Source organism: Salvelinus namaycush, chromosome 5 (genome assembly GCF_016432855.1).
Source record: "Salvelinus namaycush isolate Seneca chromosome 5, SaNama_1.0, whole genome shotgun sequence".
Lineage (NCBI taxonomy): Eukaryota > Metazoa > Chordata > Actinopteri > Salmoniformes > Salmonidae > Salvelinus > Salvelinus namaycush.
In genome coordinates this window covers 42,844,460-42,907,153 of record NC_052311.1, presented here as the reverse complement: position 1 = coordinate 42,907,153, position 62,694 = coordinate 42,844,460, and the positions used below count along the sequence as shown (strand labels likewise).

Below are 62,694 nucleotides of genomic sequence, written 5' to 3'. Positions count from 1 at the left end.
CATACATGTTTTCTGTTTATTTTGAACTGTTTATCAGTTTATCACATACATTATCATTATCACATACATTATCACATACTGCAAGTGCTTTATACTGCAAAACGTTATGTTTAGGCATTGTTGAAAGTACTTAGGCCAAGCAAATTGGCTTGTCTCAGTAGTGACCCAGTACAATTGTAGTGACATGTTTTGGGGCATTTAAAGCTGTCAATCTATGTAATATTTTTGAATTCTAGAAAGTAAACAAAAGTATTATACATCTTGTATAGATCAATAAAAACAAAACAGGCTATTAAAATAACTATTATTTTTACAAATATAATATGTGTCCCTAAGTTTATTCCCATTGGTGTAACCATCTTGAAAATCCCTCATTACAAAGATATACAAGAACCTTGCATTCCCTCCAGTTGCAAACCGTTGCACTGGAAAGGTCTATATTAAATAAAATTATTAGTTAATCACACCCTTTCAGTATCTCATACATTTGAGGATTCCATTGATCATTTGGTGTGTCTAAATAGTGTAATTTGTGTTACACATTTCACATGTAGGGAAATTACACTGTGAGCAAAATTATGAAACAAAAACAGTTTAGTAAATTATTTTTAAAGGGTTAATGACCTTAGATTCGAGCATCTGTGTCCTCCATTTAAGAAAATCCTCAATTACCAAAATGTAGTCATTGGAGTTACCATCACTGGTGTAACTACTCCTGCTGGTGCCACAAAGTTATCATAATAGTAAAACATTATTAAAAGTCATTAAGCTCCCATATTAGTTAATTTAGAATGGGAAGATGTACCCAATACATCTTTATTTATTTTTTTAAATAGAGAAAAATGAAATAAATTTATTCCAAAATGCCACGCCCAAATGCCACTGCAATTCAAGAACAACCCTTATTGCAGGTAGGCCTATAGACCCGTTAGCATTTAGCACATTAGCACATGTGGAATTGTGGTTCCATTCATCTGAAAGACAAAGTAAATAGGACGATTTTAGACATTTCACAACAATTTAGGCTGTTGCTTAAACGTTCACACAATACCTGGAAACGAATCATCACAAGTAAGTGCTATTGATGATATGTATACAATTTCTGACCTCTACATTGCTGAACTCTACAATTAATATGGCTAATCTCTACTTAATACTTTACTAATACTCATATTTTGGTTCTTACCTTGACCTCTGTGGTTGAAGGATGCCTCACCTTGGCCTCTGTGAACACAGACATCACCAGCAGGATGAAGACAGCACAGACCAGAGTTGAAGAGGGTTGCGTCTCTGAACAGCAAAAGTGTATCGGTGTTTATTTCAGCTAGAAGATGATGGGTCTGAAAGGGATGTGTGCATCATGATTGCATGGGCACAAGTACAGAGATCTGTTTTACAGTCATGAGCAGCGTAAATTCACTTTAATAGGGCCTACAAATAATTGTTTTGATATTTGGCACTAGTGAAACAAATGGGTATTTTTGTATTCTTCAATTTTTTCCATATATGCCAATATCCTATTTAATGTATTGCATTGCATTGTATTGTTATGTTTTGTATAGCATGCAAGATAGATATGTTCTGATCTAGGGCTAGGTGTGTGACAACTTTTGAAACAAAAGTAGACTAGTGTTTGGGTACATCATTCCATTTATATCAAGGTTTGTCGATGGATGATTACAATGTCATACTTTGAATAACAATGTATCACTTTCAATTTCAACGTATCCCTTTGGCTGGTTCTTCACGGTGTGAAGTAGGGTGTATTTAATTCTGGAACCAGCAACGAGCCAATGAAATGTCACGATCCACGTTACCAATGGCAACGAACTCCAAACAATCCTCTAGATGTAAAAGAAGAGCAAGCACAATATTCCAACCTACAGAATCTAGAGTCATTCACTTGTAAGTTATTCATAAATTCCTAGCATGACAAATAAAAGTTAATTTCGTTTATTAAGCCTATTAACTGAACCAAGTGTAGACTTTCAGGACATGTATTTAGCGTTTTTAGCTGCTATGTGCTTGCATGTCAACCATGTCAATGTCAGCCAGGTGCTCATAAATATTGTATTTTTTTAACTTTCATTATTGAATCACAAAATTACCTCTACACTAGTCTGCTAGCCATTTGTGCATCCTATCGACCCCAAGTGTTTTATGAACGTAAGGAGATGAGCTCACCACTTTCAATGTTGAGAAAAACCCGACGTGTTCCTCTTCCTGGGCCCATGAACCAGCAAGGGTATGTTCAAGAGAAAACAAAGTGGATCTTTTCCTAGACAAAAAGTATTGCAATTAGATGGATTTCCATGTTCATTTGCATTACTGATGATTGCTATTTTTTCTCAAATAGGAGAAGAGTGCCTTTCAAGGAGAATCCATTTGCAGGTATGGGATTAAGGTATTTCAAAGACGATAATTTTCTTGAGCAGATGGCCAGGAGGCAGAACATAATTACAAATAATTTGTAGACTGCAAATTGACCACAAGAAGATATAATATTTCATTAAATCATAATAATTTCAAACCTTGCTTAGGCTGGTATACGATCACATATCTCTCTATTGTGCATGGGAATACTTTGGAACAGATTTCCAAAATTAAAATAACTTGGAGCTGATTTGCTGGTGTTTTTACAGTCTTTTACGACTAACAATAAAACATTTTTAAATAAATAAAAATGTTGTATTCTTTTTTGCTCATAAAACTTGAATGGTCAAATAAAATCACCCACGCGGGCCGTCAGATTGGGAACCCTGCTATAGTCTAACTATGAGATATCATAGTACATGTACTGCCTCTGAATATAGCTCTTTAAAAACCTGGGGTCATTCTGGTTGTGTTCTTGTCTTTTTTTCTTCTTCTTTAGAATATGAAGCTACTCTGCTGAATGATGTATCTGCTTTGAATCCCCCTACGCCTCAGGCTCAAGCCACTGATATTGCCTGTCCTTCCAAATCAAAAGCCAAACAAAGGAAAAGCAACAGTTGTTGTATGTTTGTTTGATGTCCTTACAACTCACCCTGTGCTGAAATATTCACAACCACAACCAACGTCACATCACATTTCGACAACACTGGAAAGCTCATGCATGGTTGTTAGATTAGTATGTGGTGTGCATTGACCACAAAATAATGTGTCTCATTTTCCTAATACAGCACTGTGGTCACAAATGTGGGTTTCCAAAAAGCCAGTTTGGGTTTCTGATCATGTACAGTAACATTGAAACAGAGTGTTCTCAGAATCAGTAAAAATGTATGCATCATTGTACCGTAAGACAGTACAGTAGCCTTTATTATACAGGTATTACGCTTCCTGATCTAGTGAACTCTGACTGAACCCTACAGGTGCACCCCCTAGTGATTTTGAGCTGATGTCCTCTATGATGCAGAGGCTGACCCTGCTGGAGACCAAGGTGAAGACCCAAGCCCTGGACATTGACCACAAGGTGAGCCAAGTACCACACACAGTCAGACAAATAAATTACATTTTAGTTATTTAGCACACACTTATCCAGAGCGACTTCCAGTGCAATCAATGGAAAAACTGGTAACAACGCTTCTGTGAACACCTCCAGCGAGACAGCGTTTTGGTTAGATCTGAAATCGACCTCAACCACATCAACCTCTGTGATCCTCCGCAACAACCAATCAAAAGCATGCATTTTAAAGGAAAGCCTTTTAAAGGAAAGCCTCTGCACATATTTCTGCTACAGTATGTATGAACAGTAGCTAAATGGTGCCAATAAAGGTTTTCAAAACAAAAACAACAAATCTGCCAAATGTGTGAATGTTGCATCAGTATTCTGTGTTGGACCTTTGTTCGTTATAGTTTGCATGACAAGAGACTCCTTATACTATAGTTTGTATAAGATACTTCTCATATTTTGAATGGCAAGATACTTCTTATAGTTTGTATGATGAGGTAATAAGAGACCTCCTCAAGCAGCAACATATTTTCCAAAGTTGTGCTGTCGAGTTGAAAATAGACAGTGTTTGGGAGTAGTTCCACTATGTCTTTGAAATAGTAATTTACCTACATTTTCCAGTAGCTTGGTGATTGTTTACCGAAATTCAAATATTCATAGTCTTTTCAGTAGTTAATAACTTTTTTGCCATGTAATTATTTTTTTTTATTTAACCTTTATTTAACTAGGCAAGTCAATTAAGAACAAATTCTTATTTACAATGACGGCCTAGGAACAGTGCCTTGTTCAGGGGCAGAACGACAGATTTTTACCTTCGCTCGGGGATTTGATCTAGCAACCTTTCGGTTACTGGCCCAACGCTCTAACCACTAGGCTACCTGCCGCCACTGTAACAGTGGCAGCCGCCCCTGTAACAGTGTAGCTAACTACTGCAATTAACCCATTCAATGTTTCGCCAAAAGAATATACAGCGTACAGTGCATTCGGAAAGTATTCAGACCACTTGACTTTTTCCACATTTTGTTACGTTACAGCCATATTCTAAAATTGATTAAATTGTTGTTGTTCTTTCTCATCAGTCTACACACAATACCCCATAATGACAAAGCAAAAATTGTTTTTAGAAATGTTTGCAGAAAATACCTTATTTACATAAGTATTCAAACCCTTTGCTATGAGTTGAGCTCAGGTGCATCCTGTTTCTATTGATCATCCTTGAGATGTTTTTACAACTTGAGTGGAGTCCACCTGTGGTAAATTCAATTGATTGGACATGATTTGGAAAGGCACACACCTGTCTATATAAGGTCCCCCGGCAAAAACAAAGCCATGAGGTTGAAGGAATTGTCCATAGAGCTCCGATACAGGATTGTGTCAAGGCACAGATCTGGGGAAGGTTGCCAAAAACTGTCTGCAGCATTGAAGGTCCCCAAGAACACAGTGGCCTCCGTCATTCTTAAATGGAAGAAGTTTGGAACCACCAAGACTCTTTCTAGAGCTGGCCACCCGGCCAAACTGAGCAGTAGGGGGAGAAGGGTGTTGGTCAGGGAGGTGACCAAGAACCCGATGATCACTCTGATAGAGCTCCAGAGTTCCTCTATGGAGATGGGAGAGACTTCCAGAAGGACAACCATCTCTGCAACACTCCACCAATCAGGCCTTTATAGTAGAGTGGCCAGACAGAAGCCACTCCTCAGTCAAAGGCACATGACAGCCGCTTGGAGTTTGCCAAAAGGCACCTAAAGGACTCTCAGACCATGAGAAACAAGATTCTCTGGTCTGCTGAATCCAAGATTGAACTATTTGGCCTGAATTCCAAGAGTCACGTATGGAGGAAACCTGGCACCATCCCTTTTCCATTTTGCTTTGTCTTTATGGGGTATTGTGTGTAGATTGAGGGGAAAAAAGCAATTTAATACATTTTAGAATAAGGCTGTAATGTAACAAAATGTGGAAAAAGTAATGGGGTCTGAATACTTTCCGAATGCATTGTATATATTTTTCAACCCAGTACATTTATATGACCTTTCAGACTTAGATATAATACTTTTTTACAAGGCAGTTTTGATGTAGTGAACTACTTTTTCAAAGTAGCTTCAGTTAAACAAACTATATTTCTCTTAAAGGCAGCTTTACTGGAGCTCAACTTCTTCCAGTGTGAAGTAATTGGTAGCTTGGTAAACTATATTTTCAGAGTAGCTTCCCCAACACTGAAAACAGATACTAAAGACAGTAGTGGTCTATACACATCCGGCTAGTATTCTATGCATGAAGTACATGCCCAAACATTGATATATGTACAGACCAAGTTCTTGACTTGACAACATATCTATGTTTATTTTGTGATTTTCTATTTGAAGGAGAAAATAATTACAGCTCTGGAGGAGAAAATGAAGCTTCTTCAGAAGTCAACAGGTAATTATTTCAGCCTACCATATATATCATACAGTTCTGGAACCACAGAGCTCCAGTCACAACACACGTAAACCTAGTATGCATGTATTTATAGAAATACAGCCCCATGTAGGCCTAGTATGCATGTATTTATAGAAATACAGCCCCATGTAGGCCTAGTATTCATGTATTTATAGAAATACAGCCCCATGTAGGCCTAGTATTCATGTATTTATAGAAATACAGCCCCATGTAGGCCTAGTATTCATGTATATATAGAAATACAGCCCCATGTAGGCCTAGTATTCATGTATATATAGAAATACAGCCCCATGTAGGCCTAGTATGCATGTATTTATAGAAATACAGAACCCATGTAGGCCTAGTATTCATGTATTTATAGAAATACAGCCCCATGTAGGCCTAGTATTCATGTATTTATAGAAATACAGCCCCATGTAGGCCTAGTATTCATGTATTTATAGAAATACAGCCCCATGTAGGCCTATACAGTGTTCTCTACCTCTGTCATCTCCCTCTCATCTCTGTTAAGTGAAAAGAAAAGATATTAAGAGTATGGAACAAGTTACGTTTGGATAACCAAAACATTCTGTTTCTGTGGTTTTTAGAGAAAAACAGTGATAGGTGCAGAGAGGATGATCTCATAAAAACATGCCACAGGCTTCAGGGCCAGTTATCGGAGATGGAGGTAAGACCATCATCGCCATGGTGATACAACGGAGCAATGTTTTTTTTGGTCCTCAGCTATCAGTTTGGTACATTGCACAGACATAGATGGACCACACAGTATTGAAAGCCATAGAAGCACTAACCTGTGTCTGTGTGATTTACAATATATCTTATGAAGTCAGTGCATGTCCAATTTAGACTTGAACCTTTCTACATACAGTATAACAGAGAAGTTGTGTTGTGGTGGTTGAGTCATCTCGAAGTCTGTTCTATATAGTTTAGTTCACCTCTTTAACTGATGTCACTGCAAAGTTTTCTTTAAACTCAGAGTTTTTTCCCCCCCACTCAGCGGTTTCTGAACGACTACGGCATGATCTGGGTGGGGAGCGGAGAGGAGCGCGACACAGCCAGTCAACAGGAAGTAGAGGAAGCTGAGCAGACCCAGAGCTCCGAGAGAGGGGTGTGGCAACCAGGTAAAGGAACCAGGGAGTTATTAAGTGCTGAGCCTTATGTTGCAGATAGAAATATAATTAATAGATCTGCTAAGATTCCCTATTCTATCTGACAGGCAATCATATTCTTTCTACATGATACATTTCTATCTGAACATGCTGTAACAGTACACCCTCCTTAACAGGCAGCCAAGTAAAACCTAATCTAATCAAATCACATCTTCAAACGGTATTTTCCAACAGTACAAAGGAGCTGCCATTGTTTCAATGCACCAGTTAAAGTTTCACGAGCTGTGCTCATGTGATGCCTGGATGATTTTCAAACAGAAAATCTTTAATTATGCATTCACTTATTATGGTGGCCTGTGTTTTGCAGATACCTCTGTGGCCAGGAGGAACTTCCAGATAAACTTTGACCTGGTGCTCCAGAACATCCAGCAGTTGAACATCCTGGCTGGGGAGGGAGAGTCCTACGTCAGGGTCACGTCCAGAGGGGCACAGCTGGCCCAGCAGCACCTCATTCCACTACGGCTCTACAGCAATGGCATCTTCATGTTCAATGGGCCCTTCCGCTCTTACCAGGAAGCCAGCACACAGGTACAGACAGAGACTATATAGGGAATACTCACTACACTCCGACTGGCTAGTCAGTACATAATCTCAGCACCCAGAACCAAATCAGCTACTGTTAAGATTATTACGAGAGAGTACAACACACCTAGACCAGGTACTGAAACAGACTAGATATTTGAACCAGGCATGACTTTAGATACATTTTCACTGAAGATTCTTTGATTTCAATGTTTCCACATATTGACTCTCTCTCAGATTGTATCCGACAGAATAAGTACAGAAAGCTCAGTTCGTATCTCAGTCCAATGTGTCTGACATCCTGCCGCTCATGACTTTGCAGCAGTGCATGCAAGACCTGATGGATGGATACTTCCCTTCTGAGCTACAGGACAGGTTTGCAGACGGGGTGCCCTTTCAGGTGTGTGTGTGTGTGCATGCGTGAATTTCAAATGTGCTTACGGTAGGAAAACTGACTACATGGACAATGTATTTCCTGTTTGTTTTGTGGTGAGTAGTGGGACGTCCTCTTTTGGTGTACACAGGTTCACGACAGGCGAGAGGAGGAGTTCCAAGAGAGGCGACCGTGGGCGGAGTTCCCTGGGAAGGGGCAGGCTGTGGTTGGATGCACAAAGGGGGAGAAATCAACAGACAGCTTAGAACACGCCTACTGTACCGTCTCCCAGATACCCGGTCGGTCCCCTCTGTATCGCTTTAATTCGTTCCCAAAAACACATGCTACACTTTACACTCCAGTTGAACCAACTGCAGGGGTGGAATCTCAATTGTATTTTTTGGGATTCCTCGAGTCCTCTCACCTCGCCTCCTCCTGAATATGCATGAGATGGGGAGAAACCTTGGATCTTCTTTGAGGAGGTGAGGAGAGGACGCAAGGAATCAATGAAATAATTGAATTTCATACTTGAAGTTGGTTCAACTATATGTATATCACTTGAGATTCAGCCCAAGCCTCTTTTGCTCTGACTTGAACATTGACTTACCCACAGGCAGAAAACTGACAATGGACCAATTCCTGAACAGGCTGCCCAAGGTGGTGGTGAAGGCTGGTAGAGTGATTGACATCAGGGACTCCGTGAAAGCCAGTCTGCAGGTGAGACTGAGATCTGTTGCATGTTTCTGCATATACCTGTAGATGATGGACACGCGTATACTATATGCTAGTAAATGCCTGTGTCTTGTGTTTAGGGCTCTTCTGATGCTTCAAACAGCCATGCTGTGACCCTCATAGACACACCAGAGCTACAGGCCATGAAAGAGAGGTATGCAGGTGTCTAGAACTATTCACAATACTTTCACTTCCACCACTAGGGGGCCTTGTGACAGAGGAGACCCTGGAAGAGGGACACGCATTTGCTAATGTGGGTTATGAACCTGTTCTCTCTACTCTAACTCAGGTTGGAGTTGCACGAGACTGATCCCCCTAACTCGGCCCGTGATGTCACCACACTGAGGGTGAAGTCAGAGGATGGCGAGCACACCTACATCATGAAAATGCGTTTCTCAGAGACCATAGGTCATCTGCGCCAGTATCTGGACAAGCACAGGTGGGTTGGGAGCCACAAAATGCTGTGCAGAGTATTTTGCCCAGGAAGTCCGTCACATTCACAGTACTTCATCTCAGTCATAGTGACTTTTGGGTCATGTTAATCTCGGACACCCAGAACTAAAATCTTGCATTCCACAAAAATGGAAGAGGCAAATGGAAGGGGGAGAAAGTAAGGAACATGTCTGTCGACCCTGCATTAAAGTCCACAATAGGTTAAAGACCAAAATACAGTGCGGCAAAAAAGTATTTAGTCAGCCACCAATTGTGCAAGTTCTCCCACTTAAAAAGATGAGAGAGGCCTGTAATTTTCATCATAGGTACACTTCAACTATGACAGACAAAATGAGAAAAAATCCAGAAAATCACATTGTAGGATTTTTTATGAATTTATTTGCAAATTATGGTGGAAAATAAGTATTTGGTCAATAACAAAAGTTTCTCAATACTTTGTTATATACCCTTTGTTGGCAATGACAGAGGTCAAACGTTTTCTGTAAGGGTTTCACACACTGTTGCTGGTATTTTGGCCCATTCCTCCATGCAGATCTCCTCTAGAGCAGTGATGTTTTGGGGCTGTTGCTGGGCAACACGGACTTTCAACTCCCTCCAAAGATTTTCTATGGGGTTGGGATCTGGAGACTGGCTAGGCCACTCCAGGACCTTGAAATGCTTCTTACGAAGCCACTCCTTCGTTGCCTGGGCAGTGTGTTTGGGATCATTGTCATGCTGAAAGACCCAGCCACGTTTCATCTTCAATGCCCTTGCTGATGGAAGGAGGTTTTCACTCAAAATCTCACGATACATGGCCCCATTCATTCTTTCCTTTACACGGATCAGTCGTCCTGGTCCCTTTGCAGAAAAACAGCCCCAAAGCATGATATTTCCACCCCCATGCTTCACAGTAGGTATGGTGTTCTTTGGATGCAACTCCAAACACGACGAGTTGAGTTTTTACCAAAAAGTTATATTTTGGTTTCATCTGACCATATGACATTCTCCCAATCTTCTTCTGGATCATCCAAATGCTCTCTAGCAAACTTCAGACGGGCCTGGACATGTACTGGCTTAAGCAAGGGGACACGTCTGGCACTGCAGGATTTGAGTCCCTGGCGGCATAGTGTGTTACTGATGGTAGGCTTTGTTACTTTGGTCCCAGCTCTCTGCAGGTCATTCACTAGGTCCCCCCGTGTGGTTCTGGGATTTTTGCTCACCGTTCTTGTGATCATTTTGACCCCACGGGGTGAGATCTTGCGTGGAGCCCCAGATCGAGGGAGATTATCAGTGGTCTTGTATGTCTTCCATTTCCTAATAATTGCTCCCACAGTTGATTTCTTCAAACCAAGCTGCTTACCTATTGCAGATTGTCTTCCCAGCCTGGTGCAGGTCTACAATTTTGTTTCTGGTGTCCTTTGACAGCTCTTTGGTCTTGGCCATAGTGGAGTTTGGAGTGTGACTGTTTGAGGTTGTGCACAGGTGTCTTTTATACTGATAACAAGTTCAAACAGGTGCCATTAATACAGGTAACGAGTGGAGGACAGAGGAGCCTCTTAAAGAAGAAGTTACAGGTCTGTGAGAGCCAGAAATCTTGCTTGTTTGTAGGTGACCAAATACTTATTTTCCACCATCATTTGCAAATAAATTCATAAAAAATCCTATAATGTGATTTTCTGGATTTTTTTTTCTCATTTTGTCTGTCATAGTTGAAGTGTACCTATGATGAAAATTACAGGCCTCTCATCTTTTTAAGTGGGAGAATTTGCGCAATTGGTGGCTGACTAAATACTTTTTTGCCCCACTGTAGGTTAAAGAAAAATAGTGATAAATAAAAAAAGTATACCAGTTTAATTTAAGGACCCAAAAATTGACAGCTGTGCCATACAGATTGCAAAATAGTTGGGAAGAGATTTTCGACGTACCGATTCCATTGCACATGGTTTATGAACTGATACACAAAATAACACCAGATTCAAAACTTACACGTTTTTCAATTTAAATTATACAAAATTCTTGTAACATTAGAAAGTTATATACAGTGCCTTTGGAAAGTATTCAGACCCCTTGAGTTTCTCCACATTTTGTTAGGTTACAGCTTTATCCTAAAATTTATTAAATTGTTTTTGTTTTCACTCAAGCTATACACAATACCCCATAATGAAAAAGCAAAAACAGGATAAAAAATAAATAAAACTAGATTACAACATTTACATAAGTATTCAGACCCTTAGTACTTTGTTGAAGCATCTTTGGCAGCGATTACAGCCTCGAGTCTTCTTGGGTATGACGCTACAAGCTTGGCACATCTGTATTTGGGGAGTTTTTCCCATTCTTCTCTGCAGATCCTCTCAAGCTTTGTCAGGTTGAATGGGGGACCGTTGCGGCACAGCTATTTTTAGGTCTCAAGAGATGTTCGATCGTGTTCAAGTCCGGGCTCTGGCTGGACCACATTCAGAGGCTTGTCCCGAAGCCACTCATGCGTTGTTTTGGCTATGGGCTTAGGATCGTTGTCCTGTTGGAAGGTGAACCTTCGCCCCAGTCTGAGGTCCTGAGCCCTCTGGAGCAGGCTTTCATTACGGATATCTCTGTACTTTGCCCCATTCATCTTAGCCTCGATCCTGACTAGTCTCACAGTCCCTGCCGCTGAAAAACATCCCCACAGCATGATGCTGCCACCACCATGCTTCACCGTAGGGATGGTGCCAGGTATCCTCGAAGTGACGCTTGGCATTCAGGCCAAAGAGTTGAATCTTGGTTTCATCAGACCAGAGAATCTTGTTTCTCATGGTCTGAGAGTCTTTAGGTGCCTTTTGCAAACTCCAAGTGGGCTGTGATGTGCCTTTTACTGAGGAGTGGCTTCAGTCTGGCCACTCTACCATAAAAGGCCTGATTGGTAGAGAGCTGCAGAGATGGTTTTCCTTCTGGAAGGTTCTCCCATCTCCATAGAGGAATTCTACTCTGGTCAGTCTGACAGAGCTCCAGAGTTCCATCGGGTTCTAAGTCACCTCCCTGACCAAGGCCCTTCTCCCCGATTGCTCAGTTTGGCTGGGCGGCCAGCTCTAGGAAGAGTCTTGGTGGTTCCAAACTTGTTCCATTTAAGAATGATGGAGGCCTCTGTGTTCTTGGGGACTTTCAATGCTGCAGAAATGTTTTGGTACCCTTCCCCAGATCTGTGCCTCGACACAATCCTGTCTCGGAGCTCTACGGACATTTCCTTAGACCTCATGGCTTGGTTTTTGCCCTGACATGCACTGTCAACAGTAGGGCCTTATATAGACAGGTGTGTGCCTTTCCAAACCATGTCCAACCAAATGAATTTACCACAGGTGGACTCCAATCAAGTTGTAGAAACATCAAGGATGATCAATGGAAACAGGATGCACCTGAGCTCAATTTCGATTCTCATAGCAAAGGGTCTGAATACTTACGTAAATAAGTATTCAAAACAAGAATAGACTGATGAGTTTCAGAAGAAAGTTTTTTGTTTCTGGACATTTTAAATCTGTAATCGAACCCACAAATGCTGATGCTCCAGATACTCAACTAGTCTAAAAGGCCAGTGTTATTGCTTCTTTAAATCAGAACAGTTTTCAGCTGTGCTAACATAAGTTAGCTAACTTGGATTAGCTAACACGACGTGCCATTGGAACACAGGAGTGATGGATGCTGATAACGGGCCTCTGTATGCCTACGTAGATATTCCATAAAAAAAATTAAGGAAAGAAAAAGCCGTTTCCAGCTACAAAAGTAATTTACAACATTAACAATGTCTACACTGTATTTCTGATCAATTTGATGTTATTCAAATGGACAAAAAAAATTGATTTTCTTTTTATAAAACAAGGACATTTCTAAGTGACCCCAAACTTTAAACGGTAGTATGTGTATATATATATATATATAAGATAACATATACAGTACCAGTCAAAAGTTGACACCTACTCATTCAAGGGTTTCTTTATTTGTACTATTTTCTACATTGTAGAATAATCATGAAGACATCAAAACTATGAAATAACACATATGGAATCATGTAGTAACCAAAAAAGTGTTAAACAAATCAAAATATATTTTAGGTTCTTCAAAGTAGCTACACTTTGCCTTGATGACAGATTTGCACACTCATGGCATTCTCTAAACCATGAGGTAGTCACCTGGAATGCATTTCAATTAACAGGTGTGCCTTGTTGAAAGTTAATTTGTGGAATTTCTTTCCTTCTTAATACATTTGAGCCAATCAGTTGTATTGTGACAAGGTGGGGCGTATACATAAGATAGCCCTATTTGGTAAAAGTCCATATTATGGAAAAACCAGCTCAAATAAGCAAAGAAAAATGACAGTCCATCTTTACTTGAAGACATGAAGGTCAGTCAATACGGAAAATTACGAACTTTTAACGTTTCTTCAAGTGCAGTCGCAAAAAACATCAAGCACTATGATGAAACTGGCTCTCATGAGGACCACCACAGGAAAGGAAGACCCAGAGTTACCTCTGCTGTAGAGGATAAGTTATTTAGCGTTACCAGCCTCAGAAATTGCAGCCCAAATAAATGCTTCAGAGTTCAAGTAAGAGACACATCTCAGCATCAACTGTTCAGAGGATCAGGCCTTCATGGCCAAATTGCAGCAAAGAAACCACTACTAAAAGGACACCAATAAGAAGAGATTTGCTTGGGTCAAGAAACATGAGCAATGGACATTAGACCGGTAGAAATCTGTCCTTTGGTCTGCTGAGTCCAAATTTGAGATTTTTGGTTCAACTATCGTGTGTTTGTGAGACACAAAGTAGGTGAACGCATTATCTCTGCCTGTGTGGTTCCCACCATGAAGCATGGAGGAGTGTGGGGGTGCTTTGCTGGTGACATTGTCTGTGATTTATTTAGTATTCAAGGCACACTTAACCAGCATGGCTACCACAGCATTCTGCAGCGATACGCCATCCCATCTGGTTCGCGCTTTTAGGACTTGTTTTTCAACAGGACAATGACTCAACACACCTCCAGGCTGTGTAAGGGAAATTTGACCAAGAAGGAGAGTGACGCATCAGATGACCTGGCCTCCACAATCACCTGACCTCAACCAAATTGAGATGGTTTGGGATGAGTTGGACCGCAGAGTGAAGGATAAGCAGCCAACAAGTGCTCAGCATATGTGGGAACTCCTTCAAGACTATTGGAAAAGTATTCCAGGTGAAGCTAGTTGAGAGAATGCCAAGTGTGTGCAAAGCTGTCAAAGCAAAGGGTACTTTGAAGAATCTAAAATATATTTTGATGTTTAACACTTTTTGATTCCATGTGTTATTTCATAGTTTAGATGACTTCACTATTATTCTACAAAGTAAAAAATAGAGAAAAACCCTTGAATGAGTAGGTGTGTTCAAACTTTTGACTGGCACTGTATTTATAAAAAAAAGGGAAAAAAAAGGGGAAATGCAGACAATTACATTGATAAAAGTCACAATCTAGTTGCAATATTAAAGCTGATCCACCCCTTATATATTTTAAATGTATCTGGCATAATTGCGTCAGATGCTTGATTAAATTCTCGGGGGAGACGTGCTTGAAAATGTACTAACGAGGCTACCGAAGTATCCACTCCTCTAAATGGGAATCGCGATTTGTCCAAATGATCAGTGACGAAAACTCTGCATAGCAGAACAAAGCCACATCCCAGTCTGTTTGACATGTTATGAAAGCCCAGTCCTGTGCTATGCCATCACTATCAACTCTCTCTCCCTCACAATTTCAGATGGACAGATGCCACAGCATATGACATCATCAGTGCGTTCCCACAGCGCTGTTACAATGAGGACTCTCAGACACTCCTCTCCTGTGGGCTCACTCCCAATGCTGCTCTGCTGCTTAGGACTAGGCCAGGCCCTCAATGACAGAACAACAAATCGCCCTGTCACTCTCCTCATGGTTATAAAATACAGCATTTACTTTCATAAACATGTATATTCAGATCTGATAGGGATTTGACACTAGGGGGTGCCAACACTTACAGAACTATCCTTTTCAGGATCATCATGACATGGGAAAATCCTAATTTCCATAGGAACACTTGCATAATTATTGATGTAGATAATTCACCTTGAACCATGACTGCTTAAAAAAAAAAAAGGAATAACATTGCATGAGCAAGATGCAAGACTTCGCTCTCACACACCGTATTTGTACATGGGCATGGGTTCGCTTCACACTCTTAGGGACCAAAACAGCAGAGACGTTTAGCCTGGCGCGCCAATGATCTTAGTTGTTGCGGAAAATTGGCCCACTATACATCTACGTCATATCGCTGACTCTACCTTTAAAATGTACAGATTTTAATCAAAGTAAATTACAATTCATCATGTGGAGATCACCAAGCCAACTTATTGAAAACAAACTTTATTTCTAAAATGTGTAAATACAATTAAGGATAAAAATATATTCAATAGAAACATTTACATTTTTGCAAAATATTTGACATAAGGCAAGTTTGTCTAACTTTGTTAAAGCTCAAATGAGAACTCACATTAGTCTCATCTAGACAATGTTAGACATCCAAATGTCTGTCCCAACTTAGTGTCATGATGTTCGTCAACTGAAGGAAAGCATTTGACGTGACATCAATAAATGAAACAATTTTTTTGCTCTTCGAACACTGAAACAAACTAGAATAAAGTTAGTGTTTAATCATGTCGCCCATTTTTCTCCCCATGGCAAAATACTGACATCCATTAGTTAAGTTATTCATTTGAAACCAAAACATTTCTTGCTATTAGATGGAAATAAAATAATACTATCCACACAGATGGCATAGAGACATTTTGCTAGTACAGATATGGGCACCAAAGTGAACACAGTGTATAAGGACAAAGTAGGCACAGGGACTCACCTGTTAGATTACAGTATGTTGCGCTGTAAGACTGAACAGACCCTTACCAACAAACCAGTACCACAAATACTGTTAAGGAGTGTGTAAAATGGCTTCAGTCCTCTGTCACAGACCGTTATCCCCATAACTAGCTGTGACGGAGATATCTTCTTCTTAGAGGACAACCCACAAAGCAATGTTTAAAGGAATGTATTGAGTTGCTCTGTTGGCTGAAACACTAAAATAAGTAAAGTTTTGAGAAAGAAAGCCACGAGCAAATTTAACTGGTGACGACAGCAAAAGCTCAGAACATTTACATTTTTACACATTGATCATCAAAGCAAGCCCGCTACCTGAGAGAGATATCTGCAAACATTAATATTTTTTACTGTGCAATTGTACAGACGGGACAGATGTCTCTGAACAATATCTCAGTTATAATGCTGACAGAATGTCTTTTCAGTATTAGCCCTACCACTGTTAACAGCCACTCGCACGCCAGACTTCAATGCTACAAATGTACCATTTTAAATAATGGCGGGTTAGTAACATTCCCTGTTGAATCACTCAAAAAACTGAATAAAATATTTTCAGTTGATTGTCAACCACATCCAACATTATTTCCCCAGAGGGAAGACTTAAATAATAAGTGTTATTTATTGAAAAAAAGATAACACAACCCCCATCTATGTGTGTCATAAAAAGAGCGGAGGGCATCTTTGACAACACAAAGACAAACGTATCAGTAAAACATTTATAAAAACAAAACACACTGGTTTGAGAACAGTTCTTCCACCGTAAGCCCTTTGGGGAAGGAATCCTTGATCAGGTCATGCATTTCAGTCAAAGGGCCAACATGAGATTCCAGTTCATACTCAATGAAGAGAGTAGAAGAAGCAAGGCCAATATGGAAGCCTTACCCCATTAGCCTGATGGTTCAGTCTGTTTTAGAGAGGCTAGCAGCTGGGGCTACTGGGTAATGCAGTTCTCTCCCATGTCCTGGGCATAGCGGTCTGAGATGGTGGTGCGGAGCTCCTCCACATCACGACGCAGCTGCTGGGCTTCAGTCAACTTCCTCTGGAGGACCTCAGGACTCAGCCAGTCCTCCAACTGCTCTGCCATGGGTGGGGGAGCTGGGGAGAAGAAGAAACAGTTACTACACACTATGAAAGTGACTTTTTTTTTTTCCTCTCTCAGAATGTAGCCTGTTCGTTTTTGAACGGTCTTCAATTGGCAAAAATGTAGCGCAAATGGTTTTCAGCACAAAAACGGCATCCTAAAAAACATAAATATAATTGTGCGTTTGTGTATATATATATTACACACACCCCTTAAATAACCAAACATTTTCAGGATTAGGTGACAGGACCTGGAAGTATGACAACGACGTATTACAACACTTGAAAAACGAACCATGCTACACATGTATATAGCTGGAAGTATTCTGTGGCTGCAACACTTAAATTGATCAAACATTCATCTTTGACTTTTACCATCCCTCAAGCTACAACTGATTAAGTGAAAAATAGCAGCAGCCTTTTTTTCCTTTAAATGATAGTAAACCCTGTAGCGGCGCGGTGGTCATCACTCACAGGAAACGCCAAGCAGCAGCGAGAGGTTGGGGTCTCGGCCCTGTGACCGCTGGGTCAGGACGTTGCAGAGGGAGCGCAGGTCGCAGAGGCATGAGGCCATCTCCCCGTGAAGACGCTGGGTGAGGCGGTCCCCGGCCGGCCGCAGCGAGGACGACGTCCGGTCCAGGTTCAGGTTCACCTTCTCCGAGTCCTCCAGACGCTCATGGAGGGTCAGGTTCTGCTCCGTTAGTTCCTGGTTCTGGGCCGACAGCTAGGAATACACAGAAAACACACCGTTAGGAATTACAGAAATAGGCAACATATTCAACTCAAAGTTCATCCGACACCTAAAAATAGTTGGGTGCTGGAGAATCGTCATAGATACAGCGTGTAAAATATATATTTTTTTGCAGTTACAGCACTCCAAAGGTTAAATTTCCATACTTATGTGCATGGTTAATGAATAAGTATTGAACCTGTTGTCCAGTTCATCATTTTATGCATTAGGACAGAACATGAGCTCTGGAGGTTCTCAAGACAATTCCACTCAGAACATGGAACATAGCATTATTTCCAGTAGCGGTGTAGTCCTGTCCTAGCATCTCACCTCCTTCATGGCTGTGTGGAGCTGGAGCAAACCCTGCTCTTTAGAACAAACCTCCTCTCTCAGAGCATGGGAGCTGCTCTCCTCCTGAGACACCTGCTCCTCCAGGGTCTACACACACACACACACACACACACACGGCAGAGGTTGGATATGGGTTAGGCATGGCTAGTAAGACCATATAGGTTACTAATAGAGGTATCATCCAAGGTGTAAACAGATTCAATTCGTATCACGTACTACGATCTGGGTGCCCAGTTTCGTCATCATCCTCAGCTGCTTCTCTATGACCTGGAGAAAGAGAGAAGAACGGAACGTTTTAGAACCAGCACTAGACGACAACCACAAAAAGCAGCGCAACATTTCAGAATGTAAGGTACCGGTGAAATGTCAAATGTAAAAGCTGAAGTAGGCCAAGAAAGAAGGAACAAGATGAAAAGACTGGCCTTTTTAAGTCTCTGCTGTTTCTCTCTCAGGCTGCTGTTCTCCCCTCTGAGTTTCTCCACATCCAGGGAGGGTAACCTTGCCCCGTCCTCCAGGCCCTCCTGCACCCGCTCTTGTAAACTGACACACACAAAACAAATTACCAAAACAGGTCATTATACAAACAAAGTAGGTTATACGAATATGCATGTATGTTAAAATGAGTACATGTGTACACCTGGTATGCGATCATGTCAGAATGAGTGTATAGCTGTGTGTGTGTGTGTACCTGGTGACAGTGGTGAGCAGCTCCCTCTCCCTGCGTCTCTGCTCCTCCAGCTGGGTGTCCTTCTCCCGGGTGTGTGAGCGAGCCTCCTCCAGACACACCTCCAGCTCTCTGACCCGGCCCTGCAGCTGGAACGCCCGCTGCTCCACCTCCTTCAGCTAAAAACGCCGTAGAAGCACCCAGTCATTTTGACGAGGTAGGACGTAGTTGTATTGAGTGAGATTAAGGTATGTGTGTGTGTGTAATGCGGTCTGTGCTGGTTTTCACCTGTTTGCTCTGGCCCTGGTAGTCCTCCATAGTGGGCAGGTCAGCGAGGTAGCGCTCCAGAGTCTCGATGCGCTGCTGCTTCTCTCGGTTCTGCTCTGCCTCCTTCTGGCACTTCTTCTTCAGGCTGTTGATGTGCTTGTCCCGGTTGCGAATCTACACACACACACACACACACACACACAACGTCAAGTACGGAATAACGGTCACTTTTTTATAAATAGAAAAATCCCCGACTGCAACACCACACACACCCACCCAGTTATTAAGTCACATGAAATAACTGTCACGTTGTGTAATTCGAAAAGGGAATCTCACCCTCTCCTCCTGCTTCTTCATCTCCTCGGCGTGCCTCTCGCTGGTCTCCCTCAGCACATCGTTCAGACGCCGCGTCTCCGCCTCCACGGCACCGAGGCGGCGCTCTGCCTCCTCCTGGGCGGCGCAGTCACCGCGCTCTGCAAACTGGGCCCGTAGGAAGGCGTTCTCCCTCTGAGCCTCCTGGAAGACACACAGGAAAGACTTCGAGGTCATCCGTGGTCGTGCAGTATCAGCTCCTGAAGTCTGTGTGTGGCTCTGGATAAGAGAGATGAAAAATGCGAAAGAATGTGCGAGTGTGTTCAGCTCACCTGCAGACGGAGCAGACACGCGTCGCCGTACGGAACGCTGCCGCCGAGCAGGGCGCCGTGGACCTGCAGCTCGCTCTCCCGCAGCTCCAGCTGAGACATCTGCTGCTTCTGTCTACAACAACACAGCCCAGAGTGAACCCCAGTGACATGGTCAGATACCACACACACACACTGATACAGCCCGTTGTAAGTGTATAGAAAATATTTTGCTTTTCTGGGTATCGCATTAGATATCCCTTACCCCAGGACACTTTAAAGGAGCGTCTTCATGGATCAGGGCTTCTTTTCAGCCTACCCAAGGCTCTGAAGGCGTGCTACGCCAGAACGTAAGCCAGTTTGCCCCCCCCCAAAAAAAAAACAGATCTATGCAGGCACTTTTTCCCTTATATTCCTGGACAGTCACCAGCTGAAGTGTCCTGGGGTAAGGAATACTTTCTTGGGATTACCGCGCAGTCGCGCACCTGGTTCTTTTGTTCAAACAGCGCCGGAGTGAGTTTGGTTACCATTTCAATCTGAGGTAATAGGTGTGTACCTCTCTATGGCGAGCTCCTTCTCCTTCAGAATGCTCTCGTTGGCTTTGATCACCTCATCCCACTTCCTGGTCTCTGGTGGCATGGAGGGGGTGGAGTAGAGAGCCGGGTATTGGCCCACTCCAGCAGTCATCATCTGCGCAAACACACGACGTATTGGACATGCCCGACTCAACTATAAAGAACACCGAACAGCTTTAACACCAAGGAGGCCATCTTCTCTAAATTTGGCAACATTCAATTACTTTCCTCACTTAAAATGTTTTCCGTTGTCCTACCATTGGCATTTTGAGCAGGTCTAATGTTGAGAACTACATGTGTACTCCAGAGTGAAATGGGTTCAGTCAACGCTAGCTGTTCTTTGGTCCAAATGCTCAGCTCACCTGCATCTGCTCCACTTGCATGCGGAGACTCTCCAGCTGCTGCTTGTGCTGCTGTTGCCAGCTGGGCAGCTCGCTGCATCTCTCCTGCAGCATGGGTTCATAGGCCTTGGCCTCCCTCAGCAGAGCCTGGGTCTGCAGATACAGAGAGCTGGGGTACACACCTGCTGACCCAGCCCCAGTTCCACCTGGCTGGCTGCTCCTCTGGCTGTAGGGGTCTGGAGCGCCGGGGACCCCCGGCCTTGTCTCGGGGAGAGCCTTGTACGAGTGCTCCATGGCACCCCTGTAGGCCTCCCTGTTGCCCTCGGGAGTCTCCCCCAGGCTGGTCATCTGGAGCCTGAGTCGGACGTCGGGGCAATAGCCTGCCAGCAGAGCAGATTGGTTCATTGTGGGCTCCATGGTGGGCATGTCGAACCTCTGGCCCTCATCCATGCAAGAGTGGTCCCCCAAGGGGAACAGAGAGTGGTCTAGTCCGTTCACGAGGCTGCGGTAGCGGCTCAGGCAGTCCGGCTTGGGCCCGGTGGGGTCGGCACACCCCGCACCGCCTTGTGCCATGTCCAGGTTGGGTGAAGAGGCTGATTTGGAAAGGGAGGACGACTTCGAGTTGGAGGTTCCACCGGAGGTTCGGGAGCCCGAGGAGGCAGAAGCCTGGGAATCTTCCTGGGAACAGGGCCGGGGATTGGAGGCCGGTGGTCCGGCCGTGGAAGGCATGACATGGGCAGTGGGGATGGGAATCGGACTGCGGATGGGCTGGAACGAGGGGCTGCTGCTGGAACTGCAGAAATCTGGGAGGGGTAAGAGAAAGGAACTGTTAAGAGTTGGGCACGAATTTGAAACAGCATTCATTTAGTAACAATAAAAAAGGTACTTTGCTTTCACTGGGAAGTGGTGAACAAAAACTGCCACTCAGGTGGAATTGAATTCAGTGAATGGCCTTAAACAGAGTACAGCTATTCCTTTCTCCAAACAATCTCTGGCTTAAGATTCCTTTACAGAGAGTTGGCATGGTGTACGTACCCAACACCAGCCACACTATTTTCAGACGGTGTGTAGTATGCTTCATATCACTGTGACTGGGGTCAGTGGATGGCCCAGGTGACACCACTAGTACTGACTGACCTGGTAAGCAGACCTTAGCCACTAGAACATGCGTCTTAGGGAATGTCCCTGGTCCATTCCAATGCATTTTTAAAAAGGGCAGTGTAATTCAAATAAATCTTAACAAGACAGTCATGTTTGCTTTTATGCATTGCCGACAGAAAAGACCATTCGTTCACGAACCTCCTTACCATATGCAAGAACAGACAGGCAAATAGCCTAACCTCAGATCATTAGACTACACACCAAAGAAGCACCTCATTTTGATTGTGTCATAATGGCCACAAAGCTATATTTTGAAATGGAAACCGTTAGACACATCAGTTTTCAAATTAAGAAACCTCTGCGTTTAAAGCACTGGAAACTAGTATAAAAAACAACAACAACTAGGCCTGTGTGACAGCTAACAGCAGACCCCATACACAAGCCCTACTTCATTACAGCTATTTAAAGAGAAACCGACAGAGCACTGCTCACCTGGCACTCAGTCCGACACTGGGAGAACCGTGTTATTAGACGTGACATTTTTTAACAGCCCAGCGGAAGGGGTGAGCTGCAGCAGCAAGATGTTTAATGCTGTTGCCGAATTCCTTCCAATGCATTTTTTTCCCTGGAGGCTCGAAGGTTCTAGGCTGACAGCAGTGTAGTGTCGCGGGCAGGAAGGCCTTGTACAGCAGGGAGTATTGTCCTAGAGAATAACCAAGCCAGGTTGCCCTGTACAGAGCAATCACACACAAACAGACAGGCAGGAAAGGTTAGGGGTATTTATAGCCCCACTCTCAGGTTACAGAGTGATCTGTGCTGGCTGCTTATTTAAGCACCTAGCCCTCTCCCACCGTCCCGTGCACGTCACATGAGTACACCCCAAAAGCGAGACTAAAAACAATGAGAGGGAGGCTAAAAACCTCCCCCCAAAATGGCGCGTCTCATTTTGGACAGAGCCGTGCTTAGGAAAGGCATTGGAAAATAACAAATTAGTTAGCACACAACGGGAAGGAACTGGCAAAGACAGAGGCTCTTCCAGTGAAAACATTCTTCAAATTAAAATGTTCAGGTGCCCTCGATGCTCGACTGATTCATGAGTTTGTCTGGCTAGGACAAGTCCAAACAGCTCTGACGCTTTGAGGGAGAACAAACTAGGCCTACGTGGAATTGAAGTTGAGAGTTAATTCTCCAGCAGGTAATGGTTTATAAGCTCAATCAAAACCTAATTCGGCAAATATATGCTACTCCAGCACTACCGGAATAACGGTGACCAAAACATAAATGTATCACAAATAGAAATACACAGTTGGAAAGTAGGATACAATTAGGTGCATTCAAAGACCAAACAACTTCATCCAGGGCCCCAAAAACAACACATGAAGGATGACCTGTCAGACTGACCTTTGAACTCTCTGACACTACACTATGTCCACACTGACCCTTTCCTTTGACGGTTTAGAATGGAGTAAGGGAGTTGAAGGGGTCAAGACTCATGTTGCTAAGCACTGTTATCAGTTACAGCATGGGTGTATCAGCGGCACTAGCTTGCTTGACAGTTGGGCCCAAATAGAAGCGTCTCGTTAAATGCAATTCTCCTTTTAGTGTTTAATTGTGAATGCAGATGGCATGGCGTTATTACAATAGTTTAATGGACTCACGCCCAATTATTAGAAAAAAAGAAACTAGAGACTCACAAATAGGCTTACCACAGGCAAACACACACAGACATCCCAAATAAAGCACTCCAGTCTCACCTTCACTTGGGCATACGGACAGTACATACACCTCCAGTCCTAGTACTTCCCAAATTATGTTCTAATTTAAACCCCATCGGGTGCAGCTAATCTGTGAGCATTACATGCATCACTCAGCAAAGAAGAAGGGGGCAAGGGTTCAGAGTTTCCATTTAGCCGTCCAGTCCTAGCATTCCACCCCCCCTAACCCCCAATTAGGTTGGCAGAGCCACCTGGTAAAGGAATGTAATCTACCCTCGTAAATCTCCTGAGCATCCAAGGATCATGAGCACATCACCCTGCCTATAAATAGGCTATACGCAACAACATAGAGGATGCTGACCTCCGACCCCTTGTTCCAAACTTAACAGTCACAGAGAGAAAACAGCAAGCTGCTGTGGATTTCTCCTTTTCATTCACATCGACTGCTCTGAAGTTGATATGGTAGGTAGGGCGGCAGGTACCCTAGCGGTTAAGAGTGTTGGACCAGTAACCTAAAGGCCACTGGTTCGAATCCCCCAGACAAATTGTTCCTGTAAGTCGCTCTGGGTAAGAGAGTCTGCTGAATGACTTAAATGAAAGTCCGGAGAGTCACACATACCTTGAGATTTTGGGCTTATCTGACGACAGCATTGGGATTAGGCCAACAAACATGATAATCGCCTCATACACCTGATGATTGTTTTCCAACTCTCTGAATGTCTGGCATCTCTGAAACTAAGGCATTTCAAATTGATATTCACAGAGGCCGATCTGAACAAAAAAGGTAACTTTTATAACACATTTAACATGTGAGCTAGTCAGCCATCAGCAGTGTAACTAACATTACTCACCACCGTGAACATAGAGAACAGTTTGTACGGCTGTGTGGGGGGGGGGGGGGGGGGGGTTCAGAACTGAGCTATACGACATGTTGCATAATAAGCATGGGTGCTGTGGTAGTACCCGCCAGGAAGTCAGAGCAGGGGGGGAACGTTCTCACCTTCTGTGCTGTCAGATGGGGTGGCGCCTAGCCCCGTGTCCCCACTGTCCGCTGTCCCAGGCCGGCGGCCAACGTGGCTCTGGAACTTCTCAGACACAGCTGGCGTCTGCCACTCCATGTCAGGAAACCCAGCTGGAACGCATACATGATGTGTGAAAAGCACAACCAACATCCGCAAGGTGACACTAATAGCATTTCCCCCCGCCCCTCTTCATTTTGATGAGGCTAAAGGCGCCCGCACAGCTACATAGGTTCTGTTTGCTCCAAGCAGAACTTGGTTAGGTGAAATGACAGTGTGTTCTCATACTCCCTAAAGACCTCTGCTTAAAAATAAAATAAAAACGAGAAGGCAAAATTGTTGTTTGTCCCACTTGAGCCACCGTAGCAACATTTTCAGAAACCCTTCCTCAAAATAGTCTTTATTAATCTAAGATAAATCAAGAAAACTGTCATTTGTTTTGACGTTTTTGCCGAGGACATCTTAGTTATGCATTTCTTTTGTGGGGTGCAGTATTTCTCAAATGAATTCTTGCTACCAAACTTGAACTTGCCTCAAGAAAAAAATGTAGTGTGCACGAACAGCCGGAAAAAAACCTGCCAAAGACCAAAATGTCATAATATAGGCGCAAACTGTTTAGACTGAGAAGCTTTACCTGTCAGCTTATACTCCAGGTATCTCTGTGAAGTGGTCATTCCACTCACGTCATCTGTCAAGAAAAGAGAGTGATAATATGAACATCTGTGTGAAGTTCTGGGCCACATTCAGTTGCAGATAGAAATGCCATAAATAGAGCCAACATGACTCCTTGTTCTACATGTTGGAGATGCATGTTTGTTCTACATAACATATTTATATCTGGACACTTCAAAATGTTGTGTCCTGCTGAACCTGTTCCTTGAGTGGACAAATGTTCTAGCCCTAGAGCAATGTGATGTGCAGAACAGCGAGAGAAAAGTATAGGAAGGAACAAAACACAAGCCCTTCCCTCCCCCTTGTTATATAATATCACAGCAATTGCTCAAGAGACTACAAAGTAGAGCCACAGCAACATCAGAAATTTCAGTGAGTATTTCTGGGCAGACGCAGATCAACTGTGCTGGCAAGAACACTCACCTCGAACGGGGGCTTGAGTGGTTTAATGGAGGGGTGTGAGGGAGTCTAAACTGATTTTAAGAGCCAAGGGGGCGAGGGGGATGCTACACAGTTGTATCAGAAACACTCAGTGTCAACATCAGCTGAAGATCCCATATTCCAGTTGACGTTAGTCCAAATGACCTGAAAACAGCTGATTCTCGCTCTAATTAAGTTCGCCACACAGATCTCGATTTCTATCTACCTAGATATAGCTTATGCCAGTTAGATATTGGTCTATTGGTTAGCTAAATAACGTTACATACCGAACACGGTCAGTGCTATCCGGGATCCTTGGGACGTGCATACACTAAACCCTACCTTAACGATTGTAAAATGTTAACTTCAATGGGGGGAAAGAATAGCATGGACACTAACTTGAACTAACTAGATAGTTAACTACCTAACGCAACTGTAATATAAAGTCGATGGCTAGCTAACTTAAATGTATATTGTGTTTTAGCTTTTTATTAAACAAGCTAGCTAGATAAGCTAGTAGGCTGTATAGCCTAGCAAATATTAGCTAGCCAGCTCAATACAAAATCGAACAACGTTAGTTAGCTAAATTGCGTTAATGACATAACATTAACCATCAGTAACGTTAGCAACACATAGTGACAGCGTAACAGAACTTCGTCACCTAAACCTACCTTTTCTGCAATACTTGAAAATGAACTCCTTGAGTGTGCCGAGATTAGTACATGTGTAATTTCGGGTCAAGAATTCGTTCTCCTCTGCCAGCTGCTGTTCTAGAGTTTAGCCAGCTAACCGTCTCTGATTTGACTCAAACAACACTACAAGCTGCTAGCAACTTCAGAGTCCTGCCCATTTTAAAATAGAAGGGAAACATGGGAACGTTCCATTTGTCAGGCGTAGTCCTTTGATCTGATTATGATAGAATTGGTAGATTGTGCAGTAGAATTATTGAACATAGAGCAAACAAACTTAATTTATTGTCTTGAGACTGAAGTAAATTACAACATACGTCATTTCTGTGTCTTTGTAGCATTGTGGGCCTGAGAAACATACGCATATAAACATTTCAGAAAGAACAAAACGAATTTATGCATTTGACTCTGAGTGAGTGATACTTTTTACTCTTGTTATCTATTGGATTGCACTTGCCATCCGTTTACAAGAATTAGATTGGCATTTAAAGCAATTATCTCAAATAAACTTTTGGCATAAAACACAGTAGACTATTTAGCATTTGGAGGACATGTCAGTCACAGTGTTGACTTATTATCAGTCACTGCAGAACAGTAGTTAAGATTTCACAGTCCGGGAGCTAGTCTTGTTCACTTTGGCATACAGTGGTGAACGTCTTGATGAGTTCGAGCAAACTTTGGTTTTGTTGACTTCGGCATAGACAGGGAACGGAACTTCCCCCTTTTCATCTACCTCCTCCAGGTGGTTGCTGCCGTCTGCTGTCTGTTGTTGAGAAGCCTTGTTGTCTGTAGTGGGCCATGGATTACAAACCTCTGTGGCGACAACGTCATACACTACGGACCCAGTGTAGCTGCTGTGTCGTCGGACACTGGTCTTCTCCATCTCAGGTAAGGGAGGCAACTGCCTCAAACCCTTCTTCACCGGCCTTGGGGTGTCCTGTCCTGGGAAAGACCCTGCATAGAGTGAAACATAAACAGTGAGCTGAGTGTGATGTGGGGAAATATGTCAAACTCCAAGTGTGATGAACAACTGACTCTGACCTCTGTGTTCTCTTTGGGACAGGGTTGACTTTCTTTTTGAGGATGCTGGTCCAATGATGTTCTTCCTTAGTTCTGAGGTCCTGACCTCAATTGAATCTGGGGGCTGCAATGAGCAATCATATACGTATCAGCAGAGGGAGCCATTGGTTTCAGTTCAGTTTGATTATTCCATACATTTGAATTCCAGCTTTACATTAAGTTGTACTATTTTCTGGAGCAGGACATCCACAAACAACAGTCAATGGTAATGTAAATGAATTGGTAAGGTGAATGGTACATTCCCAGGTATTTTGTACACTGACCCTTTCACCAGAGATCGGTCCCATTTCAGCCAATGACAACCTGGACGTCTTTCTACTAATGGAAGAATGCAGACAGGATGTCAGCAATACCTAAAAGAAATGCTCATAAAGGGCCATAATACAGGAAGAAGTATTACCTTTTTGAACGGATCGCACATATCATTGATACTATGGGAAGCAGAAGGGATAGAAGACACAGACTCCACTGCACTGGTGACAATAGTCTCCACACAATCTCCAGAACCATGGCATTGACTTCCTGACATACACAGAAGAAGAAAAAAGCACACTTAGTTCCAAGTTTCAGTTTATGGCACAACAAATCGATCATGGAATTGGAGGCGGAGAGTGCTGCCTGGGTGAAAACAGGTGTACAAAACATTTTGAAGGTAGTCTTTGGATGACTCATGATAAAATGTTCATGATAAAATGTTCCTCATTTTTGATGTAAGTTAATGCCTTTATGATCTTGTCATGTCCACAAGGATAATTAAAACCACATACGTACACGTTTTGGCTGCTATGCCTTCTTCGGAGTGTGTAGAAGAAGCCTCTGTGCCAAGCTTTGCCAAGGGTTAAATCACACATTCAGAATTTCTCTAAGAAGTTGAACATCCATAGAATGGGTGCTTACCCTTGGATGCCTGTCTCCAGCTTGTGAACTGAACACTTTGCCTCACCAAGACAGACCATCAGCTGTAATAAATAGAAGCTGCAAAGAAGTTTGGGGAAATTCAGCACTACCTCTTTGGTTGTTATGTTAATTGCACAGCAGCAAGGTTCACCTGTGACTTCCGCGAAGCTGAGTTCTTTGCTTCTCTATTTCAAAAAGTCAATACTCTAAAACAGCTTCCTCTCCTCATCTGCACTGATCTGATATCATAATGTTGATACAACGGTGAGCACTGGTGAATGTCTGCAGGGGCTTTCCACTTTATGAGACGATTGTCCATGCCACTGGACCAGTCTCACTGACATACAGTGATATCATGATTGAGAGTAATGAAATACCATTTCAAATCAAATCAAAGTTTATTTGACACGTGTGCCGAATACAACAGGTGTAGTAGACCTTACAGTGAAATGCTTACTTACAGGCCCTAATCAACAGTGTGATTTTTAAGTAAAAAATAGGTATTAAGTGAACAGTAGATAAGTAAAGAAATAAAAGCAACAGTAAAAAGACAGTGAAAAATAACTGTAGCGAGGCTATATACAGTAGCGAGGCTATATACAGGCACCGGTTAGTCGGGCTAATTGAGGTAGTATGTACATGTAGGTATGGTTAAAGTGACTATGTTTATATGATAAACAGAGAGTAGCAGTAGTGTAAAAGAGGTGTTGGCGGGACACAATCCAGATAGTCCGGGTAGTCATTGTGCGGGGGCACCGGTTAGTCGGGCTAATTAAGGTAGTATGTACATGAATGTATAGTTAAAGTGACTATGTTTATATGATAAACAGAGAGTAGCAGCAGCGTAAATGAGGGGTTGGTGGGGGGGGCAATGCAAATAGTCTGGGTAGCCATTTGATTACTTGTTCAGGAGTCTTATGGCTTGGGGGTAAAAACTGTTGAGAAGCCTTTTGGTCCTAGACTTGGCGCTCCGGTACCGCTTGCCATGTGGTAGTAGAGAGAACATTCTATGACTGGGGTGGGTGGAGTCTTGGACAATTTTTAGGGCTTTCCTCTGACACCGCCTGTTGTAGAGGTCCTGGATGGCAGGCAGCTTAGCCCCAGTGATGTACTGGGCCGTACGCACTACCCTCTGTAGTGCCTTGCGGTCAGAGGCCGAGCAGTTGCCGTACCAGGCAGTGATGCAACCAGTCAGGATGCTCTCGATGTTGCAGCTGTAGAACCTTTTGAGGATCTGAGGACCCATGCCAAATCTTTTTAGTTTCCTGAGGGGGGATAGGCTTTGTTGTGACCTCTTCACGACTGTCTTGATACATTTATATATCCTGATTTACATTTACATACGTATCAGGATATATCTATTATTTTATGAATTATTTCAGGATTAATTTATTATTAATTCATTATTTTGTCCCACAGGCCACACTCCTTCATACATCTCACCAGGAAAACAGTGATGAATGTCATTGCTGATCTCATATTGCATTAGGTTAATAAGTAGAAAAATACAGACATGGATAAAGTATCCAATTTTCATACTTGAGTAAAAGTAAAGATACCTTAATAGAAAAGTAAAAGTCACACAGTAAAATACTACTTGAGTAAAAGTCAAAGTATTTGGTTTTAAATATACTAAAGTATCAAAAGTAAATGTAATTGCTAAAATATACTTAAGTATCAAAAGTAAAAGTATAAATAATGTCAAATTCCTTATATTAAGCAAACCAGATGTACAATGTTCATGATTTTTAAAATTTACGGATAGACAGGTGCACTTAACATAATTTACAAATGAAGCATTTGTGTTTAGCCAGTCCACCAGATCAGAGGCAGTAGGGATAACCAGGGATGTTCTTCTGTCCTGCTAAGCATACAAAATGTAACAAGTACTTTTGCTTGACAGGGAAAATGTATGGAGTAAAAAGTACATCATTTTCATTATGAATGTAGTGAAGTAAAAGTAAAAGATGTCAAAAATATAAATAGTAAAGTACAGATATCCCCCCCCAAAATACTTAAGTAGTACTTTAAAGTATTTTTACTTAAATACTTTACACCACTTGAGAAAAAAACAAAAACATGCAAAGGATTTTTGCAACTTTTTCATTTGTGGAATTGACCTGTCACTCAACAGTACAGTCGTGCGACGAAGAAAAACTGCGGGGCAATTCACAGAGTGGTGTACTCATAATTTTCTTCCTAAAATTCATATCCAAAGGCTAGTTCACGTCAGCTATTTCACGTAAGGGTAGTGGGAGGGTTCAGTCAGTTGATAAACCCATGTAAGTAAGCATTGACAGTCAACACTTGTAAATTCTTACCAAAATATGTCATATGTAGCGCTCTTGTTACAGTTTGACTTTCATTGGTAAGGAGTAGCTGAAGTGCTAGATAGAGAACTAGAGCATAGAGAATTCCCTGTTTCTTGACTAAATAATCTCACGTTAGCTCAGGTAGCTAGCTACTGTAGCTCAGACAGTAACTGGCTGGATAGCTGGCTCTATCGTTATCTGGAAACTTGGGCAAAGATTTGTAACGATTTCGAGTTGAAGCCCAGACGACACAGGTACAACGCTTTTTTTTAGGGAATGCTAGAAATATCTAGTTAAGATGACGGAGCTGTATCTGTATGTCTGTATTTTTGGGAGACCAACCTAGACTGCTGTCACTGCGTATACGGCTTGTTGTTATTGGCTATTGGTAGCTAGCTTCCCAGCAGCTAATCCAGCTAGCTACTGTTAACGTTAATTGGCTAATGTAAACATCACCAGTCGCAATGGCTAGTATTAGGAAGGAATTTTGTGTACATAGCTGTCTGAAGACCACCGCTTGGCTAGTTTAGATATAACCAGTTGTTGTTCTAGTTAGCTAACAGTTATGTTTCAGTATTTAAACCTCAAACACTTGGGAACCCCTCATCAATTTAGGTGTAAATTACTCCAGTGTCCATTGACTGATGTACCTAGTAGAGAAAAAAACATCGATGTTTGGACATTAATCTTATTTGTTCATTGTGTGATGTCCGTTCTATTCTATTTCTCAAATTGCAGCCCATTCCCAGAGACTGTGCAGATGCCATCTGACCTTTGACCCTCGGACCCTGCACCTCTAGTCCTTGCTCTATGACTTGCTGTGAGGCCATGTCTGCTGTGAACATCACCAGAGACATCCTGCACAGGCAGATCAGGGTGAGTCCAATGTTTTAAGCCTGTTTTTATGAAATGAACAAACTGCCCTAACTAATTCCCACAGAATTGAACATTTTCATATTTTCATTTCAGGATACATGAGCAAAATCAACAACTCTGAAATGCAATCTGCATTACAATCTATTCAATAATGAACACTACTATTCACCAAAATGCTTTAATTATGTTGGACAGAGTGAGACAGGAAATTTTGGGGAGAGACAGGTGATGTTTTGCCTTAATGTCTGCAGGACAAGAGAGCATTGGGCTTCCAAAGGCAGTATCATGTCACAGACCCCTTCATCAGTAGACTTGGACTGGAGGCAGAGTTGCAGGTGATGTGTGTGTGTGTGTGTGTGTGTGTGTGTGTGTGTGTTACTGCACACATACAACATTAATGCCTTTGCCAGTCTGACAGCCTGTATCTGTTGTGTCAACAGGGCCACACTGGGTGTGTGAATTGCCTGGAATGGAACGAACAGGGAGAGTAAGTCCTGAGCTGAAACCAGGGTTCTATTTAAATGACCATATTTAACACTTCTACATTTATGTTGGCCTATCTGTAATGTTTACTCTTGTTCTATGTAGTCTGCTGGCATCGGGCTCAGATGACCAACATTGCATCATCTGGGACCCCTTCAAACACAAGAAGCTCACCACTATGCACACAGGGCATGCAGCAAACATCTTCTCTGTGAAGGTAAAAACAGAAACTGCTTGATGGGAAAGTCTGTGTGTAGAAATGAAGCTTCTTTCTTATTTTATCCTCTCCCTTTTTCCCGTCCCCCACTTGCAGTTTCTCCCTCACTCAGGTGACCGTATCCTCGTGACGGGTGCAGCGGACACCAAGGTTCACGTGCACGACGTGTCGGTCAAGGAGACCATCCACATGTTCTCTGACCACACCAACCGCGTCAAGCGCATTGCTACGGCCCCCATGTGGCCTAACACCTTCTGGAGTGCTGCGGAGGACGGCATCATCAGGTCAGAGCCCCAGTAGCTAGCTAACCGTTGGAGCATCCTTGTCGCATCCAAAGATGTTCATTGGTTAAGGTGACAGTGTGTCAGATACATTGTCAGATGCATCATGTTATTTCTACTAGCATGTAGTAGAATATCGAAGGTGAAAAGATGACATGAAACAGTAAGGTTGGAATGGAAGTGTTATGCCATGGGCCCCTTTCTTACCTCAAGCTGTTCCCTACCAGTTCCTTGGCTCTCCCAGGGACTTCTTCTCTGGGTCTCTGTGGCCACATGCCTCCAGCAGCACTTCCATCACACACTGTCTTGGAGGTTAATGTATCTCTAGAGAATACCCTTTAACTACCCTTCAAAGCTCAGGTGTGCAGTGGGCATTGGGGGACTACTGCAGATGGGTGGTTGGCTTCAGGCTATGGTTCCCATAAGGGGGTCAGCTCAGACACAGGAAGTTAATGATGGGGGGGGGGGGGGGGGGGCTTTAGTATTTTACTCTACAGTACGTCACTGCCTGACTGCCTGCTGCCTGACTGCCTCCCTGCTGCTTATGACTCAAAGGGCCAATGTTGCAATCGTGGCTTGTGTTTTTGTTTTTGATTAACCGAACCAGTAGTCTACAACCTCAAAATATGGCTCCCATGTACAGAGTATAGTAGTTAGTAGTTTCTTTTTGAGCAAGCTGGCTTTGGACACAAATTGCAGTTTTAATTAAACCTTGCAATTAAACCTTGCAAAAGTCTAGTATTTGAGTAGAATTCAAAACAAACAATATTTTAAAGAGCTTAGTTCTGACTCTCTGGAGATGATTGATGCCCTCATGATGTGCTTTCTTCTACTACTATTTTAGGCAATATGACCTGAGGGAGAGCAGTAAGCGTTCAGAAGTGCTCATCGACCTGACGGAATACTGTGGTCAGCTGGTGGAGGCCAAGTGTTTGGCTGTGAACCCGCAAAATAATAACTACCTAGCAGTGGGGGCCAACGGGCCCTTTGTACGCCTCTATGACATGCGCATGATCCACAACCACAGGTGTGTAGTAGTCAGGCTCGAATCCTAACTTGAGATCGATGCATGTGACTCATGTTTCCATTGACCTGAAAGTCCAAGTCATCTCAAGTCTGAAGTTAGGATTTAGCTCTCACTGCCTGACTGTCAAATTAGAGTTTAATTGAATAGTTATCATTTCATATCACGTAAGGAATATGCACGACTATTGGATAGAACGTCTAATGTGTCTCCCTACTACTCTGGGCTATCATCAGTCATACCGATGTTATTTTCTCAGCTTTGAGACTTCTTATATACACAGATGGAGCATGATTTGTTAATCATTTATGTTTCTCTCCTCCACTTCCATTCACAGGAAGTCTGCGAGTCAGAGCACATCGGCAGGAGTGCACACGTTCTGCGACAGACAGAAGCCCATCCCAGACGGAGCGGGGCAGTATTATGTCGCAGGTGTGTGTGTGTGTGTGTGATCGTATGGTTTGGCTTATTGCACCAAATGTATAAAAAAAAACTGCTGTGAACACTTTCTATGAAGCCCATACAGTATCTACAATGTATTATAAACAGTAAAAACACACATGGACAATGTGTGGGTTATAACGCAGTCATTTGCAGTATATGGAACTAAACTAGTGGGACAGGTAAGGTGATTCTGTATGCCTCTCACCCAACTTCTTCTCCTTGATCCGTTACCTCAGGGCACCTGCCAGTGAAGCTCCCTGACTACAATAACCGCCTGAGGGTCCTAGTGGCCACCTACGTCACCTTCAGTCCCGACGGCACCGAGCTGCTAGTTAACATGGGAGGAGAACAGGTAAGGCTGCTTCCTAGAAGAGGAAACGTCCTAGAAGTTAAAACCTCCAGGTCAAGCTCACTAGGCAAAAATCCATCTCTTTCTCAGATTGTCAGGTTTGAATTCCAACAAGCATAGTACTTTAACTCTCAAACCAAATCATTAAAGTTGATGATTACCTGTGGTTGGTTCAAAAGGGTAACTTTGCCGGGAATGTGTTTTCTCTTGTCTGCAGGTGTATCTATTTGACTTGACGTTCAAACAGAAGCCGTACACCTATCTGCTTCCCAAAAAGTGCCAAATAACAGGTATAACTATGGAAATAGCCCAAAGCTTACTACTGTATTTGGCCATTAAAATGACATATACAGAATGTATTATTTATGACCAATGGAGGGGTGCAGTTGCTCGCTGAAACTTTGCCCATAGTTTATATATAGATCTGGGCATTAAAAAGTGAATTCTTCAAAATGCCTTGCAGCAGCAATCTATATCAAGGTACATTGTCTATGTGACAAATTACTCTCTCGCAGGGTGACATCAACCACCAAGGTCATTATCAATCACTTGACAATGATGTAACCATGTAATAAAATGCATTTCTGAAAAATGTTCCTGTCGGTGCAGTTACATCCACTTTGCGGCAAACGTTCTTTACTGTGTTGCAGTACAACTTTGTAATGCCCAGAACTGTATGGGGATTTCTAAAATCTTGATATCCCAACAGATGTTCAGAATGGAAAGACAACCAACGGTGTGTCAAATGGAATTCACTTGCCAGCCAGCCGACTTCGATTCACAGAAAGCAAAGTTTTCTCTGGGTAATCTTTTTCTCGTGTTTGATTTTAATCGTTCATTTTCACCCACATGTTACATTTAGCAACAGCCTAGCCCCAGTGTATTTATATAAACACTACGCTATGGGGCGGGGGGGGGGGGTGACATCCCTAGTTTCTCTCTTATCACTTTCTCATCTCGTCCTCATCTTTCTTCCCTAGTTCTGGCGAGCTGCCGCCTCACTTGGAGCGGATAAAGCAGCAGGCCAATGACGCGTTTGCGCGGCAGCAGTGGACGCAGGCCATCCAGTTCTACAGTCTGGGCATCCACGAGGCCAGCCACAACGCCATGCTGTATGGGAACCGCGCTGCCGCCTACATGAAGCGCAAGTGGTAAGGCAGCTTTTTCGACCTAGAGCCCGAGCTAACTCATTAGCCTTGTTTACTCTCCTTCTGTGTTTCTCCGGTTACAGAACATGGTCATGTTCAGTAGGGCATACTGTAGCAAAATGTTTTGCAACGAAAAACAAAAACACTGAGTTCAGGTAAAACGTCCTTGTTTCATCACGTTTAAAGCGGTTTACCACTATGCTGGTACATGTGTGACTGTGTGGTATTTACTGTTGTGTGTGTGATGTGTTCTCTCTCTCCCCCAGGGACGGTGACCACTATGATGCGCTGAGGGATTGTCTGAAAGCCCTGTCCCTCAACCCTGGGCACCTGAAGGCCCACTTCCGGCTGGCACGCTGCCTCTTTGAGCTGAAGTACGTGGCCGAGGCTCTGGAGTGCTTGGATGACTTCAAGGGCAAGTTCCCCGAGCAAGCCCACAGCAGCGCCTGCGACGCCCTAGATAAGGATATCAAGGCCGCCCTCTTCTCCAAGATGGACTCTGGTGAGAAGGGGTTAATGGTGATGTTGGGTAATCGTCTGTTTCCCCCCACAAATAAAGTGTGATTTTGGCTGACCTCTGACTTTTCCATCACCTTTCCACATTGACTTACAATATGTGTTTTTATATGATGTTGATTCAATTCAAAATACCTTATGTATTCCACAAGGGCAATTGTGCAAATGAATACAGTACGGATATTTTTTGGTTTATTTCCATGTCGTGTCTGTTTTGTAGCTGAAGACAAAAAGGGCAACAGCTCAATCCGCTTCCACACGTTCAGCAGGAAGGAGTCCATCCCGGAAGACGAGGTCGTCTTGAGAGAGCGCAGCTACGACTACAAACACCGCTACTGTGGTCATTGTAACACCACCACAGACATCAAGGAGGCCAACTTCTTTGGCAGGTCAGTGGAGCATTTTAGACACTGATACATTCTAAAAACACTATGTTAATATTAGTTGTTGACCTAAAAAAAAACATGAGCTGACGGCGCGCACTTATTTTGTAGAGGTGCTGGCTAATGTATAGTCAACACTGAAGAAGACACTGCGTTCTAAAACGTTGGTTATGTTTCCCCGTTACATTTTTGGGAGGATACAGTGCATTCGGAAAGTATTCAGACCCCTTTACTTTATCACATTTTGTTACGTTACAGCTTTACTCTAAAATGGATTTTTTTTAAATAAATAAATGCGTCATCAATCTACACACAATACCCTGTAATGACCAATCAAAAACAGGTTTAGACATTTCTGCAAATGTAAAAAATAAATAAAAATAACATCGCATTTACATAAGTATTCAGACCCTTCACTCAGTACTTTGTTGAAGCAACTTTGGCAGTGATTACAGACTCAAGTCTTCTTGGGTATGATGCTACAATCTTGGCAACCCTATATTTGGGGAGTTTCTCCCATTCTCTGCAGATCCTCAATATCTGTCAAGTTGGATGGTGAGCGTGGCTGCATAGCTATTTTCAGGTCTCCAGAGATGTTAGATCAGGTTCAAGTCCGAGCTCTGGCTGGGCCACTCAAGGACATTCAGAGACTTGTCCCGAAGCCACTCCTGCGTTGTCTTGGCTGTGTGCTTAGGGTCGTTGTCCTGTTGGAAAGTGAACCTTCGCCCCAGTCTGAGGTCCTGAGTGCTCAGGAGCAGGTTTTCATCAAGGATCTCTCTGTACTTTGCTCCGTTCATCTTTCCCTCGATCCTGATTAGTCTCCCAGTCCCTGATGCTTCCACCACCATGCTTCACTGTAGGGATGGTGCCAGATTTCCTCTAGACTTGACATTCAGGCCAAAGTGTTCAATCTTGGTTTCATCAGACCAGAGAATCTTGTTTAGATACCTTTTGGCAAGCAGGCTGTCATGTGCCTTTTACTGAAGAGTGGCTTCCGTCTGGCCACTCTACCATAAAGGCCTGATTGGTGGAGTCCTGCAGAGATGGTTGTCCTTCTGGAAGGTTCTCCCATCTCCACAGAGGAACTCTGGAGCTCTGTCAGAGTGACCATCGGGTTCTTGGTCACCTCCCTGACCAAGGCCCTTCTCCCCCGATTGCTCAATTTGGCCAGGCGGCCAGATCTAGGAAGAGTCTTGGTGGTTCCAAACTTCTTCCAATTAAGAATGATGGAGGCCACTGTGTTCTTGGAGACATTCAATGCTGCAGACATTTTTTGGTAACCTTCCCCAGATCTGTGCCTCGACACAATCCTGTATCGGAGCTCTACGGACAATTCCTTCAACCTCATGGCTTGGTTTTTGCTCTGACATGCACTGTCAACTGTGGGACCGTATAGACAGGTGTGTGTACGGTTGTGAAGGGTCAGAAACTTTCCGGTAAATTGACGGAATTTTTCCATGGGAAGTTAAGCCCGTGAATTTGGGGAATTTTGCTTAAATGAATCAAAAAAGTTAGCTTATAACAGTGAACCTTTTTTGTGGAATACCCATAAGGCAATTCTAGGTCTTGTGGCATATTTTGGTTAAACTACCCACAATTGAATGGAATTGCAACCCTCTGCATGCACAGTGCATTCTTCCATCACGTGTACAGCTGATTCTCAAGATCTTGCACACTAATGAGATGCTATTGAGCCCACACTACTACACTGTCTGAGCCAAGGACTACATGCTTTCTGGTAAGTTTTGATTACAATACTGGGTGGGGTGAATATATTTTATGACCTATATGAATTTTTGTTAACTAGTAAATAGTAGCCTACAACAAAGTGTTTTTTAAATAATTTCTAACTTGTTAACAATTTCTGCTAGTTAGTTTTTGCTACCATATGGGTTTTAGCTTGATTGATCCTGCTAACTGAGGAGTGTTAATTCACCTGTTTCCATATATGTTTCATTTTAAAATATTTATCTTACAAAGGAGTTTTTTAATCTAACTGCTTAACTATTTATCTGTACATGGAATTGTGTTTGTTAGTTTTTTTACTCATTTTTTTCTAATCTTTACAGGAAAATGCCACGGGCACTATGTGATGTGTGGAGACATTCCACTGCAGCTAATGTAGAAGGAAAAGCGGTGTACATTTGCAAATACTGTGCCAAATCATATGTGAAAAATGCAACAAAGATGTAGAATCATCTGGCCAAGTGCATATAGTTCCCTAGGCGCTCACAACAAGCAACCTCTGACAAAAGTCCCGATAGCAACAGGAATCAGAAGTTTTTTTGACTCAATGGAGGAACGTAGTCAGAGAAATGCTTATGAATGTCTTGCTTGAGCTGTGTATGCAACTGGTTCACCTCTGATGCTCACAGGTATTGGAAGAGATTTCTGAATGTTCGTCGCTCAGCATACACCCCTCCAACCAGACAGGCTTTATCTACTCATTGACTGGATGCAGAGTTCAAGTGAAGGTCAAGCAAATCATAGAGAAAGCAGACTTTATTGCAATCATCTCTGATTGGTGGTTGAATGTTCGTGGGCAAGGAATAATTAACTACATCATCTCAACCCCTCAACCAGTATTCTACAAGAGCACAGACACAAGGGACAACAGACACACTGGTCTCTACATTGCAGATGAGCTGAAGGCAGTCATCAATGACCTTGGACCACAGAAGGTATTTGCACTGGTGACAGACAATGCTCCGAACATGAAGGCTGCTTGGTCTAAAGTGGAGGAGTCCTACCCTCACATCACACCCATTGGCTGTGCTGCTCGTGCATTGAATCTTCTCCTCAAGGACATCATGGCACTGGAAACAATGGATACACTCAACAAGAGAGCCAAGGAAATGGTTAGGTATGTGAAGGGTCATCAAGTTATAGCAGCAATCTACCTCACCAAGAAAAGTGAGAAGAATAAGAGCACCACATTGAAGCTGCCCAGCAACACCCGTTGGGGTGGTGTTATCATCATGTTTGACAGTCTCCTTGAGGGAAAGAAGTCTCTCCAAGAAATGTCCCTATCACAGTATGCCCATATGGACAGCCCCATCAAGAGGATCCTGAAACTCCTGAAACCTATAGCAGTAGCCACTGCACGGATTGAGGGAGACAATGCCACCCTGTCTGATGTTGACTCTGCTTGCAGATTTAAGAGAAGAAATCCGTACTGCCCTGCCCACTTCACTGTTGCTCCAAGCAGAGGAAACTGCAGTTCTGAAATGCATCAGAAAGCGTAAAGACTTCTGCCTGATGCCCATACACGCCGCAGTGTACATGTTGGACACCAAGTATGCTGGCATCCTGTCTGGTGCAGAGATCAACAAGGCCTATGGTGTCATCACTACCGTGTCTCGCCACCTTGGCCTGGATGAGGGCAAGTACACTTCCAAGCAAGGGCTTTGGGATGGAGATGCAATATGGCAGTCGTGCCAATATCTCATCAGCCACCTGGTGGAAGGGACTTTGTGGATCTGAGGCTCTTTCCCCTGTTGCCTCCATCATCCTCCAAATCCCACCAACATCAGCCACCTCAGAGCGCAACTGGTCCTTGTTTGGGAACACACACACCAAAGCACGCAACAGGCTGACCAATACAAGTGGTGATAAATTGGTGGCCATCTGGGAAAATGTGAGGCTTTTTGAGCCTGACAAAGAGCCATCCTCAACAAGGTTGGAAAGTGACAGTGAAGATGAGGCCTCAGAGTCTGATGTTCAAGAGGTGGACATTGAGGAGGTCCGGGGAGAAGACATGGAAGCCTGAGAGGAAGACAACCAAAGCTTTAGGTTCTAGACTATAATTTTACAGATGTATGTTGAAAGGTTTTTGGGAGATGTGATGGATCATTCAATATTCCCTTTCTTTTGTTGTTCCATGAAATCATCCCATGTGAAGAGTCAACTTATTTTAAGTTAAATTCGTAACAATTTATTATTATTTTTCTATTGGAAGGATTTAATCATTTGCAATTGTCTACTTATGATAAGGTAAAAGGTTTGTGTCTGTCTCCATATGATATGGTAAACATATCCAATGCAAAAAAACATCTACATTTTAAATGGTATTAATATTAATTTGCATATATTTCCGTTAATTCCCATATATTCCCACAGAAACTTTCCACCTCTGAATATTCCCCAAAATGAGTGTCCCTTTCTAAATCATGTCCAATCAATAGAATTTATCACAGGTGTACTCCAATCACGTTGTAGAAGCATATCAAGGATGATCAATTGAAACAGGATGCACCTGAGCTAAATTTCGAGTCTCATAGCAAAGGGTCTGAATACTTATGTAAAAGGTATTTCGCTTTGTCTTTATGGGGTAGTGTGTGTAGACTGAGGATTTTTTATTTTTTTTATTCATTTTAGAATAAGGCTGTAATGTAACAAAATATGGAAAAGGGGAAGGTGTCTAAATACTTTTCATATGCACTGTATATAAGTGTACAACATCATTTTTTAGACCTTTTAAAGAAAACACATGATGCTGTTCTATAGAAACTTTGGTTCCTCCTGAAGAACTTCATAACGCATTCATGAGCAGTTCATAAGGTATCAAATTGTGGTAGTTGACATAAGAATGAAAGAATGCCCATGTACTGCTTATGAACGTTTTGATTATGAATGTGTTATGAAGTCCTTATTTAATTTAAATACCCTTCAAATGAAATGTTACGGAAATGTCTGCCACCTGTGTGCAGTATCAAACAATGACAAGGTTTAATAGTTGACTCTCTCTCCCTTTCAAAAATATAAACGCAACATGTAAAGTGTTGGTCCTATGTTTCATGAGCTGAAATAAAAGATCCCAGAAATGTTTCATACGCACAAAAAGCGTATTTCTCCACAACCAAAAATTGCACAAATGTATTTACATCCCTGAGTGAGCATTTCTCCTTTGCCAAGAAAGTCCATCCATCTGACAGGTGTGGCATATCAAGAAGCTGATTAAACCGCATGATCATTACACAAGTGCACCTTGTGCTGGGGACATTAAAAGGCCACTCTAAAATGTGCATGGAGCATGCAATTGGCATGCTGACTGCAGGAATGTCCACCAGAGCTGTTGCCAGATAATAAAATGTTCATTTCTCTAATGTTCATTTCTCTACCATAAGACGGCTCTCTCGTTTTTGAGAATTTGGCAGTACGTCCAACTGGCCTCCCAGGCACAGACCATGTGTATGGCGTCATGTGGGCAAGCGGTTTGCTGACGTCAACGTTGTGAACAGAGTGCCCCATAGTGGAGGTGGGGTTATGGTATGGGCAGGTTTAAGCTATAGATGACGAATACAATTGCATTTTTATCTATGGCAGTTTGAATGCACAGATCTTGAAGCCCATTGTGCCATTCATCCGTTGCCATCACCTCATGTTTCAGCATGATAACGCACGGCCACATGTTGCAAGGATCTGTACACAATTCCTGGAAGCTGAAAATGTCCCAGTTCTTCATGGCCTGCATACTCACCAGACATGTCACCCATTGAGCACGTTTGGGATGCTCTGGATCGATGTGTACGACAGATTGTTCCAGTTCCCGGCTATATCCAGCAACTTCGCACAATCATTGAAGAGGAGTGGGACAATATTCCACAGGTCACAATCAACAGCCTGATCAACTCCATACGAAGGAGATGTGTCGCGTTGCATGAGGCAAATGGTGGTCACACCAGATACTGACTGGTTTTCTGATCCACGCCCCTACTTTTTTTTTTTGACCAACAGATGCATATCTATTCCCAGTCATGTGAAATCTATAGATTAGGGCCAAATGAATTTATTTAAATTGGCAGATTTTCCTTATATGTTCTGTAACTCAGTAAAATCTTTGAGATTATTGCGTTTGTATTTTTGTTTAGTGTGTGTATATATAATCCCCCCCACCCACAGTAAAGGCCAGTACATTGTGAGCGGCTCCGACGACGGCTCCTTTTTCATCTGGGAGAAGGAGACTGCTAACCTGGTGCGGATCCTCCAGGGGGACGAGTCCATAGTCAACTGCCTGCAGCCTCACCCCAGTTACTGCTTCCTGGCTACCAGCGGCATCGACCCTGTGGTGCGGCTCTGGAACCCCAGGCCGGAGGTCATTAACAACAATTATTAAATTCTATTAAATTCAAATAACTTAATTTTCCCAATGAGCAAACTTCTTATGTGTGGAATGGTAGGCTACATACAGCAAGAAACAGGATGTAAAAAAACAAAAACAGCTCAGCACCAAGGACACTATACATAGAGTAGATGCATTTAAAAAGCAATCCATTCAATCACTAACATGATTGATTCTTTGATTGAATGTATTTGTTGCAAAACATTTTTTTACTGCCAATACATGCATTAAAAACTATCAAGGATTACGCAATAAATAAACACAGTAGTACATCTGGTTATTGGATTGTCACAATTGAGGCTGCAGTATGATCTATCCTTTCCTATGGCCTCCTTTTGTAGTAGTCTGATGTAAAAAAAAATATTTAAAAAAAGGCTGACTTTACAATACACCAGAAGTTAACCCTTTTCTTACCTTTCTTTCTCTCCATCCTTTTCCCCTCTATCATCCAGACGGAGAGTGAGAGTGGGAACGGGCGCGTGGTGGAGGACATGGAGGGCGCCGCTGCAGCCAACCAGCGGCGTATGAATGCCGACCCCCTGGAGGTCATGCTGCTCAACATGGGTTACCGCATCACGGGCCTCGGCGGCCGCGGGCCAGAGGGCTCGGACGATGAGGACAGCTCAGACGGCCAGGTGCAGTGCCGGCCCAGCTAGACTAGCGGGCCCAACACCACATACAGTATGGAGGCAGCAAGACGCAAGGCACTCCTCCCCTACTCCCTCCCAAACCCTGAGGCTGTCTGTGTGTGTGTGTCTGTGAGGGGGGAAAAAGCACCATCGATATTCCGTTTGTCAATGTTTCATTCACCCCTCTAAAACGAAAGCAACATTGAGTGAATGTCATGTCACAGCTCTGCACTATGCACTGCCCTCCTCTTTCACATGCCGAGGCAGGATTGGAGGAAACCAGTTTGGCGAGGGGATTCCACGGGGGTGACGACGACGACCTTTCACCTTTTTTTAAAGAACGCCAACGACATCACCTCGGCCTCTCCCTCCGTTGCTCCAAAGCTGGGGTTATTGGGCCTATACAGTAAAGAAGAGGAGAGCACTCCATCACTCCCCAATCTCTCACTATGAGCTAGGAGTCAACCACTTCTAAACCCTCTTCAAGAAGGAGCCCGTTGGAGGGAAACACTACAAGCAGAAGCCCCCGGCCTCTGGTAGTGTAGCCTGCAGACGGCTCAGAGGTTAGAGGTCAAAGCGAGGCCCCAATAGTCAGTGTCCTCATTGGAGGATGATATGAGGCCACAGGAAGTTGCTTTGTTTCATCTCTAGTGGGCTTTTCAATTGGAGTATAAGAGGTCACACCCAGCCCCTCTCCAGCTCTGAAAGTCTCTACTTAAAGTTTTTGATTTACAATCCTTTTTTAAAGTTTTTTGAATATTGGTCAACAGGAAGAGAGCACAAGAAGTCTTGACTTTAAGTGTTACCCAGTCTTGAAGTGTTTCTCCAACTCAAATTAAATGTGTTGATAGGATTGTGCACCTTGTTTCTTTTAAACTCGGTCTGGCAACAACAACAAAAAATCATGTTTTTCTCTGCATTTGTTCTAAGTTTTGAGAGTAAAAAATGGCCAAGGATCCATGTTGCATTTTGCTTTGTCTGTTGTTGAGAAGTTCTTCTTGTGGCTCTATATGCCTATTTTATTGACAGGTATGCAAAATGTTTCCCTTTTACTTTATGTAGGTTAAGACAAAGCTGTCAAACTGAAGCGGTAGCTCCTTACATTTTCTCCAACGCTTAGACATTTGCTCCTCTGTCATTTGTTGATAACGATGTAGAGACGGATAATTCTAAAGGAGGGTTGTGTGTGGGGTTACATTTAGGGGTTTGATTGAATTGATAGTCAGGTGTTGATTGGTCAGAAAATCTGTCGAACTTTGTTGTATTAAAGGTTGCAAAATTCTGGTCATTTCCACAAATTTCCCAGTTTTTCAAGATATCCCGGTCGGTAGATAACCGGGATTCGGATGGAATAAGCACGAAATCGGGAATCTTTCAACCAGTATTTCTAGAAAACCTGGGAATTATGGGAAAGTTAACCTATGTTGGACTGATGCTCTGAACAGAGAGAGGGAAAGTGATGGAGAAGGGTATTTCACTATCCTAGGGCAATAGCACCAGTCCTAATATCACTCATGCATGGCATAGAGGCAATTTCATAGACACTATCCATTTGGTGTCTTTTGGGGTTCAGGATCCCTACACGAGCACTTTCAGCTTTCCCCAGAAAGTTTTGGGGGAAGAATGGGATAGGGATTTTTCCCTTCCTTTAGCTTTGGACCCAGCATGAGTCCTCTGCTGCAGTTGGAGTTTTGCTTATGAGGTTATATGAGATTTTGTCTAAAGGTAACATTGTAAAGGGCAAATTTGGACAATGAGCCTCTAGGTCCTCTGGCCGACCAGCAAACCTCCAGCTCACTGATGACGTGGATTCAAAGAAAACCTAAGGATGGAGTCCTCTAACACTAGGCTTCCATGTATAATTTCTTTGTTAAAAAATAATTTAAGACATTTTTTTATTTTTTTTATTTTTCTTTGGGAAAAATCCAATGACAAAGTTTACTGCAAGAGAAAAATAAAAGAGGTCTAATATTGTTGAACCACTTGTCTTGAGTTTGTGTTTCACCTCCGACCTGTATTTAACCAGGGTAATGACGATTTGGAATGTATTACTAATGTTTTCCACCTGCACACTGTTCCAGGTGCAGAAATATAGGCTACACACAGGTCCACAACTATCCATTCAGCAGTGGTGTAAAGTACTGAAGTAAAAATACTTTAAAGTAATTAAGTAGTTTGGGGTATCTGTACTCTACTATTTAGCCAATTTTTACTACAGTCGTGGCCAAAAGTTTTGAGAATAACACAAATATTAATTTTCACAGTCTGCTGCCTCAGTTTGTATGATGGCAATTTGCATATACTCCAGAATGTTATGAAGAATGATCAGATGAATTGCAATTAATTGCAAAGTCCCACTTTGCCATGCAAATGAACTGAATCGCCCAAAAATATTTCCACTGCATTTCAGCCCTGCCACAAAGGACCAGCTGACAGTGATTCTCTCGTTAACACAGGTGTGAGTGTTGACGAGGACAAGGCTGGAGATCACTCTGTCATGCTGATGGAGGTTGAATAACAGACTGGAAGCTTCAAAAGGAGGGTGGTGCTTGGAATCATTGTTCTTCCTCTGTCAACCATGGTTACCTGCAAGGAACCATGTGCCGTCATCATTGCTTTGCACAAAAAGGGCTTCACAGGCAAGGATATTGCTGCCAGTAAGATTGCACCTAAATCAACCATTTATCAGATCATCAAGAACTTCAAGGAGAGCGGTTCAATTGTTGTGAAGAAGGCTTCAGGGCGCCCAAGAAAGTCCAGCAAACGCCAGGACCGTCTCCTAAAGGTGATTCAGCTGCGGGTTCGGGCACCACCAGGACAGAGCTTGCTCAGGAATGGCAGCAGGCAGGTGTGAGTGCATCTGCACGCACAGTGGGGTGAAGACTTTTGTAGGATGGCCTGGTGTCAAGAAGGGCAGCAAAGAAGTCACTTCTCTCCAGGAAAAACATCAGGGACAGACTGATATTCTGAAAAAGGTACAGGGATTGGACTGTTGAGGACTGGGGTAAAGTCATTTTCTCTGATGAATTCCCTTTCCGATTGTTTGGGGCATCTGGAAAAAAGCTTGTCCGGAGAAGACAAGGTGAGCGCTACCATCAGTCCTGTGTCATGCCAACAGTAAAGCATCCTGAGACCATTCGTGTGTGGGGTTACTTCTCAGCCAAGGGAGTGGGCTCACTCACAATTTTGTCTAAGAACACAGCCAAGAAAATAATGTACTTTTTACTCCAAACATTTTCCCTGACTCCCAAAAGTACTATTTTAATTTTGACAGGAAAATGGTCCAATTCACTTATCAAGTGAACATCCCTGGTCATCCATACTGCCTCCGATCTGGCGGCCTCACTAAACACAAATGCTTCATATGTAAATTGTGTCTTGAGTGTTGGAGTGTGCCCCTGGCTATGCGTCAATAAAAAATGAACATTGTTCCATCTGGTTTGCTTAATATAAGGAATTTGAAAGGGTTTATACTTTTACTTTTGATTCTTAAGTACATTTTAGAAATTCCATTGACTTTTAATACCTAAGTATATTTGAAACCAAATACTTTTACTCAAGTTGTATTGTACTCGGGACTTTTGTCATTTTCTATTAAGGAATATTTCCTTTTATTCAAGTATGACAAGGTGCACCATGTGCTGGTGACAATAAAAGGCCACTCTAAAATGTGCAGTTTTGTCACACAACACAATGCTACAGATGTCTAAAATTTCAAGGGAGCATGCAATTGACAAGCAGACTTCAGGAATATCCACCAGAGCTGTTGCCATGGAATGTAATCTTCATTTCGCTACAATAAACTGCCTCCAACGTCGTTTTAGAAAATTTGTCAGGATGTCGAACCGGCCTCACAACCGCAGACCACGTGTAACCGTGCCAGCTCATGACCACCACATTCGGCTTCTTCACATTGGACCTTTGAGAAGTAGTTTTTTGCCATTTCCCCATTTTAATGGAAATCTAAGGTACTTAACTGTTACCAAGAAATTATTTGATATTGATATAAAAACGTCTGCATTGGACATTTAATTAATATCCAGGCTGGCTTTGTGAGATTTGGTGCGTGACAGCTTTGCAGACGGTCTGGAACGCGGCCGTCTTAAGCGCCTACGCATTTTCGCGCTGTCAGTTTAGCAGCGACAGGCTACCGCAGTGTCAAAATTATTGATGGCGGACGAAATAGATATAATGATTAATTATCACGGGGGTTTCGAAAAAATAGACAGGAAAAACAGCCGTTATCCTTATTGTATCGTTTGGACACCTATTCCAATACTGTCGTGAGTAGCCACTTTTCCGGTTGTTTTCTTTTGCTCTCACCATCCGAAATGGAGACACTATTTACGTGACAGATCATGTTGATAAACATCAATGGTCATGTAGGCTATCACATATTTTGGACATTTAAATCACTAGCTTGCATTATAGCTAGTGAATTTCCAAATACTATGTGGGCTGGAATTAAAATGCCCATACCGTTAGATGCCCTATAATATACACGCAATCTTTATTCCCAGGACCCCCCAATACAGTGCCGTACCTCTGTTTTGTTCAGGTGGTTGCTTCCCTTCATTGGTCACATGGGGATCTGTACTTCTGCAGGCGTGATAAGAGACTTCGCTGGATCGTACTTAGTGTCTGTGAGTATATGCAGATCATGCACTATGACGGTAGCCCTACAGCTTTATGTGCATAAGCCTAATGTTATTATCGGACCATCTGTTTCGATTGTTCCTCAAAATTTCCCATCTTTCCTTTCAGGAAGATAATATGGCCTTTGGAAGACCAACAAAGTAAGTTGGCTTTGTTCGTTCAATGCTTGGAGCTAGGCCTGGCATATTGTGCTCAAAATTGACATGCAGGCATTGCAGTTACGTAGTAAGGTATCTGCGGCATTGCTTGTCTCTTAACAGGTACTGGAAGCTTGATGTTGATAAGGTGTGTGGCACTGGCTCATCTGCCTGGGACAAGGCAGTGCACGATGCATCGGAGGAGTACAAATGCAGGCCGGTATGAACATTGACAGTGTCATAATAAGACAGACAGACAGAAAGGTCTAGTAGTGGAATTATATTTCCTTCCTAGGTTCTATTGAACATCTCCAAAAAAGGCCTATTGAACATCTTCAGTAAAGGGTAAAGGTATTTATTTGTACAGTGATTGTAAAGGCCAATTGTAGCGATATTGACAAAAACGCCTAGAGTTAGACCTGACTAGCCTTCTTCCTCTATCTCTTGTAGCACAACCTCTGCTGTGATAACTGCCACTCCCACGTGGCCCTGGCCCTTAACCTCATGCGTTACGACAACAGAACGTCCTGGAACATGGTCAACCTTTGCCTGCAGTCCCTTATCCATGGCAAGCATGTCAGGTGAGATACCATGCAATCATGCAATGAAGAGGTACTGTATGTAACAGAGTATGCTCATTCCTGTCGTAACCGTGAACACTGAACCTTCTGTACAACAATACTTGCCACTCACAAAGCATCATTCTGACTGACCAATCACTCTATGTGTATGTGCGGTACCTCTGGATCATTTGACTAACTGGTGTGGAAGGACTAGAATCAGACATGCTGATGAAATGGGCAGAAGCAAACTATGCAAAACAGCATCACAGAGCAAGCAAGCATGCACCTGCCAGCAGGCAACGCTCTGCAGGAGGGACAGAGGAGCTCCAGACACGGGGAAACATATGCTGTTGAGAAACCCCCTCATTATTCTCCCCCGACCCACATAGGGAGCTAAGGCCACTGCTTTGTGCAGCATCCACATTATCGTCCGAGGGCACCACGTCCTTAAGCAGTGGGGCGCCGTGTAATTCATCATTGCTAGATGTGGCCCCCTCATCACCACATCAACTCTGCCGGGGCTCCCACTGCTGCTGCTGGATCGGGGGGGGGGGGGGGGGGGGATGCAAGGTTACCCTGGCTTCTGGGAAATTTAACCGACTGCACTTCCTTACCTGTCTCTATATACTGCCCTACAAAAGCCAAAACGCAACCCTCAAGCATTTTTTTTGCAATAAGGTAAGGATTGTTTCATCACATAGAATGTTTAGATCTAAAAATATATATATTTGACTTAGGGAAATCAGTGGTCATTGATATGCATAAACAATTACTTCAGAAAAGTGATAATGCACTGATGTATTATCTTAATCTACCTACAACATATTTGTCTGGACAGCAAATAAACTTTAAAGCCATTTTTCTCAGTTTCACTGTTGTGTAGTTACTGCTCTTTGTATGGCAGAGTAGGTAACTGCAGTCAAAACATGGTGGAACAAAGTCAAAGTGCAGTAACTTCAGTTACTGCGGTTTTCCTTGGTTTTTCCTTGGATTTTGTAGTTACTGCAAATTTCTAACTCAAACTTTCTCTGAAACGGAACATAATTGAAACAGTTGACTGTCACAAGATAAAACAGATACTACAATGTCTAATTTCAGTCTTAATTCAATTTTGACCCCCAAAAAGTGTAGTTACTGCGTTTTGCCTTTGTAGGGCAGTATAGATGACAAATGTCTTGTGTTTTTGACAAACAGCTGAAATGTGAGGATTTAATGACTGTCATTACTACTCTCACTGTGCTCTCTCTCTTTCCCTCTGTCCTTCCCCAGCTGTGTGTCGTTCCTCAAGACCTGGCTGCCCTTCCTTATGTTGACTGGAGCCCTCGTCACCTTCATCCTAACGCTCAACCTGCGCTGACCACGCAAGGGACACGGAGAGGGAGATGGAGTGGAGAGATAATACAAGGGATTTTCCTGCTCCGTTGTCATCATAAAAGTGAAAGAAGAAGAATAAACGTTTCGATGGAACACTTCTTTGTGCAGTACTAATATTCACACTCATGAAGGCAGTTATGTCCAGCTGTTCTGGCATGTTTTGAAGTTCCTTTTACTAGATTCAGAAAGGAATGTCATATCAATAAATGTTTGGCTTGGGATAGTCATAACCATAGATATAGAACTGATATAGCATCTGCTAAATGACGATAATTTAAATGTAAATATATTGTCTACGGTCATAAATTCAAATTGGTCTCTCTTACTGATCCCTAAACCCCATTTAACCAGTGTGGGTCACCCGTCACTCTTAAATGCCCCCAGCTAATACCCACTCAACATCATTTTACTTTGTAATTGTTTACTGTATTTTATCAGACAGTGTTCGTTTTTCATGCAATAAGTTATCTGAAGCAACATGTTTGGGAATGTTAATATACTGTACAGTAGTCCATAATCATGACCACTCATTCGATAGAATTACAGAAATGATGGGCAATACGCTATACCATAGGCTAGTAAAGTCAAATCAAATTGTATTTGTCATGCTTCGTAAACAACAGGTGTAGACTAACAGTGAAATGCTGCCCATCAATGCAGAGACAGAAAATATAGAAAAGTTATAATAAATACAGCGTAACGCTAACCTTGCTATGGGGTAGCAGTACAGAGTCGATGTGCAGGGGTACGAGGTAATTGAGGTAGATATGTACATATAACTAGGAATAAAGTGGCTAGGCAACAGGATAGATAATAAACAGTTGCAACAGCGTATGTGATCAGTCAAAAAAGTTAATGCAAAAATTGGGTCAATGCAGATAGTCTGGGTAGTTATTTATTTAACTGAACTATTTAACAGTCTTATGGCTTGGCGTTAGAAGCTGTTCAGCGTCCTGTTGGTTCCAGACTTGGTACATCGGTACCGCTTGCCGTATTGTAGCAGAGAGAAGAGTCTATGACTTGGATGGCTGGAGTCATTAACTGCCTGCTATTGAGGTCCTGGATGACAGGGAGCTCGGCCCGAGTGAGGGCGGCACGTAGCCTCGAGCTTAGAACGTTGGGTTCGAATACCGGAACCACAAGGAGAAAAACAAATCTGTCGCTGTGCCTTTGAGCAAGGCACTTAACCTTAATTGCTCCAGGGGCGCTGGACAATGGCGACCCTGGCCGTGACCCCCCACTCCCTGCGGGTGTCTCAGGGGAGTTGGCATATGCCACCCAAAAAGCATTTCCATTACACACTTGTGTGTAACAGGACAAATATAAGCACCGCCCAAATTATGATATGTACTGGGCCGTGGGCACTACCATCTGTTTTGTGTTGTTATTTATTGGAACAAATATAAATAGCCTACTTGTTCATTGTTTATGAACTGTTAAATCATATCACACAAAGACACCACAGAGGTCTACTCTTCTGTGTAGTATAATATGTTTCGTGTCTGTGCCTTTAAAAAACGTTCACTGTTCCTCTCCTTGATACTGCGCCGGTATTTCAAGTCAAGCTAACAATTCGCCGGTCCTCTTGCTCAGCAGACGAAACATCCTTCTCACTCAATGCAGACACAAACCACTGGGCTATCATTTGGCACCATTTAAAGAAAGGCTAACACCTCGTTATACCGGAGTCTTGAGGTTTTTTTACTCCTTGATGTGCATGACACGGCGTAATATGACTCACCGTCAACTGCTCCTTCTACATATTCTGGTATTTATCAGTTTATAACATTTCTGTTGAGTTATGCATAATTTGGTAATCCTTGTACTTTTTGGTGCGCTACTCTGTGCGCCCCACCAGTGCTTGGAGTGTCCATCAGGCTGCCAATGCTTTGCTGGCACGCGCACAGTGAAATGCGTTTCCAAGGACCTTCGCGCCATACCACAAGATATTCCAGGATATACAAGGAATGTGATCATCACAGGACACAATATATTCAGAATTGGATCAGAGACATTTCAAGAACTGAAAAATGTCACTACCATCATTTTGAGCAACAATAGGTGAGTAAATATTCTCATCAAAGATAATTGTGTTCTGATGTTTCACTACAGACCAGGGTTCAATCCCAGGCTGTGTCACAGCCAGCCATGACCTGGAGACCCATGAGGTGGCACACAATTGGCCCAGCGTCGTCCGGGTTAGGGGAGGGTTTGGCCGGCTGGGATGTCCTTGTCCCAACGCGCTCTAGTGACTCCTTGTGGGGGTCCGGGCGTCTGCAAGCTGACACTGGTTGCCAGTTGTACAGTGTTTCCTCCGACACATTGGTGCGGCTGGCTTCCGGGTTAAGCGAGCAGTCTGTCAAGAAGCAGTACGGCTTGGCAGGGTCGTGTTTTGGAGGATGCATGGCTCTCGACCTTCGCCTCTCCCGAGTCCGAACAGGAGTTTCAGAAATGGGACAAGACTATAACTACTAATTGGATATCACACAATTGGGGAGAAATAGCAGGGGGAAAAAATATATGAATAAAATTAAGAAAATTGTGTTCTTGCCATTGCAGAGATTCAACATTTTCAACCATTGAGACATATGCATATTTACTAGCCTATACATTTCTGAAGATTTGAGTTATGATTCTAAACTACAATAAAATTATTATTCCATGTTCTCCTGAATGCCATCACACCAACTTATGAAATATTTAAATACACTATTTGAGCATGACAATAATTCAGCAAACATTACTTCCGAGTCCAATATGCGTTTTGGGGACTGTAAACATGGTCCATCTGTCTTCCCAGGATCACAGAGGTTGCGTCCCACAGCTTCTCTACCCTTTCCTACCTGCGCTCCCTGGACATGAGCTGCAACCATCTGACTCTCATCCACCCTGAAGCCCTCAACATCCCAGGGAGTCCTCTAAAGGAGCTCAACCTTAGCCGTTCCCTCTATAACTACACCTCACTGAGTGATCTCACCACCGCACTGCGCTGGGGAGGCCTAGGAGGGTTGCTCAGCCTAGACCTCTCCGGGAACCGCCTGGTCTTCCTACCCCCAGGGATGTTCTCCCACCTCCCCAGCCTGCAGCACCTCTTCCTTGGTAACAACTCCCTAGCATCGGTCTACAACGGCACCTTCTTTGGCCTGCGCCGCCTGGAGCTGCTTGACTTGACCCGCAACTCTTTCAGGGCGTTCCGAGGTGATGCTCTGGGGGAGCTGGAAAGGCTGGGGCAAGCCCCCCGCATCCTGCTGAGCCACAACCCCTATGTCTGCACATGTGAGATCCAAGACTTTGCTGTGTGGCTTAAGAGCTCCTGGGCTCAGGTGGGGGATGTAGAGGCCCTGACCTGCGCCTCACCCTGGGAGTTTCAGGACAGGCCCCTGCGAGAGCTCGGGGTCCAGGTTATCGGATGCCATGCCACTTCACCACCTCTGGTCGGAATCAGAGACGAGGTGGGCGACCTCTCCCTGCAGACCTCCTACGTCCTCCTAGGTCTGGTGCTGGGCTTTGTGGGCATGGTCTTCCTCTTTGTGCTCTACCTCAACCGTCAAGGTATTAAAAAGTGGGTGGTGGAGACGCGAGATGCCTGCCATGAAGTGTTGGAGGGGTATCACCACCGCTATGAGATCGACACTGACCCCCGCCGGGAATACCTCTCAAAAGACGTCAGAGTCGAAGAGAAGCCACCGACAAACGGTAGTTTTGGACAGGCTCACTCAGATAACCGCTTATCACAGCTACCCACTGACACCTGTTTAGTTCAGATCCCCTCAGACACACAGCTCAAACCAGGCTCCATCTCGGTGGATTTGTAATTCCTCATTCCCTGGAATGGAACTGGACTGGAGTGAACTTGCATTCAGGGTTGGGTAGGTTACTTTCTAAATGTAATCAGTTACAGTTACTAGTTACCTGTCAAATTGTAATCAGTAACGTAACTTTTGGATTACCCAAACTCTAATGTAAATTGGTTTACTTTCCCCTTATTAGACAAAAATGATCCATACACACACATTTGGTGTGTCATCATAGTGGTCTCTGACTTGTGGTCAGACTTGCTCTGGTGGAACTAATTTAAACCTGTTCTTGTATCAATGCTGAATTAAATGTCATTGAGAAAACAGCAAACATCCTTTATGAATTTGAAAGTAATCATCTAGTTTTTCAAAAGCATCTGTAATCTGATATTTTTGGCTGGTAACATAACTGATTAAAAGTACATTTTCTTTTGTAATCAGATTACATATAATCAGTTTCTGCCCAACCCTGCACACATTTGTGAGGGACTTACCTGTATCATACATTTCTGTACAATATGTTGAATATAATTACATAACTTAAGTAAGCATAAGTAAGCACTTATGCTTACATAAGTGATGTAATTATGCTATTTAATGGAGAGCCTATTTTAAGTGTGAACAGCCGGGCTTCGTTGTACCTGCATAGCCTTGATGCCTCTCTTGCTGTGGCCTCATTTTTACTAACTTGCATAGATTTAACCAAGTTGCTATCTGTCTTTGGTGTTGTATGTATTATTATATTATACTTTGTGGGTCTTATTGACATATCTAGATGGAACCAAAGCAATATAGCCTATCTGAAGGGTCTTGACTGCAAAACTAACCTTGAATGTCTACTCTTTTGGGAAGATTGAATGATTCTACACTGCACTAAGTCATATTTTCGTCCTTAACTGACTTTGTAACCAGACGTGACAGGGCAAGAAAGAAAGGGCACATATTTCCAGAGTGCAGAAGTTATATGGTATTGAAGTGATGAAGCAGGATCTAGTGTGGTGTATAAATTCATGTGCATAACTTACCAGTGTTATGTAAGATAATTGAAATGAAACAATTGTAAAACCCCTTTGTGGTGCTCAATAAAAACATGTTTTCAAAATGTTATCCAAATCACATATGCAGTAAGTTTCCATTTAGTCTTGAAGTAACTTTACAACTCTACAGGGAGCTGTTGGAATGACCACTGCTCCATTGCCCAGTTCTGTTACTATGTGTAGGGCTAGCGTGATTCTCCTGCTTAGCGCGGATGGGGAAAGGGAGAAGATTAAGTGTGTCTGTAGGAGGAAAGTGGGACAAGATGAAGGATGCTAGTCAGAGTTGCACCTGCTGGCTCTGCAGGTATCGGTGCATCTCTCTATCCTGTGTGTGAGTTTAGTTGCAGGACTTTATAACTAATGATCGCTATTGACCAAAGCAACACTGACAGTAGATATTAATCTCCACCTCAATGCTACTGGCTCTGGTGTGTGTGAGTTTATCTATTCAGTAAGCATATTTTAGTGATCTTATTATATGACAGCACGAAATGATGTCTGATGCGTGGTTGCAGTAATGTAAAGTGCAAACCGTTTTACAGATTGATTGCTTGCTAAACACCTGTAAAGTATGATCATGTTTTCAAGGATGTCATCTCCGTCTTTGAAATGTGTCATTTATTAAGTGGTATCTTCAGCTAAAAGTACATATGCACAGTCATCCCAAGGCAAGTGACGTATTGCACGGGTACACTAGTGACAGGCCTCGGTTGCTGTCAAAATGATGCAGGTGTAAGTAGGACGTTGTGCGCACGGGCAGGATTTCTAAAACACCTGGAAACGCTGGCTATCATCAATAATCCCAGCAAGGTCTACATGCACTCTACTAAAGACAGTAAATGGACTGAGATTAACCATGCACTGAGAGTAAGGTCAAAGCCAGTCCTCTAATTACATGCACTTGGAGCAGAAGAGGGAGCGCATTCCTCCCGGCTCACTCATTATTTGTTGGAAGAGAGGGTCATAACCTACAGAAAGTCAGCACAAAAAAGGAGAGGAGATAAAAGGTTCGTAAGCTCAAAGCAAACATGACCTGGAAGCGTTTCAATGGTTTTACGTGACTGATGAGCCCATGTTTTGCTCTATGCTTTTTCAGCTACTGGAGGTGCATTGCACCTTTATTTGAATTGGAAACAGGAATCTATGATATAGACATTGAATGTGTTTAAACAGTTCCTTTTCACCCTTTTTACCAAGGAATAAGATCACCTCACCACACCAGCTACATTTGCCAGGCAGCTATTTTACACCAGCAAGCTCCACTCACATCAGTTATTTAATGCAGTAAAGTGAAAAATATACATAAGTTCTGCCACTTTTAGGCTGAGGCATGGCTATTATTGTGCGACTAGCTCCAATAGTGGGTTTAGGCCAGGGTTAAAAAAAATGTACTCTTCAGGAATCGAACCTGTTTGGGTCAAATCAGTCAAATGTATGAGGGTGCCCTCTACTGGCATGAGTCTATACTATGTCTCTGTTAGAAATGACCATATAATTAGGTCACTAATTCTATGGTCATATCTAACAAAGGGATGGCATGTTGCCTTCTGTGACACTGTATTGCAGCGCCACAACAACCCAATTCCAAGAGTCCAATCAAACAAAATGAACATCACAAATTTGCCTGAGGGAAGGTTGCTTTTTCAATTTGTACTTCGTTATAGACAAATTACTTTGAAGTTTGACTCCGAAATGAAGTTTGTCAGTATTGTTATCTGGGTGGGTGTTTTTGCTTTACAGATGTTTAGGCAGTTTAAACCCCTGATGCCCCCCTTGATCCTGAAGCAATGAGCCAGCACCCCTCCTATCAACATAGACACGCAGCCAGTTCTGAGAAATATCTACGAACACTGGACAATGACACAATCCACCACCGGACAAAGATCTCACCATACCATCAGAGATGCTAATACACCCAGGTTTGGAGTCAGAATAATAGTAGAGAGAATGATTTATTTCAGCTTTCATTTCTTTCATCACAGTCTCTGTGGGTCAGAAGTTTACATACACTCAATTAGTATTTGGTAGCATTGCCTTTAAATTGTATAACTTGGGTCAAACGTTTCAGGTAGCCTTCCACAAGCTTCCCACAATAAGTTGGTGAATTTTGGCCCATTCCTCCTGACAGAGCTGGTGGGTGTAACTGAGTCAGGTTTGTAGGCCTCCTTGCTCACACACGCTTTTTCAGTTCTGCCCACAGATTTTCTATAGGATTGAGGTCAGGGCTTTGTGATGGCCACTCCAATACCTTGACTTTGTTGTCCTTAAGCCATTTTACCACAACTTTAGAAGTATGCTTGGGGTCATTGTCCATTTGGAAGACCCATTTGCAACCAAGCTTTAACTTCCTGACTGATGTCTTGAGATGTTGCCTCAATATATCCACATAATTTTGCTGCCTCATGATGCCATCTATTTTGTGAAGTGCACCAGTCCCTCCTGCAGCAAAGCACCCCCACAACATGACGCTGCCACCCCCGTGCTTTACGGTTGGGATGTTGTTCTTCGGCTTGCCTCTTTTTCCTCCAAACATAACGATGGTCATTATGGCCAAGCAGTTCCATTTTTGTTTCATCAGACCAGAGGACATTTCTCCAAAAAGTACGATCTTTGTCCCCATGTGCAGTTGCAAACCGTAGTCTGGCTTTTTTATGGTGGTTTTGGAGCAGTGGCTTCTTCCTTGCTGAGCTGCCTATCAGGTTATGTCGATATAGGACTCATTTTACTGTGGATATAGGTACTTTTGTACCTGTTTCCTCCAGCATCTTCACAAGGTCCTTTGCTGTTGTTCTGGGATTGATTTGCACTTTTCGTACCAAAGTACGTTCATCTCTAGGAGACAGAACGCGTCTCCTTCTTGAGCGGTGTGACGGCTGCGTGTTCCCATGGTGTTTATACTTGCGTACTATTGTTTGTAGAGATGAACGTGGTACCTTCAGGCGATTGGAAATTGCTCCCAAGGATGAACCAGACTTGTGGAGGTCTACAATTTTTTTTTCTGTGGTCTTGGCTGATTTCTTAAGTTTTTCCCATCACGTCAAGCAAAGAAGCACTACGTTTGAAATACATCCACAAATACACCTCCAATTGACTCAAATTATGTCAATTAGCCTATCAGAAGCTTCTAAAGCAATGACATCATTTTCTGGAATTTTTCAAGCTGTTTAAAGGCACAGTCAACTTAATGTATGCAAACTTCTGACCCACTGGAATTGCGATACAGTGAATTATAAGTGAAATAATCTGTCTGTAAACAATTGTTGGAAAAATTACTTGTGTCATGCACAAAGTAGATGTCCTAACCGACTTGCCAAAACTATAGTTTGTTAACAAGAAATTTGTGGAGTGGTTAAAAAATTTGTTTTAATGACTCCAACCTAAGTGTATGTAAACTTCCGAATTCAACTGTAATTGACAACCCTGAGCTATTGAGGGTCAGAATTTCAAGACCTTTTATACTAAACAGTATTTTATCCAGATTACTAATATAAGACATTCAATTTTTGCTAATAAAATGTACTTTTTGTTTGCTCTAAAATGTGTGCTAAATTGTTTAGGTTTTAAATAACTTTAAAAATATATATAGTTTGAGGCATTATGATTGGAATAGTATAAGGAAAACCTTCAATATAATAAAATAAAAATGGAAATTAATAAAATGATTGAACCATCTATTTCCATGTATAATCCTCAATTTATGTATTTATTTATTTGTGTATTTTATTTTCCATTTCAGAATTTATTTTCCAATTGATCGGTCGAGGCTATTTATTTATTTTTTTGTTGCATTTTCTATTTCTCTATTTAATTTCCACGTTTAATTATTTCTTGACTGAAATGTATTTATTTCAAGTGACACTGGGCGTTCCATATCTCTGATGCTACACATATCAGTAGATCTCTGGTCAGATACTTTGCAAATTGCGCCGACCACTGGATGATAAACATGTCATATGAATAGATATCCGCCTGGTGGCCGACACACTGCGAAATGGCGGAAACGGATGTGGAGCTTGAATATGAGGGCGGTGGAAAAAAGGATGAGTGGACTTTTGTCCAAAATAATGGAAAGGGGAGGAAAGTTGTTGTGGTAAATTTGTCTAGTCCCTCAGATACCCCATAGTATCTAGTAGGAATGTGTTTTGGGGGTTAACAAGATATCCCCAACTTAGTGGATCCGTGTGGACCCCAACTTAGTGATCCCGTGCGGCTCAGTTGGTAGAGCATGGCGCTTGCCACGCCAGGATTGTGGGTTTGATTCCCATGGGGGACGAGTGTGGGGAAAAACGACAAAAATGTACCCACCCACTAAGTTGCTTTGAATAAGAGTGTCTGCTAAATGACTCAAATATAAAAAATATCGAAACTGGTGAAGAAAGCAATGGGGTAAAGTAAAATCACGAGAAGTGGGCTTGTTTTGATTTCTTGTGTATCTGTTGATCAGAAGAAACGTCTGTTGGATCTCACTGGAACTGATGAATATGATGTGTCGTGCTTTGATCTTCGAAGCAGGGCACCTGCCATTTCTGGAGTAGCGGAAGAATTTGACTTTGCTCTATGGAACAAGATTCATGGAGTGGTCGACGCACGTACAATTAATTGTGTGGTAAATGGCAGGAAGGAGAAGAGTTTGTCTGTTCTTGTGTTTTTTGATGAGTTTCCCCCTATCCAAGTGCAGCTGGGATAGACTCAGTCGGTATTAGATAGAACATCGTGACCCTTCCCGCCGGTGGGGGAAACAACCTGTCGTCACCTAGGTTACCCCATTGGTTCACAGCAAAAACATGACCTCTTTCAAACGCAATTTTCTTGTTGTCTGCTTGTTTTAGTCAATTACAAAACTATACTGATCAAAAATATAAACGCAACATGTAAAGTGTTGGTCCCATGTTTCATGAGCTGAAATAAAAGATCCCAGAAATGTTCCATACACACAAAAAGCTTATTTATCTCAATTTTTGTGCACAAATTTGTTTACATTCCTGTTAATGGGGAGGGGGGATGCTGATGAGTATTTCTTTCTGTAATAAAGCCCTTTCGTGGGGGAAAACTAATTATGATTGGTTGGGCCTGGCTCCCCAGTGTATGGACCTATGCCCTCCCAGGCTCACCCATGGCTGCTCCCCTGCCCGGCCTGGTTCCCAAGTGGGTGGACCTATGCCCTCCCAGGCTCACCCATGGCTGCGCCCCTGCCCAGCCATGTGAAATCCATAGATTAGGTCCTAATGAATTTATTTAAATTGACTGATTTCCTTTTATGTAACTCAGTCAAATCTTTGAAATTGTTGTATGTTGCATTTATATTTTTGTTCAGTATACATTTCAGAAAAGTAGAACATGTAAAGATTACTTTGCTACATTGCCTGCTCCATACTGTTCTCACTACTTAGAAAAACATAATATTGTAGGTCAGGGATCGTCAACTAGATTCAGCCACGGGCCGACTTTTTCTGGAGCGAACGTCGGGGGGGGCCAGAACATAATTACAAATATGTTTGTAACTACCGCACGGCAAGCAGTACCGGAGCTCCAAGTCTAGGTCCAAAAAGCTTTTTAACAGCTTCTAGCCCCAAGCCATAAGACTCCTGAACAGCTAATCAAATGGCTACCCAGCCTATTTGCATTGCCCCCACCCCCCTCTTTTACGCTGCTGCTACTCTCTGTTTATTATCTATGCATAGTCACTTTACTTATCTATTTTTTACTTAACACTTATTTTTCTTAAAACTGCATTGTTGGTTAAGGGCCTGTAAGTAAGCATTTCACTGTTGTATTCAACACATGTGACAAATAAGATTTGATTTGAGACTGCAAATTGACCACAAGAACATAATAATTTAGAAAGGCTTAAAATGAGGGTGTGTTTCGTGTAGGCTTACTCTGGTGTGATGTTTTGATAACCATGCAAATCTCTCTTGGACAAGGTGACTTTTATCAATATTTTCAGCTTTCTTTACTCTCAGACTCTAAAATGCTAATTAGCATCAAAGTACACATCATGCAAAACTACAAATCCCTGCAAGCTCCTGCAAGTCTAACTGACACCTTTGCTAACAGGTATTGTGTTAATTTATAACTTGCACAAGACAGTTCACAGAATTGTAAATTTTTTAAGCAATTTCGCCAATTTATTCATTACTACACTTAGATAGTTAATCCAGAGATTCTTACCGTTGCCTTGATTTGGCAGTCTCGTCCAGATCATCATGGCATTTGTAGATTATGGTAGCCACATTAGAAGCTAATTAGCATTTCATTTTTGGGGGGTAAATACAGGCAAATATATTGATAAAAGTAACCTTATCCTAGAGAGATTTACACAGTTATCAAAACTTCACGCCATGGTAAGCCTACAGGAAACACAGCTCTTATTTTAAGTGTTTATAAAATCCCCTATGGGAAAAATGAATGGTGGAAAAACAATTGAAACCATTTCCCTGTTTGACCGCTAGGTTTTATGGGTATTATGACTCATACTGTGGACTTCACCTCATTAGCGCAAAGACAGTACAGTATGAAGATAGGCTAAAACTGCTTCTCCAATAGAAATCCCTGATCACACTTGTAGGCGACGTCATGTCGATGTTGGCTAGCTAAACTCATGCATACACTACCGGTCAAAAGTTTTTGAACACCTACTCATTCAAGGGTTTTTCTTTATTTTTACTATTTTCTACATTGTAGAATAATAGTGAAGACATCAAAACTACGAAGTAACACATATGGAATCATGTAGTAACCAAAAAAGTGTTAAACAAATCTAAATATATTTTATATTTGAGTTTCTTCAAATAGCCACCCTTTGCCTTGATGACAACTTTGCACAATCTTGGCATTCTCTCAACCATCTTCACCTGGAATGCTTTTCCAACAGTCTTGAAGGAGTTCTCACATATGCTGAGCACTTGTTGGCTGCTTTTCCTTCACTCTGCGGTTCAACTCATCCCAAACCATCTCAATTTGATTGAGATTGGGCGATTGTGGAGGCCAGGTCACCTGATGCAGCGTGTTGGATCATTGTCCTGTTGAAAAACAAATGATAGACCCAAACCAGATGGGATGGCGTATCACTGCAGAATGCTGTGGTAGCCATTCTGGAATTCAAGTGTGCCTTGAATTCTAAATAAATCACAGACAGTGTCACCACAAAGCACCCCCACACCATTACACTACCTCCTCCATGATTTACGGTGGGAAATACACATGCAGAGATCATCCGTTCACCCACACCACGTCTCACAAAGACACGGTGGTTGGAACCAAAAATCTCCAATTTGGACTCCAGACCAAAGGACACATTTTCACCGGTCTGATGTCCATTGCTCGTGTTTCTTGGCCCACGCAAGTCTCTTCTTATTGTTGGTGTCCTTTACTAGTGGTTTCTTTGTAGCAATTCGACCATGAAGGCCTGATTCACACGGTCTCCTCTGAACAGTTGATGTTGAGATGTGTCTGTTACTTGAACTCTGTGAAGCATTTATTTGGGCTGCAATTTCTGAGGCTGGTAACTCTAATGAACGTATCCTCTGCAGCAGCGGTAACTTTGGGTCTTCTATTCCTGTGGCGGTCCTCATGAGAGACACTTTCATCATAGCGCTTGGTGGTTTTTGCGACTGCACTTGAAGAAACTTTCAAAGTTCTTGACCTTTTCCGTATTGACTGACCTTCATGTCTTAAAGTAATGATGGACTGTCGTTTCTCTTTGCTTATTTGAGTTGTTCTTGCCGTAATATGGACTTGGTCTTTTACCAAATAGGGTTATCTTCTGTATACCCCCCTACCTTGTCACAACACAAATGATTTGCTCAAACGCATTAAGAAGGAAAGAAATTCCACAAAATAACTTTTAAGAAGGCACACCTGTTAATTTAAATGCATTCCAGGTGACTACCTCATGAAGCTGTTTGAGAGAATGCCAAGACTGTGCAATGCTGTCATCAAAGGCAAAGGGTGGCTATTTGAAGAATCTCAAATGTAACATATATTTGGATTTGTTTAACCCTTTTTTGGTTACTACATGATTCCATATGTGTTATTTCATATTTTTGATGTCTTCACTATTATTTTACAAGGTAGAAAATAGTCAAAATAAAGAAAAACCCTTGAATGAGTAGGTGTTCAAAAACGTTTGA

General features: G+C 42.7%; 5 protein-coding genes and 1 long non-coding RNA gene across 8 annotated transcripts; 5 read left to right on the top strand and 1 right to left on the bottom strand.

The window, feature by feature from the left end:
* Positions 1 to 2,174: 2,174 nt before the first annotated feature.
* Positions 2,175 to 14,985, top strand: ubxn11 (UBX domain protein 11). The gene is made up of 13 exons (XM_038992660.1): positions 2,175 to 2,245; positions 2,357 to 2,391; positions 3,351 to 3,451; positions 5,791 to 5,845; positions 6,454 to 6,533; positions 6,864 to 6,976; positions 7,362 to 7,563; positions 7,880 to 7,957; positions 8,082 to 8,229; positions 8,544 to 8,647; positions 8,743 to 8,816; positions 8,952 to 9,101; positions 14,847 to 14,985. The coding sequence occupies exons 1-13, from the start codon at positions 2,175 to 2,177 to the stop codon at positions 14,983 to 14,985; spliced, it is 1,350 nt and encodes a 449-aa protein (XP_038848588.1).
* A 494-nt stretch (positions 14,986 to 15,479) lies between these two features.
* Positions 15,480 to 26,331, bottom strand: LOC120048282 (centrosomal protein of 85 kDa-like). 2 transcript variants are annotated; one of them, XM_038994134.1, is made up of 14 exons: positions 26,221 to 26,331; positions 25,092 to 25,145; positions 24,439 to 24,570; positions 20,644 to 21,425; positions 20,263 to 20,396; positions 19,731 to 19,842; positions 19,423 to 19,602; positions 19,108 to 19,260; positions 18,844 to 18,998; positions 18,578 to 18,695; positions 18,372 to 18,422; positions 18,135 to 18,242; positions 17,549 to 17,798; positions 15,480 to 17,089 (listed from the first exon to the last, which is right to left on the bottom strand). In XM_038994134.1, the coding sequence occupies exons 2-14, from the start codon at positions 25,129 to 25,131 to the stop codon at positions 16,926 to 16,928; spliced, it is 2,379 nt and encodes a 792-aa protein (XP_038850062.1). In that variant the 5' UTR covers positions 25,132 to 25,145; positions 26,221 to 26,331; the 3' UTR covers positions 15,480 to 16,925. The 2 variants fall into 2 exon arrangements, with proteins under 2 accessions (XP_038850062.1, XP_038850063.1); XM_038994135.1 differs by lacking the exons at positions 25,092 to 25,145; positions 26,221 to 26,331 and adding an exon at positions 22,216 to 22,452 and having other exon boundaries at positions 20,263 to 20,435; positions 24,439 to 24,547.
* Positions 25,431 to 28,076, top strand: LOC120048283. The gene is made up of 3 exons (XR_005476999.1): positions 25,431 to 25,501; positions 26,981 to 27,126; positions 27,302 to 28,076. It is a non-coding gene; the product is annotated as an uncharacterized LOC120048283 (long non-coding RNA).
* A 2,387-nt stretch (positions 28,077 to 30,463) lies between these two features.
* LOC120048281 (WD and tetratricopeptide repeats protein 1-like) lies at positions 30,464 to 44,977 on the top strand. 2 transcript variants are annotated; one of them, XM_038994133.1, is made up of 16 exons: positions 30,464 to 30,497; positions 31,266 to 31,403; positions 31,655 to 31,738; positions 31,844 to 31,890; positions 31,992 to 32,103; positions 32,200 to 32,387; positions 33,229 to 33,411; positions 33,746 to 33,840; positions 34,089 to 34,204; positions 34,419 to 34,491; positions 34,911 to 35,004; positions 35,182 to 35,352; positions 35,616 to 35,851; positions 36,086 to 36,254; positions 42,150 to 42,342; positions 42,822 to 44,977. In XM_038994133.1, exons 2-16 carry the CDS (start codon positions 31,338 to 31,340, stop codon positions 43,023 to 43,025), a joined length of 2,031 nt encoding a protein of 676 aa, XP_038850061.1. In that variant the 5' UTR covers positions 30,464 to 30,497; positions 31,266 to 31,337; the 3' UTR covers positions 43,026 to 44,977. The 2 variants fall into 2 exon arrangements, with proteins under 2 accessions (XP_038850061.1, XP_038850060.1); XM_038994132.1 differs by lacking the exon at positions 30,464 to 30,497 and adding an exon at positions 30,507 to 30,781.
* Positions 44,978 to 47,139: 2,162 nt separating this feature from the next.
* LOC120047542 (transmembrane protein 222-like) lies at positions 47,140 to 50,019 on the top strand. Its single transcript, XM_038993072.1, has 6 exons — positions 47,140 to 47,281; positions 47,557 to 47,641; positions 47,763 to 47,794; positions 47,915 to 48,011; positions 48,242 to 48,372; positions 49,624 to 50,019. The coding sequence occupies exons 1-6, from the start codon at positions 47,169 to 47,171 to the stop codon at positions 49,709 to 49,711; spliced, it is 546 nt and encodes a 181-aa protein (XP_038849000.1). The 5' UTR covers positions 47,140 to 47,168; the 3' UTR covers positions 49,712 to 50,019.
* A 923-nt stretch (positions 50,020 to 50,942) lies between these two features.
* LOC120047121 (trophoblast glycoprotein-like) lies at positions 50,943 to 53,543 on the top strand. Its single transcript, XM_038992659.1, has 3 exons — positions 50,943 to 50,978; positions 51,587 to 51,789; positions 52,529 to 53,543. Exons 1-3 carry the CDS (start codon positions 50,943 to 50,945, stop codon positions 53,541 to 53,543), a joined length of 1,254 nt encoding a protein of 417 aa, XP_038848587.1.
* The last annotated feature ends 9,151 nt before the right edge of the window (positions 53,544 to 62,694 follow it).

Excerpts from the sequence above, each read along its gene's own strand:
- ubxn11 (XM_038992660.1), top strand. The coding sequence starts at position 2,175 with ATGAGCTCACCACTTTCAATGTTGAGAAAAACCCGACGTGTTCCTCTT. Across the intron at positions 7,958-8,081 it reads CAGACGGGGTGCCCTTTCAG|GTTCACGACAGGCGAGAGGA; the intron begins GTGTGTGTGTGT and ends TGGTGTACACAG. Across the intron at positions 8,230-8,543 it reads TACCGTCTCCCAGATACCCG|GCAGAAAACTGACAATGGAC; the intron begins GTCGGTCCCCTC and ends ACTTACCCACAG.
- LOC120047542 (XM_038993072.1), top strand. The coding sequence starts at position 47,169 with ATGGCGGACGAAATAGATATAATGATTAATTATCACGGGGGTTTCGAA. Across the intron at positions 47,795-47,914 it reads GCCTTTGGAAGACCAACAAA|GTACTGGAAGCTTGATGTTG; the intron begins GTAAGTTGGCTT and ends GTCTCTTAACAG. Across the intron at positions 48,373-49,623 it reads ATCCATGGCAAGCATGTCAG|CTGTGTGTCGTTCCTCAAGA; the intron begins GTGAGATACCAT and ends GTCCTTCCCCAG.
- LOC120048282 (XM_038994134.1), bottom strand. The coding sequence starts at position 25,131 with ATGACCACTTCACAGAGATACCTGGAGTATAAGCTGACAG. Across the intron at positions 20,397-20,643 it reads TGCAAGTGGAGCAGATGCAG|ATGATGACTGCTGGAGTGGG; the intron begins GTGAGCTGAGCA and ends GTGTTTGCGCAG. Across the intron at positions 19,261-19,422 it reads TGAAGAAGCAGGAGGAGAGG|ATTCGCAACCGGGACAAGCA; the intron begins GTGAGATTCCCT and ends GTGTGTGTGTAG.
- LOC120047121 (XM_038992659.1), top strand. The coding sequence starts at position 50,943 with ATGGCGACCCTGGCCGTGACCCCCCACTCCCTGCGG. Across the intron at positions 50,979-51,586 it reads TGACCCCCCACTCCCTGCGG|TGCTTGGAGTGTCCATCAGG; the intron begins GTGTCTCAGGGG and ends GCGCCCCACCAG. Across the intron at positions 51,790-52,528 it reads ATCATTTTGAGCAACAATAG|GATCACAGAGGTTGCGTCCC; the intron begins GTGAGTAAATAT and ends CTGTCTTCCCAG.
- LOC120048281 (XM_038994133.1), top strand. The coding sequence starts at position 31,338 with ATGACTTGCTGTGAGGCCATGTCTGCTGTGAACATCACCAGAGACATC. Across the intron at positions 35,852-36,085 it reads CTTCTCCAAGATGGACTCTG|CTGAAGACAAAAAGGGCAAC; the intron begins GTGAGAAGGGGT and ends TCTGTTTTGTAG. Across the intron at positions 42,343-42,821 it reads TCTGGAACCCCAGGCCGGAG|ACGGAGAGTGAGAGTGGGAA; the intron begins GTCATTAACAAC and ends TCTATCATCCAG.